The sequence below is a fragment of the Triturus cristatus genome, chromosome 7, assembly GCF_964204655.1.
Source record: "Triturus cristatus chromosome 7, aTriCri1.1, whole genome shotgun sequence".
Taxonomy (NCBI): Eukaryota; Metazoa; Chordata; class Amphibia; order Caudata; family Salamandridae; genus Triturus; species Triturus cristatus.
Window position 1 is genome coordinate 1,556,782,108 of NC_140590.1, and position 72,089 is coordinate 1,556,854,196.

The window sequence follows — 72,089 nt, forward strand, 5'->3', positions numbered from 1 at the left end:
ACCACATGAGATTCAGCCCTGTGAGGGGTCCAAAGTTGGTCTGGAGAGAACAATATTTGTTAGTACAGACAGACACTGCTTCTGATGGAGTTGTCTCTCAGGGACCACTTCTCAGTGGTAATAATGGTCTACGCGCGTTTCAGTTGTGAAGCAACCTTCCTCAGCACCAAGATATGATAAAGGAATCTCAAAACACAAAAAAGAGAGAGGCCAGGGGTTATCTGTGGGGTAATAAAAAGACAAATATTATATATATATGATGGGTTGCGGCAAGGAATAATATATCATTAGGTTATCTTATGCTTCATGACCAACCCGTGGGACTGATAAACAGTGTACTACACCGTCTAACATGATTGGGAATCGTTGACATAAGTACACAATCTTTGCAATGCACATGAGGAGATGACCATGAGTGCAGTGGAAGATAAAGGTCACTAAAGGAAACCTACACCATTGAGTGAAATATCATGCAAACATGGTACGCACTAGTTTGAAGCCAGTGAATGAAAAAGAATGTACAAGTGATAAAAGGGAAGTTCCACAGCCCGAAAATAGATAAAGAAGGTTTCTAAGATCCATTAAAACCAGGCAATTTTAGACTCTAATGTACCTGCGACTGTTCGAACAACCAGGTTGTTTTTCTTAAAAGAGCCGTCTATTGTCAAATGTGCCATCAAACACCTGAATGCTTACAACAAGTCCTATGAGTAAATATTTAGAGAATGAAAAAGCTAACTTACAAGACTATCAAAAAAGAGTCATCTGTCTTGACATAAATAGGACAGTATAACTTACCCTGTTTAAAGCATGTGACTTGAATGTTCTTTAATCCGGATTCGTCGGCATAGCTAAAACTGGTCCATTATTTTGAAGATTCTCGTGCCTAGTATTTCATTTGTTAATTATTATATGTTTTTGAAAAAAACGCTTCCCAACTAAAAAAGGAAGAGACAGATTGTGTGTCATGTTTTGGTATAACACTAGGGGTATTGCGCACTATATTGGGAGACAGAATATTTTGATCCAGACACCCATCTAGAGTTATACGATGTAAATTTAACACATAGCTATCCATTAGCCCATGTTCATAACGGGCAAATAAATATGGTCCCAAAACCATTCTGTCTAGAGAGTGCGACTATTTTGATAATATAAATGCGTAAATGTCTCCTGTAATGAGACGTAACGCTTCCTACCCCAAGCTGTTATGGGGGTACCAGATAGCACTCCTTTGCACCTACCCATTACTACCGGCGTGCAAATTAGTTACTTGGCTTTATTATTAGTTGCATTAGTAGAATCGGCAATGCACGCCAGAAAGGAAGCTCTTATTACCACCTCTTTACCTTAAAAAGAAGAGAGAGAGTGTTTAGAACTAAAAGCTGACCTCCTGTGCCTCCTTGCCTTCCCAGCACTGTTTCAAAGGAATGAGTAATCCATACCGGGCATCTGTTTAGGACGGCAGTTGCACAAAAGCAAACCGGGACGGGTTTTTAAATCTTACACCCAGTGTTGTCAGATTTCTTAAGCTTTCTATAGCCCAAAGCCAACCAAAAAGTAGCCCAAAGTAGCCCAATATCGCTACTTTAGGGAAGGAGGGGCAGGGACAGCGTCAAGCAGGCGGTGAATGCATTGGAATTGATGTTGCAGCAGTATGCCAAGTAAATATTTGTCTAATAAAGCGCTTTAACATACTACTTTGCTGGAGCGTTGTATATATATTTATAATCTGGCAACTAGCTTTAATCTAAAATTTTATCAAACAACTGGAATAATATAGCCCAATTGTGTGTGATCTAGCCCAATCTGGCAACACTGCTTACACCAATCAAAGTGTGGTCATGGAAATCTCGCAATTGAAATCTCATCTCGTGTGCCCAATTTAAAAGGATATGGATGGTGAGCGAATTGGGCCGCCATATTGGAGTGGAATACCCTGCATTGACGAGGCCAGTCTCCTAATCAGATGTTTTCCGTGTTAAAATAAGTGAAATAGGACTCTACAAGTTGGAAAAAAGAGATACCTGCTATCATTTTGTCAATATTGATTCAAGAATTGTGTTAAAACTGGGATAGCTCAAGAGAAGTGTCATGATCACGTGATATCGTCCGGCATCACGTGACTTAGCGATATATCTCTTGGTCCTAAGGAAGGTGGCTTCGCCACTGAAACGCGCGTAGACCATTATTGCCCCTGAGAAGTGGTCCCTGAGAGACAACTCCATCGGAAGCAGTGTCTGTCTGTACTAACAAATATTGTTCTCTCCAGACCAACTTTGGACCCCTCACAGGGCTGAATCTCATGTGGTCTTTGTTTATAAGAATGACTGTAGGCTGAATGAGTGAGATTGTGTGGTGAGTATGAACAGTTGAAGGTGGCTGTGGGGTTATGCACACTTGTATTTAAAGTAATCAGTATTGTGCTATCTTCAATTTTGATGCTACTGTTTGAATAGACAACGACAGATATGTATATATGTATGTATTTTTCTAATCAAATGTACACAAAAAGAAAAATGATGTAATTTGTATAAAAAAAGGTTTTTAATATTTAAAGAAAATATGTCAGAGATGCAAATAAAATAAAGAAGAAAACGTACTCTTAAATTTTGGTGTGTTGTATACTAATGGTGGGTTTGATGGAATGTCAGAACCTGTCTAGGTCACATTGAAAGCAATATAGGTCAGAGCAGAGGTATTTTGTGTTAGCGAGTTTCTGTTTTCTCCCCTCCTCTTGGACCTAAAAGCAACGTGGGGGGTGCTTTTTTCCTTATAGTCGCTGTTTAGGTTCCCAAAGAAACTAGGCTCAAGACCGATTGATTCAATAATTAATATCTATAAGGCCTGCTCTTTTATTGTAATTTTGCATGGGGCTGGAGTGTGGGGATCTTGCAACCTGGCTCGCCTCCAGGCAGCTGAGAATAATTTTTTCGAGACGTTTATTAACAGTTCCAAGTAGTCTCCCCATTATTTTTTATCATAATGAACTTAGTTTGACTCCTTTAACTCATTGTATACAAATTGCACCAATTTTCTTATGGCATTCAATTTGGGCAGCCCATAATCCTGCAATTATATTGGACTGTTTTATACTTGATTACATGCAGAAGATACCTTGGTTTAACTATATAAAAAGGCAGCTGGAGACAGTGGGGATGGTGGACTGTTTTTTACAACCCAGAGTGCATTGCAAAGATCTTAAAAATCCAGCTGAAAAAGGACTTTTTATATTTTTTTAAGTTGTCTCTTGAGCATTTGGAGATAGGGAAAAAGAGAGTCTCAGAGTATCTGCTTCTAGTACGCTCCCCAAGTTTTGAGCCCTATCTCTCTTTTTATTTCTGCCATGTCCCTCCTCCCCTTCACAGCTAAAGTCACAGAAAAGATTGTCAATTCCCAGCTAACCAAATTCATCGAAGAAAACTCCATCCTCAACTCCTCCCAATCCGGATTCCTCAGCAACCACAGCATGGAGACCACCCTACTTGCCGCCACAGACATTATCCTCACCCTCCGCGACCAAAGACACACCGCAGCCCTGATCCTACTTGACCTCTCTGCAGCGTTCGACACCATCTCCCACTGCACACTCACCGAAAGACTCCACGATGCCAGCATACAGGAAACCGCCCTCGACTGGATCTAATCCTTCCTCACCGGCAGAACCCAAAGGATCAGACTGCCACCTTTTCTCTCCGAACCCACACAACTCAACCTCAGAATACCCCAAGGATCATCACTCAGTCCCATGCTCTTCAACATCTACATGACCCCCTCACCACCATTGTCAGACAGCATGGACTCAGCATAGTATCCTACGCCAATGACACCCAGCTCATCCTCTCCCTCACCAAGGACCCCCACACCACCAGACTCAACTTCTAGGAAGGAATGAAGGACGTCCCATCTTGGATGAGCAACAGTTGCCTGAAGCTCAACTCCGAGAAGACAGAGGTCCTCGTCCTCGGACCCTCCTTGTCTGCATGGGACATCAACTGGTGGACCACTGCCCTCGGCAGCCCTTCTACCCACACGGACAACGCCTGAAACCTCAGCATCATACTCGTCTCCTTCCTCTCCATAGCCTAACAGATCAACGCTGTTGCCTCCAGCTGCTTCAAGACCCTCCGCATTGTCCGTAAGACCTTCAAATGGATCCCCCTGAATCAAGGAAGACCATCACCCAAGCATTCATAACCAGCAGACTGGACTGTGGAACTGCCCTCTACACCGGGATCAACAAGTCTCTCCCCCGCAGACTCCAGACCATACAGAACACAGCAGCCAGACTTGTCCTTGGCATACCCCGACACTTACGCATCACCCAACACCTGCATAACCTCCACTGGCTCCCCGTTGAGAAGAGAGTAACTTTCAAGATACTCACTCACGCCTACAAATGCCTCCATAACACCGGACCCCAATATCTTAACGAGAGAATCTCCTTCCACGTACCCAAGAGAAACCTCCGATACTCCGACCTCGCTCTCACCAAAACCCCACGCATCTACAAAGTCAGATCAGGTGGGAGCCCCTTTTCCTACATTGTGTCCAAAACCTGGAACGAGCTCCCCAAAGACATGAGATGCGCTCCCTCCCTGAACATCTTCAGGAAGACTCAAGACCTGGCTCTTCAACAGAAAGGAGCTGTTTACCCCCCTCCCCTAGCGCCTTGAGACCCTCACGGGTGATTAGCGTGCTTACAGTTCCCCTGATTAATTGATTGATTGATCATGTGAAAATGTTTTATCTTATCAGATTCAGGTTTGGCATTACTCATTTCTTGGTTTCCTATCCTCGTAAAGCTTACTGTGATGCTAAGCTGGAGCTATGCCCATGTGATTCCAAATCTACATAGAACACGGTGCAGTTCCTGTTTTTTGTCAACTCTACACTAAGCCGAGGTGGGATTTTGGTATCCCCTGCTAAGATTTTTAAACATCAGGAGGTGCCAGGTGGCCCTATACAACCTCCAGTTTTTAAATGATGAATATACATGTTTAATGGTCTATAGATATATTTCCACAGCTGTCAGTTTATGGAATTTGGTTAGGAAATTATTATTTTAAACTGTAATCGGATTTTTAATGAATCACTTTTGTATTTTATGGTTTTAGGGACATAGAGTTGTCTTAAAGAATAATAAATGCTGCTTTTTGCTGAAACATTAATTTAATTATCACTGTTACATTTCTGATTATGACTTGCTATTGTTATGAAGTCTATTATAAATTGTCTGTATCATATTTTAAATGTTTTTAAAAATTTTGGATGTTCTCTTTTATGGCTGCAAGTCAGCTGAATAAAGATATTTGACTGACTGACTGACTGGCCTCGATTTGGCCATGTCTCTCAATATCTTCTAAGCTATAAGGATTAACTGGCCTTGAAGGAGAAGATGATGAGGGGAGCCCACAGGTTCCAAAAGAAGATGCCAGAATTCTGGAAGAAACATGGGAAGGGCTATTGACATTTCTAGAAGGGTCAGAGACCTAGGTTTTGACTTCCACACAGGAGGATCAGAACTAGGAACTCCAAATATCACCTGGCTTGAGCCGCAACCCTCGGAATCATGGCAAAGGACAGGAATGCATAGTTTACCTGTCATGTCCAAGTCTGCAGAAAGGTATCTCTCACCAGGACCATCAATTCTGGCCCACAACTGTAAAAATCTTTTACTTAAGCATTCAAGTGAGAAGCAAAACGGTTCACCTGACATGGTCACCAGGGACAACATAAGCTTCTGGAAGATATGGGGGATGGAGATTCCAATTGCTGTAATCCACCAGGAATCTAGAATTCTTTTCTGCCACCAGATTGTCTTTTCCCAGAAGGAATTCTGCAGAATCGTTAACTTCTGGGAAAGGCAAAAGTGCCAAAACTCTCTGGCTATGTTCGCAAGAAGGCGAAATCTGGTTCCCTTAACCAGTTGATGTATCGAACAGCGGAAACATCGTCCATCCATAGGAGAATGCAGCAATTGCTCTTTCCAGGAGAAAGGGACTTTATTGCAAAGGAGCCTGACAGAAGCTGTAAACAATTTATGTGAAGTGGCAGACCCTTGGACGAACTTCGACCTCCGGTCAAAAAATTCTCTGCATCTTGCGCCCCAACCCCAGATACTGGTGTTTGATTCAATGACGTTAGGAGCCACTCCGAAAGTGGCCTTGCCATTCCACACATCCATGTGTTGAAGCCCCCAGTGAAGTTCCTCCTGGGACTTGGGGGACAACGGAACTAGGTGAACGTAACTGAAACCCTTTTTGTAGGTTATGAATCTTCAAGTTTTGAAGAGCCCTTTAATGCAATGGACCCAGGAACACTGCTTGAATTGAGCTGTACCGGAACAAACAATACAGCACTGGAAGAGCGGTCATCACAAAATCACAATAAACCCATTAAACACAGTATTAAATAATTCACAAGTGAATCAAAATAGAGAGGCATTTATCCTGACTGTGGAGCACCAAAGAAAGATTAAAAAAAATGGTGCAGCTCTATTTTGTATGTTATGCCTTTATGCTATTGGTGGGTTGATAAAGGGGTCTGTTTCAAAGTCTGATGCGATACGTATTATGTTTTTTACAGTTTTTTCATTGGCTGCTGTGTTTTGAGTTGAAAAGACTGAGGAGCATAATCAGAGCCTCAGGTCCTGCCATTGAATGTAGTTTCAGCCCCAATACTTGCGGCTGCAAGGCAGCAGTTGAATGCTGCTTGTCATGTGTTTGCGGGGAAGCTGGGAAGTGTAGTTCCAGATCCATATGGACACAAACTAATGTAAAAAGAGATGGGGAGGAGGCAATATATGGCTTATGTAACTATGAAATTAACTCATCAGTGTGATAGAATGCCATGTTAATGGATACATTCCAATCGGAAGGCTGGAATAAAAAGGCGTCAAGCCATAATGTGTGCTTATATGCATGCTGGGAGAGGTAGCCCCAGTCAGCAACATAGTCGGACACAGAAAGAGATATGAAGTGGCGAGCTGGGAGGCTCGGGGACTTGAAGTCAATCAGATTATACACAGTCATGTTCTTTCATGAAAACAGCAGGTCAGAATAGAAGGCATCATGAGTCATATTTCTCTCACAGACTCAATCAGTTTTGTGCTTAAAGTCAAAGATGCAATAATGGGCTTAGAATGAAGAGATATAAAGTTGAGTCAAGCTGAGAGAAATATGTCCATGTAAGAAGCCTATCAGCATGGAACGTAAAACAAACATGGATGGGAGGTCATGCTCAAACTGAGAAGAGCAAGCCAGCGTATGATACATGTCAGCATGCAATATATAAGCAAAGTCGTGCAATTCTTGGGGGGGAGATCACATGTTCTATTAGTCATGGGTTGTTACGCAGTGTGTTAAATTATAATTTAACTAGAGATAGTCAGAGATCACATGGAATACTACTGGATCTCATCGTTCAGACTATCCCTGTCACTATGTAATCTGTAGACCCACTTCTGTTCTTTAATGAAAAGGTTCATTTGCTTGGTGTCTCTTCTCAATAAAATGAATAGTTGTTTTGGGTGCCTGTTCCCTGCATCTGATTGTAATTTTGTGCTCTGTAATCTTTTTGTTTCATCATGCCGACATACCTTGAACCGCAAGGACATGAGATGAGGTAGATCAGTCTCTCATGGTTGCAGTTTGTATGTTGCCTCTGTTCCCAAGGTTTGTTTGTGCCAATGTCAATCTAAGTCGAGTGTGTGGTCTGTGCATACACACAGCAGTACCCACAGGGAAAGTGCCCTTTCACAGGTGGCAGTCCCCAGAGTGTGTTTTGTCTGGTAATGTCAATCAGCTTAGGTCTTGTATGCACCAATGTATCCCTAAAATTACCAATGTGCTTAAAGGCAAAGAGTGGAGGTGGGACTGACCTGTCCCCTTTATTCAAAATAGGCTTATTTTTTGCAAATTAATTTCTTGATCAGACCTAAAAAGCTGCAAATGGTGTTGACGCACACCTGCATCTCGGTTGTTGACTTCCTGGTTCAGTCACAAGTATTGGGGCTGAAAATACATTTTCCAGTGTGCTCGCTGACACGTGACATGTCGCGCTTCTGGCCACAGCCATTCTGCATTAGGTAATTATGGGGCATATGTATCAAACGATTTTGTATTTGCAAACGCTGCGATTTGCAAAAAAACAGCGTTTGCGAATACAAAATCGCAAAACGCGATGCATGAGTCATTTTCGCATCGCATCATTAAGGAATCGCTAATTTTGCGATTCCTTAATTTTGCATAAGCATTTAAGGAATCGCAAATTGCGATTCCTTAAATACTATGTAACAAGCACCCAAGTTGTGCGATTTCTCCTTAAGAAATCGCAAATTACCACCAACTTCAAGTTGGTGGAAATTTGCGATTTCTTTGAAAAATGCACTTTTGCCAGTTTTTGAAAGTGCCATGTGGCGCACATACATGCCCTTAGGGCAAGTATGTGCACCATATGCGCACACATGCTCATTTCAGGGGTGCATCAGGGTGTCCTTATGACACCCTTCAAATTATTCTTAATTTGCGATTCTCTAATTGCGAATCGCAAATTGAGAATGACTTCCCATTCATTCCTATGGGCCCCCTGGCCCATAGGAATGAATGGGAAGGTATTCCTTAATTGCGATATCGCAATTTGCTAATCGCAATTAACGAATAACAAGAAATCGCAAAATATTTGCGAATATTTAAATACATCCCGTTTTGCGATTCTCAAATAGGGATTCTCAAAAAATCGCTATTTGAGAATCGCAATAACGGATTTTGATACATATGCCCCTAGGTACCTTTATTAGGTGGAGGCAAAGCAACAGATGATTTCCTTGAAAATTATGACGAACCAGGTGTACTGAGCTCGGTGGCCTTGTCCATACGAACATGTATTTGTTGACCTAGCTGTCATTTGACCTTGTTTTTACCAACCAGGTTTTTCTGTTTAAAGAATTTGTGCATGTTAGTTACAGTTGAGCGCCAGCGGATGCCCCATTATGCAGACTTTCAAAAGATCACTGGATGGTTTTTTAAATGTTCTAGTTGTCTCCCTAATTGTTCTAAGCAGTCTTAAACAGAAGAATTTAATTATAGATCCTGTAGAAGGACGAAACACCTCCGTTGAGGGCTACAGGCTGAAACATGTCGACCTTTCTTTGTGACATGAGCATGCAGGTCTAATTGTTTTCCTTCAGTGCCCTTCTTTTTAATCCTGACCCAATGATGCACTAATAAAGGTACTTGTGAACCTTGTTGTCAAGTTTCCTTTGTTTTTGCTCTGATGCCCTCATTACCTTAACCCCTTCGCCGCGGCGCAAAATCCGCCGCGGCGCAAATTCCGCCGCGGCGCTGGGGTGGGTGCGGGGTGAGCGCGGCGCTGCCATGCTCGTGACGGAACCACGCCGTCATGAGTCACAGGCGAGCTGTGCTCATGACGGCGTGGTTCCGTCATGACTCCGCCCACTCTTCATTTCGCCCGCACAAGCGGGGAATCAGCGACGCGTGGGCAGAGCGGCCGCAGCATGACGGTACCACTCCATCATGAGCACACGCCGCCCGTGGCTCATGACGGCGTGGTTCCGTCATGCGCACGCAAGGGGTTAAACCCATCGAAAAGGTATTTACTGTACACTTCTAAAAACATCCCTGAGCTCCTCCTTCACAGAGAGGTGGTTGTAGACCGCACCATGTCTAGGTATCACGGTGCAAGGAGTTTCACAATGATGAAGCATGCCACCTTTGGTGGGTGAGGAAATTCGTCCTTTAAAAAGAATACTCCACCAGAGCTAGGTCACTAGCTCCACCATTGCTTTTTTTTTTGTAGACCAAGGAGTTTCTGTTATGGGGAGTTAACTCCTGCAGGTCTCTAAATCTCCTTTGGCCCTCCTGTTATGATTTGTTTAATGTGTTATTCCCACCAAGAATTGGTTAACTATTTGGTATACTTTTTTTGCCAACTAAGAACCTGTTTACAAATGAATATTCAGGTATAGATGCATGTTTATAATAAAATCTATTCTTTTTCTGCTTGCCACCCCTGCACAAAGAGATTTCTAGCAGACCTAAATGATTTAATGACTGAGGTCATCCTTGGCATAAATCTTACTCCAGTGGTAGGAAATGGGCATCTAAGGCATGGTTTGCCTTGGAAGTTTGGGAACTCCAACAACCATTTATGTGTGTGGGTCTCACCATACTGAGGCCCAACTCTTTCCTCAATCTTTAAAGATTTACTCCGAAAGGGGAAAATGGAACAAATCACTCCCATATTTTGTGCGAGCTGGGAAAGGGCTTTCTCAATGAGGAAAATTATTTCCTCTTGGAGAAAGCGAAAGTATATTTATTTATTTAGTTATGTGTTTTATAGAGCTCGGACTTGACCCAGTGGGGTATCAGAGCTTCTTTACAGGAGAGCAAAGCAATATACAGACAGGCTTAGAATCAACCAGTAACAAATCGAGTAGTAGGGGGGCGGGGTGCCGGATACATAAGGGAAAGAAGAGCAAGTATTTACAGTTTACATAAACAATTACTCAAGACGAGATAACATATTTACAGATTAAGTTTACAATTATTCAAGACAGGCCCCAAGGGTTCTGAGGGGGTGACTAGGTAGTCCGAAGGGAGGCAGTGGACAGCCATGGATCGGGCCATAGTGGTGGTTGAGGCAAAATTTAAACGAGAAATGTACCCATAAGGAAGGTTTTGGCATCCTTTTTGAAGCAAGTCAAAGAGGGGATTTTTCTGATGTCGGGTGGAAGAGAGTTCCATATTCTTGGAGCAGCCCTGGAGAAGGCCCAATTGTAAGTTTTTTTTTCCGAAAGCGTGCAGGTTGGAGCAAGAGGTCTGTGGCAGATCGGGAGTTTCTGGTTCCTCCGGAGATCAGAAGATTCTGTGCCAAATATGCAGCGGAGTTAGAGTATAAAGCTTTGTGCGTGATGCATGCTAGTCTGAGCTGTATTCTTGCCTCCAGGGGAAGCTAGTTGAGAGCTTTCAGGTGTGGGGAAATATGATCGTATTTCTTTGTGCCGGTAAGTAGTCTGGCAGCCGCATTGAGGCAGGCTTTAAGAGGCACCAGGGAGATCTTAGGTAAACCCGAGAGGGTTGAGCAGCCGTATCCCAGTCTAGAGATGACAAGTGCTTGGACTGCCATTTTTAGGTCGGGAGCATCGAGGAAGGGTTTCAATTTCATAAGGTAGCTCAGGTGGAATCTGGCTGTTTTGGCCATCGAATTGATGTGCTCCCGCATGTTCAGATTGCTGTCAAGGGTAATTCCCAGGGATTTGGCCGAGTTCACAATGGTCGGTGGGCAATTTAAGGCTGTGATAGCCTTAATCCATGATTGAATCTCGAGGTTGGTATTAGGAGGGGAGTCCAGGAGAATTTCTGTTTGCTTTGCATTGAGTTTGATTTGATTGGATGCAAGCCATTGGACGGTGAGTTTCAGGGCTTCATTCAGGGAGAGAATCTCTTTGAGAGATGAGGTTTTGATGTAGATCTGGGTGTCATCAGCGTACATATGATAGGAGATAGTAGCTGCGCGTAATACTTCGGTAAGCGGTTCTAGGTAAAGGTTGAAAAGGGTGACAATAGGTTGCCGTTAATTAGGAATCTCTGTGACCGGTTATGGAGGAAGGACCTGAACCATTTTAGAATGGTGCCATCCAATCCCATCCTGAGTTTGAGGCGTTCGAGTAGTTTTTCGTGGTTGACCGTGTCGAAGGCCGAGGATAGGTCCAGGAGGATTAGGAGACAAGTTTTGCCTTGGTCAAGGGCTTGGAGCGCATCATCCACGATGTGGAGCATGGTAGTTTCGGTGCTGTGCCCTGGTCTGAATCCAGATTGGAAGTCATCGAGCAGGTGGAAGTTGTTGATGTGTTGACTTAGCTGCTGTTGCACACATTTCTCCAGCACTTTGGCTAAGAGGGGGATGTTGGAGATGGGTCTGAAGTTGTCGGGGGAGGCTTTTTCAGAATGGGGAGGACTTGGCCAGCTTTTAGAGAGTCAGACATTGTTCCCTGCTGGAGGGAGGCGTTGATTATTGTAGTCCAGCTAGGAATAATGGATTGGGCGACTGCAGCTAGGAGGTTGGAAGGGAGAGGGTCATTAAAATGGTTGTTCAGGTTTAAGGTAGATATGATTTTAGAGATGGAGTCTTCGTCATAGTCTTTGAAGACAGTCCAGTGAGCATGATTTGTGGGTGGAGCCTGTGGGTGCGTCGCCGGTGGGAGGAGACGGGTCAGGAAGGGGTTGAGGGTGTGTGATGGAGCTGAGTTTGTTTCCGAGGGCTGAGATTTTGTCAGCGAAGAAAGATGAGAATTCCTCTGAGGATATAATAGACTTGGGGGTTTCTTTCAATGTTTTGGCCAGTTTATTAGATTGGTGTTTGAGCAGTTCAAAGAGCTTGTCGGGTCTGTTTTTGGCTTTCTCTAGTTCAGTTCTGAAGAAGTCTTTTTTTTAATTTAGTATGTTCCCGTTGTAGACATTTCTGGCCTGGCGGAGGAGTTTTAGATGTACGGTGGTGGGGTGCTGCCTCCAGGATCTTTCAGCTTGCCGGAGGGCTCTCCTCTCGTTATTAAGGGATCCCGTGAACCAGGGGTTTCTGTCTTTGATTTGAGTTTTTTTCAGTTTTAGTGGGGCTAGATCATCCAGGATGTTCGATATTGTCACAGAGTAGTGATCATTGAGGCCACTGACTGTTGTGATATGTGACGGGGGGGGTCGGATTTACAGCGAGCCTCAAGTTTACTGCGGTCCAAGTTCTTGGTGTCTCTGATCCAGCGTTTAGGAATTGTCGATTGTGGTGCTCTTGTCTTGTGGGTGCCAGGTAGATGGAAGGTGATGGCATGATGGTCAGACCAGTCGCATGGGTCAATAGAGATAAGCTTGACTGTTGATTCTTTGGAGATGATCCAGTCAAGAGTGGCCCCTTTTGAATGAGTTGGTAGTGAGCAGGCTTGGGTCAGGGCTTGATCAGCCAGGAGGTCTTTGATGGCATTGACCTGTGAATCCTTGGGATCGTTCCAGTGCAAGTTAAAGTCACCTAGAAAATATCTTTGGCATTGGTGGGAATCTTAGCTGTGAGGATTTCCATGAGGTGGTTGGTGAAGGAGTCGTTCATGCCTAGGGGGTGGTAAAAGATGTGCAGGTTGCACAGGTTTACAACAGCCCTCCAGTACCCATCTGAGGACTTCTACCCAATGGAATCTTTTCCCTGTGAGAAGAGGACTCCATGGGAAGAGTCACCAGATATTGTTGTAGGGCATTTATAAGCCTGTACCTTGTGTAGCTTTCCAGATATACAATTGAGAATAATGGTGAATAACAAAAAGTGGTACATTTGCTCTCACATGTAGATGTGAATCTACATGTGCAGATTTACTATTTTGTTCTTGAATGTGGCCCTATCTGTTCTCTACACAATTGTAAATGTATGCTAGAGTTTAAGGGTGTGTGAATTAAACTATTTTGCCTTTTTAAAAGTGAATGCAGTGACTGGATGATGATTTACAGAGTGTGTAAGGGAGCATCAGACTCCTGTTCCTCACTACTTTGAGAGTCATGTGCTGAAGAGTCTGCTTCATTTTCATTTTGTGATGACAGTAATGCAGGATGGTCAGGACACCATTAGTAAATGAACTAAGTTGATGCAACTGAGGCCCAGTTACCATTGGATGACATTTGCCCCACTGAACCAGTGTTCAGACCCGCATGAATGCTAAATACACTCAACCACAGAGAACTAAAAGAGCTGGCAACCTCTGCTTATCTTAACAGAAGAAGTACAGGAGAAATTCTGGGTAAAATGATTGAATCTATGTAAAATATATTGTAATTAATTGGTTATTAAAGGTGGAAGTAAAAAAGTAAAGCTATAAGGTTGTGTCTAACAGGTATGTCTATTAATATCAAACAATATAGGTAAAAAAGTTAAATTGTTGCTATTATATTCATGAATGGTGTACAGGCATGCATTAATTTTGTCCTCCACCTACTACTCTCTCCTTCACCCTAAGGCTCACGTTTATTGATCCCTGTATTACATATTGTGGTTTCCTTCTCCCTCACTTTCTTTATACATCATCACTTGGACTTCCTGTTACACTGACCCTGACCTAACCTTCACCCTGTCAATTTCCCCATCCTTCAAATCTAACATAGCAATTACTCCAACCCTCATCATAACAATCTCCTGATTTAGTAACAACATATAATTTTAGATTATCATCTGACAAAAATATTGTCTCCTGACTATCATCTACAAAAATATTGGCCCAAGGGAATTCATATAAGAAAATCTACAACTACTACTACCTACTGGTCCCAAAAAAGGGTTCCAAGTGGGGATCAGTAAGGAATATTATCTCCTAGAACATTTTCTATTGCAAAACAACATTTATTGTAACATTCCCAGAGGTTAATGAGATCTCTTACCTTTTGGGTAAGGGTTAACACTCGTACTTAGGAATCAGTTACATTTTAATGCTTTGTTATCAGATTTAGGTCACACAAAATTGATGCACTGAATATCAATTTGTTATTCTGAAATAATGCCTGTGACATGAGCATTCTAAATTCCAAATCGGTAAGGAGTAGCAATCCTATTTTAGAAACTTTTCAAAGTTCACTGATTCCTAAAATGCGATTACTACATTTATAAAGCACGTTTACTTTCTCACACTCCTAATCAGAGATTTTACAACCATAAAAAGGCTTTTTATCAGCTCACAAATAATTTTTAAACAATATTTAGGAAATAATATGTATGTATGTATTATTTTGGCATACCACTCTCCCTTACAATATCCCTTATTTTAACCTTAACCGTAACCAAATATCTAAAGGCAACCACACCCTAATCCAGTACCTTAACACATCCCTATCTCTTACACCAAACCTAACCCAAACTCTAACGCCTACCCTAACACCAACCTGTACACCTTACCTTACATTATCCCTAACACCAATCCTTACTCTTACTTTGACTCTAAGCATAACCTTATCCTAGCCCTCAACTTCTCCCTAACCACTTATTGTATGCTAAACATATCCAGTATATGGTTTTACCTTTTTGATGTTTTTTTTTAAAGTGTGATTTTCTATCTCTCCTTATTTGTTATTTTACCATTTCAATTCAATGTTTACCTTTGCTGCCTGTGAAATGATGCATGTGGTACAGGTTATTGTTCCTTTTGAAAGCAAATGTTTTCATGTATAATGTTTGATGGCCTTGACAAAAAACAACATTTAGATGCTGTCATGGAATTCAAGTGTTTTATTTAAAGTGCTTTTGTTTCTATCATATTCGAGTTACAATGGCAACCAGGGTATTCAGAGAATGCGGTTATAATTGAGGCAGTGCACATGATGACAGCGAATTTGATTGGATGGAAGACTTTGCCTTTGTTGTCTGCATTACTATAGTAATAATATTCTTTTTTACTTCATTTCTGATTAAGTGTTTACAATGAGTTCTAATAATGCACATCACTTAGTTTATGAACAACAGTTCGTTTCAATAAAATACTAACACTATAGGAGCTATCAATCTATCAACAATTGTATATTAGTACATATCAATGATATTGTTTTCTGAGTAACACCATAGACAAAGCGATCAAAGCATATGTAGTATGTCTTGTTACTTATAACCATGAGTAGACAACACTTCACTATCGATGTCTTCCCATACATAAATTAATGTTGCATCCTTCAACCACCTGAGTTGATCCCATGAAGCTGATGCAAATGTAGGTCTGAGTCATGAGGAAAATATATACAATAACACCCTCCTTCTACATTATTTGCAGATATTAAAAAAAAAAGCATATTTCATACACTCTACATGACCTTTTTCCCAAGCCTCCCCAATCAGTAACAGATACTTGATGTCCTGCCACTCATGCCCACCTTCTCTGATATACACCCTCATGAGTGCACTTCTCCTGCTCGCTAAAGTGGGGTGCAGGCATTATGGTTAGTAGTGGCTTTGCCAAGCATGGCAGAGATCCACTCATCCCTGTCGGTTTCTACAGACCCACAAGAAGCAGGGGAGAAGGTGTGCAGACACCTTGGGCCCCATTACGATGGTGGTTGGATGAGCGTCTGACCACCATCGATGTGGGATGGAGACCCACCGACATGTAGTTGGTGGTTCCACCCAACACGATACAATCGCCGTGTAGGCAGTTGGAAACATGCAGTTTTCTAATGCGGCTTGTATTGCAGCCCGGAAAAGGCCCGCAGCACAAGCAGCAGTAGAGAAAGGCATGTTTGTAAATATCCATGCACTGTGTGCCAGGCACCATGTGGTGCCTGGCACGTGGTGCATGGATGTTTGGGGGCATCACATGTGCCCCCTGGCCACATAGCAGTGGAGTGGCCTATGAGAGATGGGGCCCAGCTAGGGGCTCCCAAAGTCCTTTTCTGACAGCATTACCATGGCGGTGGAACTGTGGGAAATAGACATTGTAATCCCTACGGCGGTGCCAGCACAGGCACTGCCTTCATTGTAGGGATTACTGTCTGACCGCTGCCTGACAGGCTCAGCAGTGGTCTTTCTCCCCACCTGCTGCACTCTGACCGCTGGTATCTTAATCCAGTGGTCAGACCATTGCCCTGGATGTCGGGCAGACCACCACTGACGGCCAGTTGGCAGCAGTCCACCTGACATCATCATGAGGGCCAAAGTGAGGAGGTGGAAAAGCAGTAGACCATCACTTCTCTCTCACAGGAGCGACAGGAACAATAGAGGAAGTGGATAACTTCCCAGCACTGTAAAATCATAGAAGTGAAAAAGAAGTTTTGTTTTTTCACAGCAGGTCCACATGACAAACGTAGACTGAAAAGATAGCCTTCTAAATTAAACCCATGCTTGGACCATTCAAATAAAGGGGAGTGGCTGTATTGGTGAGTGAGTGGGTTTGTCAGTGGCTGTATGGGTGAGTGAGAGGCTCTGTGAGTGGCTATATGGGTAGTTGAGTGGATGTGCAAGTGACTGTATGGGTGAGTGAGTGGGTGTCTGAAGGGATGTCTGAGTGAGTGACTGGCTATGTAAGTGGCCATATGGGTGAGTGAGTGGGTGGCTGCTTGGATGGGTGCTTGAGTTGGTGTTTGAGTGGCTATATTGTAAGGGTGGGTGAAAATTTCCGTTCCGCTCGCGGAAATTGCGAAAATTCCGTATTTTCGCGTTTTGCGCGGAACACGAAAATGTCGAAACTTCCGCGATCCGCGAGGGATCGGAAATTGTCGCCTTGCCAGGTGTGCTTTCTCCCCATATCTACCGTCAACAATTTACTGTCATCCTTGATGGAGCTCTGTGCACCCATGAGTTTCTCGAGCTCAATCCCTGTGTAGTTCCTGACACCAGGAGGTTACTTCTGTCTCCTCATCTGCTGCTCTGATCGGTCTCTGGCCCTTTATAAACAAGAGGCATGTGAACTGCATGGAAGCCCCGCCCGTTTGGCACTGGCCCACACACCAGCGGTGTGCAACGTCTTCCCGCCCTTTCCCCCACTATGATGGACAGCAGCTCACTCGAGGGACCCCGGCATCTGTCGGCGCTGTGGCAACGTTACAGACACACATGGTCGCTGTAGACAACTCTTCTGGCCCTTTACGCAGCTGTAGTGTAGGAAAAGCACTATACATTTACCCAATGAGGTAGCACTTATTAGCCAGTTGAGTAGAGGTATTGCACAAAACGGTGGCATCTTCTTGGATAAATATGCAGGCAGGGCAGGATTCATTTCTGGCACGATGCTCCTGTCACAGAAATTAAACCCCAACAGGAAGCACTTGTATTTGACCTTCAACTCGGGCACCTGCTTTATTTATATCTGTAAGTCTTACAGATAAATAAAGCAGGTGCCCGAGTTGAAGGTCAAATTCAGTAACGCATTAATCAGCACACAAAAATCTCCTCGATCACGCGAAATTTAGCGTGATTGCGGAGATTTTTTGCAGTTACGCGATATTTTGCGAAAGGCACTTTCTCAAATTCCACCCACCCTTACTGTATTGTAGAGTAAGTGTCTGTGTGAATGGATCTATGGATGAGTGCGCGAATATGTGAGTGCTTGTATGGATGTGTGAGTGAGTGTGTTAGTGCTTGTATGGGTGAGTGATTGGCTGTGTTAAAAGGCTGTTAGGATGAGTGAGTGGATGTATGAGTGGCTATATACGTAAATAGGTTGGTGTGTGAGTAGCTCTATTGATGAGTGTGTAGGTGTGTGAATGGCTGTAAGGATAAGTGACTGGCTGTAAAAGTAGCTGTATTAGTGAGTGAGTGGTTCTGTGAGTGGCTGTATGAGTGAGTTGGTATGTGATTGGATATATGGATGAGTGATCAGTTGTGTAAGTACTTGTATGGGTCAGTGAATTTGTATGTGAGTGGTTGTATGGGTATGTAAGTGGGTGTATGAGAGGTTGTATAGGGTTGTGAGTGGGTGTGTGAGTGCTTCTGTGGATGATGTCATCAGTGATGTCATTTGAGATGTCATCAGTGATGTAATCAGTTATGTCACTGACCACGTCATGAGTGATGTAATATGTGAGGTCATAAGCAGTGCATTGTGGGGGCGTATGTTATAGTTAGCTCAACTAGCTATATTGACTGAATTTCACCAGTTTTATATGAGTGTCATCTGAGCCTAACTATCAAGTACCCGTACAAGTTGGTATTTTTAAGTGAATTTCTAAGGTTTTTTATATGTTAATTCCTAACTATAACTTCCTTCTAACCTTTGGTCTTTCAGGGAAACATTTTTTTTATCATAGGTAGTTATAGTTAGGACCTGATTTCTGTTAAAAAGCTGTTTTTCAGTTGCCTATATTTTAGCTCAGTTTGACAAATCTTCATTACATTTTCAGAAAATGCTTTTTCCATATGTTAATTTCCATAGGGAACTTTAGACACGGCTACAGCTGAACGGAATTACACCAACTTTGGAGAAAAGGTAGCTCTTGGTGAAGAAAGCACCCTTTTTGTTAAATGGTGTAAATCCATTCAGTAGTTCCTGAGAAATGTAAATATTTCTCAGATCTACAGTTGTGGCCAAGGTGGACCCGCGAACCCTCCCGATCTTGTGCCTGAGATCTGATTGGCTGCCAACACTTCAAACCAGGGAATGTTGGCAGCCATCTTGTGACTCGATTGAACCGAGTCTCACGACAAAAGATTAACAGAAAACAAAAGGGGGCAGAGTATAAACACTGTGACCCCTAGGCCTCTAGGCCTCATTTTACCGGGCATACCAAGGGGAACGCTGGCTGGTAGGACATTTGTGCCGGCACAGTGATCCCACACAATAATTTGCAGAAAAAGTGAGTTTTTTCAGCTAAATTTGAGGTTTGCATGGGATTCTGAGTAGGAAAATGTTGGGGGATCCATGCAAGCACTACATCGCTGGACTCCCCAAGGTGTCTAGTTTTCAGAAATGTGTGGGGTTGGTAGTTTCCCCTAGATGGCTGCTGAGCCCGGGGCCAAAAACCCACTTGCCCTTCCTTGCAAAACCAGGTTATTTTGTGATAGGTAATTTTCATGTCTCCACAATATGTTTTGGGCCCTTGCCTGTCACAGGTACTTGGCCCACCCACACGAGTGAAGTACCATTTTCATTGGGAGACATGGGGGAATGCTGGGTGGTAGAAAATTTGTGTCAGCCCGGTGATTCCAAAACTTTCCCACAAAGAAATGTGAGAAATATTTTATTTTTTGGCTAAAGTTGAGGGTTGCAGGGGATTCTGGGTAGGAAACATTGGGGGATCCACGCAAACCATACCTCTCTCGACTTCCCAGGGTATCTACTTTTCAGAAATGTGTGGGTTTGGTAGGTTCCCATAGATGGCCTCCGAGCCCGGGGCCAAAAACCAGGTCGTTTTGTGATAGGTAATTTTGATGTCTCCACAATACGTTTTGGGCCCTTCACTGCCGCAGGCACATGGCCCACCCACACGAGTGAGGTATTATTTTTATTGGGAGACCGGGGGAAGGCTGGGTGTTAGGAAATGTGTGTCAGTGTGGTGATCCCACAACTGTCCCACATGGAAATTTAAGAAAAACTGGATATTTTCAGATAAATTTGAGGTTTGCAGGGAATTTTGGGTAGGAACGCTTTGGGGGGTCCAGGCAAGCCAAACCTCCCTGGATTCCCCCAGCTGTCTAGTTTTCAGAAATATGTGGGTTTGGTAGGTTTCTCTAGATGGCCACCATGCTCAGGGCTAAATACCCAGGTGACCCCCGTGCAAAACCAGGTCGTTTTTTGATAGGTAATTTTGAAGTCTCCACAGTACAATTTAGGCCATTTCATGCTGCAGCCACTATGCCTACCCACAAAATTGGGAGACCTGGGGGAATGCTGGGTGGTAGGAAATGTGTGGTGGCCCGGTGATTCCACAAATTTCCCACACAAAAAAGTGAGGGAAATGTGCTTTTTTAGCTGAAGCTCAGGTTTACATGGGACTCTGGGTTGGAAAATGTTGGGAGATCCACTCAAGTCACACCTCCCTGGACTCCCCTGGGTGTCTAGTTTTCAGAAATGACTAGGTTTGGTATGTTTCCCTAGATGGCCGCTGAGCCCAGGACCAAAAAAGCAGATGACCACCTTGAAAAACCAAGTAGTTTTGTGATAGATAGGTGGGCACGTGATTTATTGCATTTAATGCTGTGTGGCATGATTTACATTGGCAAAACTGAGCATAAAATTAAAATCAGAATCACAGAACATAAGAGTCTCATATGTAACAAAAATCAAAATTCACGTTTGGCCACACATTGGGTTGACAAAAACCACACCATTCCACAATTAAGATTGTTGATCCTGGAAAAAATATCAACCACCTCAGACAAGGATATCTCTAAAGTCTTGTCTGAAAGAGAGATATGGTGGATTAAAAAATTTAACACCATTGTGCCATCTGGTTTAAATGACAAAATCGATATGAATTGCTATTTATGAACTCAATTTTTTACACAACAGGAAACTATAATGGTGAATACATTCGTACCACAAAAACATTCAAGTCTCAATCATCAAGTCCAAAGCATTCTGGGTAACATGAAACATGAGAATACATACGCACAGAGTTACAACAGGTTTTCTTAATGTCAAATGTGTAATCAGAAAAATATATAAGGAATGTTTACAGTATCTTTAATGTGCATTTACAACTGGGCACAATTATTCACGATATATTTATTAGTTCCCATTGCACTAACAATTTTGTTGAACGAGAAATGCGGTTCAGCGATAGAGCGTTTCCATAGACTTCAATGAGAATGAGTGGCTCATTGGTCTACTGTATTGAGAGAGAAGTGATTTCCAAACACAGGGCCTATGGTTTGCAATGCACGCTTTCTGCCACACATGAGTACTGCCCATAGAACGCATCACAGCCGTTTGAAACGACATTGAATGGGTTAGCGCCCGAGTGTTTTGAGCAACGGCCAGGTACACTTACGACAGTAAGTTTACATTTCTGCGATGATTTGTTTTCTTTTTAGTGAAGTTGAGCTAAGCATAGTGATATGACCAAATTCAGTGTTCCAAGATGGCCACCAATTTTTCAGCTGATCAGGCACATCATCGGGATAGTCTACTTTCTATGTCGAGCATGGATGAACTCAATTAGAATCACAGTTCACTCGTGGTGAGGGATACGTCTTTCAGTGTACGTGGTTCTCATGGAATGGAAAACTTGTTAGAGCAGGTGAAATAATATCGCACTGAATCTGGCTTCAGCATGTGCACACCGGTGATATCTGATGTTACCAATGTGTAAACGGACATATATTTATTTTACAGACCTACTGTTTGAGGTTTCCAGTTTATCTCGGCATTTAGCAAGCTTAAGGCTTAGCGTTACTTCGGGTCTACACAACGTTCTTTCAAGTACTTGGAACGGGTTATAAGCTGGCATTACAACACAGAGGTTGTTAATTATGGACTAAATAGTTGCTTTAGTTTTGCAGATTCATTTATTATTCTGTCGAGTCTGGCCATGTGAGACATGCATTCGAGAGGATTTAAGGATGGTCTCTGTGAGTATTCTTTTGTTGCAACATTCTATATTTCTAATCTCACTAGCACATTGAGCATGCTTTGCACTTCACAATTATGGCATGATACATATTTGGAGGCCACAAAGTGTTACAAGTCATGGGACAAGTTGGTTGTTTTTACTGTGTGACTAGATATATTGGTGATATTGTTTCCTTGCTCAGCAATACATGTTCACATATGTATCAGCATGGTGTTATTGTATTTCACATTTAGAGCATTCCTAATAGAATTACCATGCATGTTGTTGTACATTTTCATTGAAGAAGCCATTTCCTCCCTGATTGAATATTTTTCAAAATGTCTTATTGTTTATATTACAGTACCCCTGATGAAGGGATATCTAGATCCTAAAATGCACTGGGAACCAGAACCACACAAAAGAGAGACACCTATTGGACAATTTGTAAATCATTGTTTTTGATTGTTTAATTTTGTATATAGTACAATTGATACTCAAGTTTGGTTCTACAATGAAATGGTTGAACAGCAGAAATAAAAAATGCAAAACAGATGTTAAATAAAAAATAAGAAGAATCATGATACGCTGATTCAAAATTGAATTTTTGCAATTTTGAAAAACACAGTAATTTTCACATCAACAGCAGTGCGGAAGGAGTCAAGTGTATGTTCACACTTGCAAGTAATCAATTGCAGTGATCCTCCAACATTTTCCTTCCAAGAATCCACTGAAAACCTCACATTTAGCAAATTGTCCTCTAATATCTGTTTGGAAAAGTTGTGGGATCGTCGCACAGCACAAATTTCCTACCACACAGCATTCCCCTAAGTCTCCCAATAAAAAGTATGCCTTACTTGTGTGGATGGGCCAGGTGCCTATGACATGAAATGGCCAAAATGTGTAGAGATTGAGGGAGGCCCAAAGCAGGATTGTTTATATGTTTTCAGGCTGATGCTAATTTGCAGTGAACCAAGTCACAAGACAAAAGATTAAAAGAAAACAAAAGGGGCAGAGTAGAAACACCGTGACCCCCCAGCACTCTAGGCCTCATTTAACTCGGGAGACCAAGGGAAACATGATGTGGTAGGACATTTTTCCGGCACAGTGATCCCACACAAAATTGTGTGGAAAAAGTGATTTGTTTTAGCTAAATTTGAAGTTTGCAGGGGATTCTGGATAAGAAAATGTTGGGAATCCATTCAAGCCATACCTTCCTGGACTCCCCAGGGTGTCTAGTTTTTAGAAATGTGGGGGTTTGGTAGGTTTCTCTATATCTAGATAGGTAGATAGATAGATAGATAGATAGACAGACAGACTGACAGACAGACAGACAGACAGACAGACAGACAGACAGACAGACAGACAGACAGACAGACAGACAGACAGACAGACAGACAGACAGACAGATAGACAGATAGACAGATAGATAGATAGATAGATAGATAGATAGATAGATAGATAGATAGATAGATAGATAGATAGATAGATAGATAGATAGATAGATAGATAGATAGATAGATAGATAGATAGATAGATAGATAGATAGATAGATAGATAGATAGATAGATAGATAGATAGATAGATAGATAGATAGATAGATAGATAGATTCATAAACCAGTCCTTAGATGTAAAAGAAGCTGTGGACACTCTTGAAGTTCCAATTACTTTTTGTGTCCTCCTTTGCCTTGCTTGCTTCCAGGTGAAACCTCCAAGCTTCCCACCTACCTTGGAAGTCTGCCCTTAGAGGAAACATTTGAGAGCACAGCTTCATGTCCCCAAATGCTTGTAATCATAGAACCCAATTGAGAAACTAAACCAATTCAATCCCTTCCTAATTAAATTCAAAAATTGTCTTCTGTCATTCCTTTCCAGCCAAGTAGCCAAGGAGGCCTATAAGTTTTTTGAAGGAGTACGGATCTAATCAATCCTATGAACATATGTTACTGAGTCAAGCCACTCTGCTTTCGAGGGGGACATCCACTGGATCCAATTCTTACAGATCTGTCCTCTTCCCCAAAAATTTAGAATACCAATTTATTGCCATATACCAGAGGGACTTAACATCTGGTGACATTGTAAAAATAATTCAGAGATTACCTGGATTTGAGTGTGCAAGAGGTTATTCAGAAACTTACAAGCATCCTTAAAGAAATCCTTGATATTAGGGCAAAGTACGAACATATGGACACTGTCAGCACGCTTTAGGCTACATTTCTTGCAATATGCCTCTTCAGATCCTGTCAGTTTTTCTTGCCTTTTTGGTGGCCAGTAGGCTCTGTGGAGGGAAAAAAGGTGGTTTCTTCTGAGTTATGCCTTTTTAACCACCCTATATGATAACCAAAAAGATATGTGCCATAATTGGTTGTATTCGGCATTATTTCTCCCTACAAATAGTTAGGTGTACCACCTTCTTCTGTTGTGGATGTTGATCAAATGCTCCTCCAAATCGTTGGTGCCAGCTTTATCCCCTTCCATGGCTTGGGGCCAACTTTGTAGCTGGATAAATTTAAAATTGGACATAATTCAATAATGCCTGCTGCCCTTAAATTCCCAGCCAGCCTGTCTTCCAAATATTCTGGGGAGCCCTGGGAGTCTCAAATTGAAGGTACCTACTATAGTATGACTGATATGTTACTCATCGGATCTAGGCACTTAATCAGGCCGCAACCTACAACACTTTTATCCTTACTTTATTGAAATACTTCTGGTCACCAAAGTTATACATAAACTTGGACCCACCACTTTCCACTTCCTTTAGCAAGGCCTCCCATAGCTAGTCATCTTTGACCATGTACCATACGCAGAGGGTATAATCCCCTGTTCCAGCCTGATCTTTTTGCGAAAGGGCTCAATATATAAATTAAAAAGCAAGGGGAAAAGGGAGCAGCCCTGCCTAGTCCCTCTTGTTATCTGAAAGCTTTGTGTAAGGTTGCCATTCATCAAATGTTTTGCCAAAGGCGTCCTATAAGTGTCCCATATGGCCCTGAAGATCTTATTACCCATTTTAAAATTGGCCCAGAAGAGTGTACAGATAATGCAAATTCACCCTATCAAATGACTTCGTGCAGACGAGCGCTATAATTCCCAGTGGTACTTTATTTGCAGTTATAGCCCCTATGAACTCGTGGCTTAAATAATGCTTAAATCTTCCTTTCACAAAGCCCTTGTGATCTTCAGCTATAAGTCCTCTGATAACATTACTCAGCCTGTTAGTCAAGATACTGGTGAAGAGCTAATAGTCACAGTCTAGAAGTGAAATTAGTATATAAGATTCAGAAGACATTTAATCTGTTCATGTGTGTCCCGCACAAACCCATTCACATCCACCTCACACAGCTGGTGCAGAACAACAGCTGCGAGTCCCATTAACCATAGACAAATTGCGGAGCCTCACCAATCAAAGAGGCAAGGAGAGTCCGCACTCAGTGCTTCAGATAAAAATACAATTTATTCTGCAATGCATTTCAACCTCAACAGGTCTTCGCCACAGGCTCACCCATACAGTCACTCATGCACCCAGTCACTCACCAATACAGCCAACGATATATCCACTCATACAGCCACTCATACACTGTCAGTCACCCATACAGCTACTCACACACCTAGTCACTCACCCAAAGAGTTAATCACACTGCCACTTACTCACTTATTCAGTTATAAACACACCACCTCACTTATTTATACAGATTCTAACAGATATTTACTCTCCTATACAGTCACTGACACAAGCACACACTCACCCATACAGGCACTCTCACAATTACTCACTCACACATACAGTCACATACATCGTCCAATACTCGCATATACTGCCTTTCACATATGCAGTTACTCACCCATATACCACTGAGACATCCATTCACTCAATGACACAGCCATACGCACGCTCACTTACTCATACAGCTCCTCACAGATGAACTCAAGAACCCATACACACAGTGATTCTCCCACTCACACATCCATGCAGGGAGTCACACCCACCCTCACACACCCACACAGACACTCAGGCACCCATGCAGGTACTTAGACAACTAATCAAAAACCCATAAAGACACTCATGTACCTACTCACCAACCCATGCAGCCACTTACACACCAACTGACAGACTGATACAGACATTCACAAAGATTAGGCACTCACCCATTACATTCACTGAAACACATATAGTCACTCACTTATACAGTCAGTCATGCAACCATAGGTTTCAGAGACGTTATAGTTAGTTGGACATTTGACTCATATAAAACCAGAGAAATGTGTCAGTTAGTTGAGCTAACTATAACTCGCGCACCCGCAATGCACTGGTGATGATGTCACATATTACATCACTCATGACATGGTCAGTGAGATCACTCATGACATCTCAAATTACATCACTGATGACATCACTGATGACATCTTCCAGTGAATGTGTGTTTCTGTAAAGTTTAAATATTTTTCATATATATCTATGCCAAGGTCTATTGAAGAATGAGTGGTTGTAGAAGTGCCTGAATGGATTATTTAGTAGATGCATGACTGACTGTATAAGTCACTGATTGAACGTATGTTACTGAATGCATGGATTAGTGACTAAACTGTGTGAATGTCTATATTAGTGTCTCAGTTGGTGTGTAAGCAGGTGCATGGATTGGTGAGTAGCTACATCAGTGTCTATATGGGTTATTGATTTATTGTATGTGTATCTGTTTGGGTGTCTGAGTGTCTATGTGGATGGGTGGGGGTGTCTGACTCTGTGCATACATATCTGAATTTCTGATTCACTGGTTGTATACATTCAAAAGTGCAGCTCGGAAGGGCTGTATGGTTAGCTGACTGTGTGTACAGGTGTGTTGATTAGTGAATTGATGTCTCAGTTGTATATATGTGACAAACTATATATGTTTTTAGACAGTATATGTGAGTGTTGGGGTGTATAATTGACAATATGTGAGAGAGAGTGATTGCAAGAGTGTCTACATACATGAATGTGTACCTGTATTAGTGATTGTATAAGAGAGTAAGTATGTGTTAGTATCTATATAAATAAGGAAGGGGGTGTGTGTATAAATAAGTCAGGTGGTGTGTATATATCAGCATAGGTTAGTACATAGGTGTGATTGATTTTTGGCATGACTGAGTAGATGTGTGAGTAACTGTATGGATCAGTAGCACTGTGTGAATATATGTATAGGTATATGAGTAGACATTATACTGATGTAATGATGAGTGACAGCATATATGAGTGACTCTATGAGTGTATGTCTAGCTTACAATATATAGATAGGAATCAGTGGATGGGTATCTAGTATCTGGTATTGGTGTGTCTATGGTTTCGAAAATGGTTGTCTGTATTTTAGAGTACCTGTATCAAAAGTTATATTAGAGTGTGAGGAGGTGTTTCAGACTATCACGTGGATGATGTCATCAGTGATGTCATCAGTGATGTCATTTGAGATGTCATCAGTGATGTCATGAGTGATGTCACTGACCATGTCATGAGTGATGTAATATGTGAAATCATCACCAGTGCATTGCGGGCGCGCGAGTTATAGTTAGCTCAACTAACTATAACGGGCTAATTTCTCTGGTTTTATATGAGTCAAATATCCAACTAACTATAACGTCTCTGAAACCTATGGTTTTTTAGTGAATTTCTAAGGTTTTTTAAATGCTAATTCCTAACTATAACATCCCTGAAACCTATGTTTTTTTCAGTGAATTTCTAAGGTTTTTTAAATGCTAATTCCTAACTATAACGTCTGTAAAACCTATGGTTTTTTCAGTGAATTTCAAAGGTTTTTTAAATATCGAACTACTATTGTGCTATTTGTCATTAGTACTGTTTTTTCTAACTTTTCAACTACATAAAATAAACCGCTAAACTGCTATGTAATGTAATATATTTCACAAATTACAATGAGTTTTTAAATAATACAAAATAATTTCACGTTCAGAAAACAATTTTTCTCCCTTTGTTTGCTGTCATCAGCTCCTACTTAACTTCACTATTCACAGCGATGCCAGTGTAGATTCATCATAAACAGCAGGGGAAAAAAAACAATCAACTAGATTGTTAAAAAAAAAATCCCTAATTCTCGCAAATATAATACAAAATCAACAGAAATAACACATCCAATACTATTTCCAATCTTCAAATCTTACCTTTACTTTGTAGTTTCTTTTCACATTTTGCAATACGCCAAATAATGTATCAAAAATTTTGCTTTGAAGTCATCCAGTATGAATTCCTTAAAGTATCGTTACACCTTCCCACAAGGCCGAATGATGTATCTAAAATCTTTGTTTCAGAAATATCAAGTATGAGTTGGGTAATTCATAAGGCAATCTCGGTTTAATTTCCAAGTGTGTATCGTTGCAGTGACTCCAACCATTATTACACTTTAAATAAACTGTATAATGTCCACTTGTGGTAGTACTTCCAGCATGGAAAACAATAGCAACTGTTGCAAAAGTTCTTCCAGAAATAGATATTTGACTAGCAACAACATTTTTAATTGTGGTTTCCACTTTTCTTCCATTTGGTCCACAGCGTTGCAGCATTATAATCAAATATTTTCCATATCTTTTTAGGCACAATGTAGATAACTGTTGATTTACAACGAGAACAGATCATCTCGTGAACAGCTTCTTTTACTAATTTGGAAAATGGTACAGATTTGTAGTCAGGTATTGTCAAATATAGAAATCATTTTCTGTCAACTATAGTGCTTGAAGTTAATGAACACTGTTCACATTTATGTTCCTATTTGTAACTGAGTCCAAATAAACTCTCAATCTGAATTCCTTCATCTTCCAGTACTCCAAGCATAACCATCAGAAATTTGTGTGCATCTTCTAATATATTAGCAGGTTAAAGATCCAGTACATGTATCCAACAGTTGGCGAATACCAGAAGCAGAATGGATCTTACTTCTATCAGTTCTCTATTCTTGAAATAAAGTATAAAGTGCCGAACATAATCTTTTTTCCTGACTTTCCATAATTTCACCATAAACATCTTCAATATAAAATATAACGTTTAGAATAACATTACCATTGCAGTTGACACCAGAAGCATTTTCTAATTGGTATCCGACAACATCATCATTTGTTTGTATTTTCTGTTTCTTTACATCTTTTTTTCTCTTGATTTTGTTTCTCTGCTTTCCAACCATAGTTGATTCTTCAACATGTTTGCGTTTTGAACACACAACACGTTTCTCATAAATAGGATATTCACCTAAACTTGGAGCATAAAGCCTTCTCAAACGATTATATTCTCTTACACAATTAACATCAGCACTAACCTTGTTCTCATCAAAATTAATTAAATACAAACCAGACAAGGTTCTAACTTGAGATAATGCAACATATACTATTCCCTCTTTAAACACTGTTCTTCCTACATTTATCAAAGCATTATCTACACTTAAACCTTGAGATTTCTGAATAGTTATTGCATATGCTAAACAGAAGGGAAACTGTTTTCTACAAACATACAAGTCTTTTTCAAGCAAAAAACGTACAGCACAACGTGCAATCTGTCTTACCTCTGTAATCTGATCAAATTTAACTTTCAAGAATTCAATTCCATTTCTATTTTGATATTTCAAAAAATCAACACCTTTCCCCATTGCTCCATTCACTAAACCTTCTTCTACATTCAGATTACGCGTCAAAATTACCCGACAGTTCAAACATACATCTAAATTTTTTTCAAGCCAGCAGTTTTTGATAGAGACTTTTCGAGAGAATCCAATTTAGTCTGTAGTTTTTCTGAAACAAAAATTGTTATTCCTTGATGCTCGATTTTATCAATAGCTTCAATGTGAACTATTTCTTGGTTATCTAATTTCATAAGCTCTCTATTAAGTGTATAACACTCTTTCACTGTAGGCATTAAGCAAACTACAGACCTTTCTTCTTTCATTTTCTTGTACATCACTTCTGCTGGTGTGTTTTCATTTGTAAACAAGTTCTTTAGTAGAGAACTTTGAAAAGCTTCTTTACCATGTTTGCTTAGAACACCAATTCTTACATCTTTTAGTATATTTGCATAATCTTCATTTCTTGCTTGTCGCATATTCTGAGTGAGTTCTTTATATTCAAAATGTAACCACAGATTCACATTTCCAATACTTCCCAGAGTGTTCTTTGTATCTTCATGTAGAAGAGTTTTAAACACTGGTTCTCCTTTTACAGGGATTAGTTGTAGCACATCTTCAAATACAATTCACATTTTTCCTCCAAACAGAACGTCGTAATCTATTTTTAATATCTGTTGCAATCTTAAGTGTACAAAAGCAAGCATTAAGTTTGAGACCATGCTCACCTCATCAATAATTAATAGTTCATTTTCTTCAGCACTCTTGACACTTCATGAGAAGCTTCTCCAGACAACTTCTGATATTGTAATTTATTATCATGCTTAACTGGTAACATCAGTAATCTATGCAAAGTAACATTGTGTGCAGCTAATCCAGTTGGAGCTGTTACCACAGAACATACATGTGAACCAGTAGTTTTTTGAAGATAATTGGTCAAAACTTTAATTAAAAAACTTTTACCTGTCCCAGCTTGACCACTAATGTACATCATAAGAGGTTTAAAAGATAAACACACACATTCTTTTTTTTTCATGCAACAAACCGTGTTCTATCTGTTCTCTCACGTGTACATATATTTCTTTCTGTTCAACATTTAGGGGCTGATTCCGATCCTTTAATTTTTTCCCCCGTACGACTGGTATCCATAAATTTTTCCATACGAATCGTACGAGTCCCGTCCGACCCATGAAGTACGATTCGTATGTGAAAAATACATACGGATCTGCCCTATCCGTACGAATCAGATCGGGAAAAGTTGTACGAGACGGACCGGGACACTTCTCCGTACAAATCGTAAAAATGAAGTCCGACTGTAATAGTACGATCCGGACCGGCTTTCCGATTTACGATTTGTATGGAAAACGTCCCGTACACGGGGAATGACTTTACCCGCTATGAAGCGAACTTTGTACGACTCGTATCCCGGGAACAGTTGTTCCCGGGTGCGAGTCGTACAGGGGTACGAGTCGTACAGGCATACACCCCCATGCATTGTGTATGTACGGTGCGTACCCCCAGTGCGCATGTACTGTGCGTACCCCAACATCGCGTATGTACGGTGCATACCCCAACATCGCATATGTATGGTGCGTACCCCCAACATCGCGTATGTATGGCGGATGTTGAGGGTACGCACCGTACATACGCAATGTTGCGGGTATGCACCGTACATACGCGATGTTGGGGGTATGCACCGTACATACGCGATATTGCGGGTACATACGCGATCTTGAGGGTACGTACCGTACATACGCAATGTTGCGGGTACGCACCGTACATACGCGATGTTGAGGGTATGCACCGTACATACACGATGTTGGGGGTACGCACCGTACATACGTGATGTTGTGGGTACGCACCGTACATATGCGATGTTGCGGGTATGCCCCGTACATACGCGATGTTGCGGGTATGCCCCATACATACGCGATCTTGGGGGTACACACCGTACATACGCAATGTTGCAGGTACGCCCCGTGCATACGCGATGTTGGGGGTACGCACCGTACATACGCGATCTTGGGGGTATGCACCGTACATAAGTAATGGCGGTGTACGCACCCGCACCGTACATAAGCAATGGGGTGTACGCACCGTACATAGCAATGTCGGTGTACGCACCGTACATCCACAACACATGGGGGTGTGTGGCTGTACGACTCATACCCCTGTACCGTACTGAACCACGGACACTGTAAAACAGCACAAGGAGGGCCTATTCGACTCACACAACACCACAAAACACTACACTGCACAAAAAATGGAAAGGACTGACCTGGACACATCCAAACAGGCAAACAGAGGGGCAAACTCACAACCACCCCATATAACACACCCACCAAAAATTCAAACTGAGCCCCACCCACAAATGGACCAATAAAAAGTGCCCACACACACAAACCATGAGCCTTTGCAACAGACTCACTGCAGCTAGAGAGCACACACAAACAACTGCACCCATCTACCTTAACATATACACCTTCACACATACCCCCTCTCCACATTCAGACCCACACCGTCACATTCAGACCCATACCCCACACCATGGCCACAGACAAGAATCCAAAGTTCACAAGGGAGGAGCTGGACATCCTTGTCAACGAAGTCATCAGAGTCGAGCCACAGCTCTTTGGAACATTGGTCAGACAGACCAGCATAGCCGAAAAATCATGCCTGTGGCAGAGGATCGTCGATAGGGAGAATGCTGTTGCGCCCATCAGAAGGACCAGGAATGAATGCCAAGCCAGGTGGTACGATCTGCGGAGGGCAGTTAAGCGGAAAATGAACGAGGACTATGCCCAGAGCAACATCACTGGAGGTGGGCTGCCCCGCAGACCGGTACATTACCATCCCTGGGAGGAGAAGGTGATGGCCCTGCTTCTGCCGGTGGGGGTACACGGAGTCGAAGGAGTGGCAGAGTCTGGTGAGTACACAAACAACTTACGTAACATGGGGTAATGGCATCCACACCCCAACTACACCAAATGCACGCAACTACCCCCAGCCCTCACCGGACACAACCACACTCAAAAACAATGCTCATGCCACTAACATGTGTATGCCCCATTCACAAAGCAAGGCCATGCCATGTCCCAGGCTACACAAACCACAAACCCAAGACTGGATGTCCGGGATGCTGGGAGGGTGGGGCTCACAAAACACATTGTTCAACTCAGAAGCAGACACCATTGCCCTCAGCCCATATGGCCCAGGTACATACCCATGCACCATGCTCAATGCACTGGGACTGGCTAAGTACTGACAAGGTAGCTGACACTTGGCCCTGCTGTAGGCAGCACAAGGCCCTCCTGTGACCACTGTAAACTCAAACACCAACACCACAAGCTCAGATATCTAGGACAGGAACTCACACTCACTGTCATGCCAGCATGCTCCATGAGGGGACAGACACATCACCTGGGAGACCCAATGCCAAATCACACTACACCCAACAGCAGGCCCTGTCACACACACCCCTTACACAAGCACACACCCCCGGGGCAGGCAATGGATTTACCCACTCTCACAATGGACATGTGACACAACAAGATCAATCCATAGCCAAATAAGCATCCAAGTCAAAAAGCTACATGTCAAACACTCAGGAGAACATATCAATCTGTCCCCCGCAACATACCCATCCACAGGTGAACATTGAAAGGAATGCTAGGCACATTCAACTACCTCGAGGAACTGTGCTAACTTGAATATGTATGAAACATGGATGTCGCATGAAACAGCATTAACATTGTCTCTCTCTCACACACAGGGCAACGTCATGGATCTCTCCCCAACAATGGGGGGGAAGAATCACAGTCCCAGGCTCGGCAGGAAGCTGATCCCACTGGCAGCGATGACTCTCAACACTCCGTGGATGACCCCAACCAACCTGGACCCTCTGGTGCCCAAGCCCCTGCAGCACCTGCTTCAGGCACATCTGTGCCAACCACCACACCCATTCCTGCCACATCCCAGGAGACACCCAGGAGCCCTGCCCGCACAGAACAACAGAGCCAGTCTGACCAGGAGGGACAAGGTTCTCCGGGCATCCAGGAGGAGGCAGACAACCCCGCAAATGCCATCCCTCAGGGGTCCCGTAGACCCGATGTGCCCACAACGGCAGGCCAGGCTCGTGTGGGCAGGGGTGGTGGGAGTGGAGGCAGGCGGAGGCGCGAACCTGACCAGCCAGCTGAGGGAACCGGTATATCACACATATGCCACATCCTGGACACATACCGGCGTGACACCAGGGGCATCAGCCAGGTAGTCGAGACCCTTAATGAGATTAAGAACCTGCAGGCCGAGCAACACGCCAGTCAACAACAACACCAAGGACGGATGGAGGCAAGACTGGCTGAGCTCCTGTCGGTGCAAACGGACATGAGCCGTTCACTCCGTCGGATCGCCGACAACATGGGCAACCCTCCCTGTGCCCCCAGGCGAAGACCACCACCAGCCACAGGGAGGGAGGAGGAGGAGGAATCGTCCGACGGAGCGTCACAAACATCGTCAAGGCCTGCATATGAGGGTCTCGCGAGGAAGGTGGGTCGTCCACGGAAAATACCGTGAGAGTCAGCGGACCATCCACATCTCCCAGGTCACCTGGCTTGGCACCTGGCCCTCTGGCGCAACAGCAGCACCTCATCCAATGACATTCTCTGCCACATGGACTTGATGGTCACAGTCTGACCAATGATGACCAACACTGTGGTCTGCGCTCTGATGACTTCAAATGCAAAGGATCCCATCTCCCCTGTGAACTTTGGATTCTAAGCACACTGTATAGCACCTATTTCTCCACACTAAACACGCCCCCCACCGAGAATAAATCTTAATTTCATTAAGTATATGTTGCAGTCATTTTGCATGAGCACACAACCTACATGTGGGGAAATGTCAAACTATGCCTGAGTGTTGAAGTAACTCCAGCCATCCATACCCTGGGATCTGAGTCTGGTACAGGACACACATGGGTCACAATGTATCATACAATACAGACATGGAGCACAATATTCACCCGTGATGGCCTCAAGCTGCTATGGGGGGCCTTGCAATACTGTACGGACAGACCAATTTGGAAGAGTATCATTAAGGCGTAGAGGTCATGGCTCATGTGGATGTTCACGGGGAGGGAGTACCATGTATGTTTTGCCAGGTGGGAGAACTATGTCCTGCATGCTGGAGTATGGTGGATGTGAAGAATGGTGGCCATGGCAAGGTTGGATGCACGGAGTTGGCCCAACGGTGTCTCGGATGACAGACGTCCAAGGTTGGTTTGGGGTCTGGGGTTGTGGACTGCCTCCTGAGTGTGGGTGAGGAGTCTGAAGGTCATCCTGCCTCAGACAGTGATCCATTGCAGCTATCTCTGGTGGACGGTGATGTGGCTGGGGCGTGGGATGTTGAAGCTGAGGTGTGCAGATGCACCCTGGATGTGGACAAGTTTCCCGGGAGTTTGGATGTACTTGCTCCATAGAGGGCGTGGCAGTAATTGACCAGGATGTTGTCGTGGACCTGGGGGATGGTCTGTCTTTCCTTGGAGTGGATCTATCTGTGGATCATGTGCATCATGCAGAGGGAGTTGCAGCATGAGGTACAGATGCTGGTGATTTGCATAGCAAATGTGAGTGACGAATCCATGATGCACACCATCTTGTGTGCGTGGCCACTGGGTGATTGTGCAGGGCCCTGGTGTGTGGGACACAAGCAGTTGACCCAGCTGTAAGGGGACAATCCTCAGATGATTACCTCAGTCCTGTACAATTCCAGCCTCAGGTGGCTGATGTTCAGCCATTCATCAATGGACCTCATGCCTCCTTGAATATTGGAACTGGCCATGGCTGCGTCTTTGGTGAGGGTGAGGAGCACCTGACTGTCAATGGCATACGAGCTGATGATGAGGTTCTGTGTGCATGTGATGGTGGAGAGGGGTGGCCTGGACACATTGGAGATTGACACGCTGAGAGATGATCCCTGGGCCATGTGCCAGATGACGCCACTATACTACATGCTGAAGGCTTGATTCCCACTCCCATGGCCTTGCTGGTGTACGGAGCCGGTGGGGAGTAGGAGGGACATGACCTGGTTGGTGTGACAGGGCCTGGAAGGCGGGGCAGCACTGTGTAGGCAGTTGGAGTTGCACACTCAGCATGCAAAGGTGTCGTGTGTGCACTTAGGGTATGCCTGAGAGCAGGCAGTTGATTTTCGGATGGACATTGCTTTGAGGGTGGCTGCAACATCAGACTGTAGTGTGATGTGGTTCATGCAAGGACACGAGGGTCGTGCAATGTGCACGTTGCATGCACTGATGGTCCTGCCTTTGGCACCGCGTGGCCACAACAGTGGCACAAACAAGCTGATGACAGCCAAATGAATGGGTGGAGGGAGGAAGGGAGGAGCATCTTTGAGGCGTGTGTTGCAGAATCTGGCAACGTTGTGGGCCCTTGCTGCAGGGGCCGCAGCAGCAGGCGGCATGTCCTGGAAACCATGCCAAAAGTTGCACACAAAGACAAGGATGTCAGAAAGGACAACTGCAACAGACGTATGTAAAGGAAGGAGTGTCCGGTTACACATGGTACACCCAGAGAAAATCGATGCACAATCACCAAAGATGACTGACACAGGATCAGGAAACTGAAGGCCGAGCTGCGCACAGGAGACACACCCTCAGCAGGCTTTGACAGCCCGTTGTGGGGACCAACATGCCCAAATACATACACAACCATGGACTTCATGCACAATAGAGATTCAAATCCATGAAGAACTGCATGCATGGTGCTAAACTACACATAGACTCATATGCACTATCTTTGACAACTATGCCAGAGATGCCGCATGCAAAGTGGCAAGAGACCTGCATTGACAGAGATGAGGCACCATGGAGGGTGAGGAACACCTTTATTACTCAGGCTCACACTAATGGAAATGCATCAATATGAACAGACTCAGAGGTCATTTGGCTGAACATGTGGGACCTACACTGGACACCCCCTTCACAACACAGATGTTGTAAATCCTATTGAACTGGCACACAAGTGAAGGGGGTGAGCCAAACACCCCTGCTGCACACGGAGAGGCTGCAATTCCCCATTGAGCCTCTTATGGGGATGTCCCACACTATGTCCACCCGTAGCATCCTGTATGTTTCAGAGTGAAGTTTTACACACATTGATGCCTTCATCAGAATCCACAAACCATTACAGATGACTGTCACGAAGGGTGACTATCAATTCATGGGAGTCATGCTACATGTCATGTGCCCCATGGTGAGTCGACATGTATGCATGGTAACACAACGTGCACAGGAGCAGTCCCCACACATTCCAAACATGTACCACCCCCAATATGCCTTGGTGAAATCCTTACCCAAAATGATTTTTCACCATGTCCGTACATGGAACGCTGATTCAGCACACGTTTCAATACTCATGAGGAATAGCAGGAGGACAACGATGACACGAGCAGACAACATGCGCAAGAACCTGGGGATGACAGACACACAAGAAGTCAGCGAAAAGATTGTTATCTGCATACATGGTCATTTACTCTACAGGAATAATGTTGTTGCCATGCTAATTTAAAATTTAGTGTTTCAGCTAAAATGTGTGGAATGACATCATTACTCGAGTGACACATCAGAACACACCTCTAAGTCACTTAGCATACAGTCAGCTGGACACACACATTGCAACACATGCCACACAAGGCTCCAAGCGTGCACAATCAGACCCAGGGACTCACCATTATGAGAAGAAGTTGCGTATGAGCTCACTCCGGATGTCCTCCTCCTCCTCCTCCTCACTTGCCTTGTGACCAAGCCCTTCATCCTCCACGGGTGGATGTTCCTGCTCATCCGGATCCAGGATGAGTGGCACTGCCTTCTCCACTGCCATGTTGTGCAGCATGCAGCACACGAGGAAGATTTTGCAGACCTTTGCCGGTGCATATGGGAGGGACCCGCCTGTCTTGTGAAGGCACCGGAATCGGCTCTTCAGGAGGCCAAACATCCTCTCAATCACTCGCCTGGTCTGCCTGTGTGCATTGTTGTAACGGTGATCTGCAGCTGATCTTGGGTTGCGGAGAGGCGTCATCAGCCATGGCATGTTGGGATAGCCAGAGTCCCCTACATGGAAACATCATGTAAAGAAGTGGATCAGGAGATGCCGTAAGATACAAAGATACCGTAAAACACAGGACAAACAGAGTATACCCACCAACAAGACATGCTCGTTCGTTGTGCAGCTGCAGCATCATTTGTGGCACCCTGCTACGCCTCATGATGTAGGCATCGTGTGCTGACCCTGGAAAACATGCACAGACATGGGAAATCAGCATGTTAGCAAGACACACCACAAGGGCATTAATAGAGTGATAATGTTTACGGTTGCGATAGGCTACCTCCTGTGTCTGTGGTGGTACCAAAGTCACATGTGTCCCATCAATGGACCCAATTACATGGGGCATCTGTCCCAGGGCATAGAAATCACCCTTGACACCTGTCAACTGCTCAGGAGTCGGAAAATGGATGAATTCATCCAGGTGCTCCAACATGGCTTCTAAAACATCATGCAGGACACGGCTGAACATAGTCTGTGGCATGCCACCAACATCAGCTATGGTGAATTGAAACTTACCTGTGGCAAAACAATGTAGGGCTGCCATCACCTTCCTCTTGGGGGTCAACGCAGTAGGATACCTGTGTCGCGGTTGGAGGTGTGGTTCCAGCTTGGCGGTCAAGTCCTCAATCAACTGTTGCGAGAATCTGTAATGTCTTATGCAGTCACGTTCCCTCATGGCACCCAAGTCTGGCATTGGTCGGGGGAGAGGCGGTGCCCTGCAGAAAATTGGAATGAATAACGAAGAGTGAGAACATAACAACATCAATGTCAATGTACTGAGCACATGCTCAACTGCTAATACACATCTGCTAAATACAGAGTCTGGTCTGTGCAATACATCCAGGACACGTATGCCAGCCAGGTGATACTCCTACGAAAAGCCAGCTACACCCGTTGATTGTCAAGTCTACATGACATGCCCTGAAACGAGCTGTGGGCCAGTGTAAGTCAACAGACAGAGACATCACAGGAGTGACATACATCCACATATATGCTTTGGAAGGATGGCATCTCATACAGACAGCTGACGGCAAGCTAGACGCACAGGTCACATGGAATCTCAAATATACAGGTCACACACATTGCGATGAAGGGGTACACGTGAAAACAGAAAGCACAGACATTGAGATGACGCAGATATGTCCTCATGTCAAAATATCATGATCGATGCATCCAGAAACACGTTACGTGTGAATCCACATGTGGCATGGTGTGCGTAGATGTGTGCCATGTGCATCTACACACAGACACATGTTGGATGCAGCAACAGCAGATGCAGTTGACAGAACACCAACAGCAAGCTCATGGGAACACATGACACACACATGACATAGTCACATCGGGGCATGCTGGTACTTAGATGTCAGGTGTTAGTGTCCCTGTCCCTGGCATCAGGGGACAGTTGCGGGTGTTGGTGACTGTGCCACACCAGTGATGCTGTGCTTGACACGTTTGTACTACATGCACACATGTGCAAAGTGTGAAGGGGAAGTGTGCCACATAGTGCCCCATAAAACTCACAAAAAGTATCCTAATGGGAACTATACAACCATGTGAATGATAAAGTGCACAAAAAACTCAACAATAGGCATTAGCTTTATAAAGACGAGAACCCTCACTCACCACTTGGGTGACATGCTTCATCATTGGGTTCCCTCTTACACTCAGTGTCCGCAAGGTACACTGAGTGGGCTACAACTCTCCCTCTGGAGAGGAGCGTGAGGTGTTTTTCACTCCAATGTTAGTGGTAGAGTGAGGGGCAGAGTGCAAAAATTAGATCAAAAGTGTATTAAAACCAACTCATGAAGGGAAAAAGAATTTTAATAGCTACCCCCAATGGATGGAGTTAAAACCAGTGTGACGATAGGAGTATAGATTTTTCCTATCTAACTAGGTCGACATGTTTCTGCCAAGGGGACCAAACGTTCCAGGCATTCATCAAGACCATTTATCTTGTCACTCTGCAAAAATTGTGAATAAAAATCATACTTATGCAAAATATATATAAGCGTTGCCGAGACTGACACCTGTCTGGTCTTCTTGCTGTAAAGAATAAATGCACTCATTAGTAATTCACATATTCTTTAGAAATATTATCATTTCAACCACGTGTCACGTGAAATAGTGCCAAACATCACCACCAAAGCGAAGACCACATGAATAAATCATTCTTCTCACCAATAGCAGCCAACAAGTCTGCCTCTATTGTACTGTATAGGTCCTTTATCTGTATGCGGGTACCTATATATCAAAAGAAATCACATAAACAAGGCCAGTTTGGGATAACTACAATCAAAAGATAATAAAGAAATAATAAAAAAACAGAACAAAGTTCAGACTATCTACTGTGCATGATCACAGAGACTAGTGTTCTATCATTCTCCTCTGTGTGGGGCATTATCGCTATAAAACTCACACCTTTTCAAATAATGTAATGTGCACTCGGTAATATGATCCTTCCCATGTCTAACATTCTTCGTGTATCAGACATTAGATCTGGCACACATACCTCCTACAACACTGCGATATCAAAATATTACGATATCCACCGGACTAGATAGTAATTTCATCCCTACACCGATCTATCTCACAACGTTTTAAGTGTTTCTGTGTGAGGACTCTACGGGCGGTTTATATCACGCCACCATGTATCTCTTACTATAATAAGCAAGATCTCTGCGTATTGCCGCTAGCATTAAGTTTTCACTCACCAAATAACCCTGCATCATTCCCTCTTAGTAGAGACCACAAGAACGGGGGATATCGCCTAATTCCACCCGTCTTTATTTGCTTCCGCGTCGCGTATCCTTAACCCGGAAGTGAAATGTATTACTTCCGGTTAACAGTGCGTACTTTCGGTACAGTCACCGAAAATCCCATCATCATCGCAAACCACTAGCATAAAATACACTATTTATACGAAATGTTGTGATCGTTATATTTCTAATAGTCTTGATGCCATAGAAACGATCTTAGTACGTATTTTAAAACAACCACATATTTATACTATTCTGTTGCATTATGGGATATATAGTTCACTAATCCCTCACACAATAATTATAAACAAAACGTAAATCGAGGAGGACCATTCAGCATCTTTATGTCTCATGGATCACTATATCTCAATATTTATTCATATTCATCCCAGTGTGACTTATTGGGATGTGTAATAATAGTTGATCCTTTATACACACAAACAATTGATATAAAAGAAAGGTATAATACCCTCTATATCATTAATCGCAGCAAGCATGTTATCAAAGGACAGGACTAAATTGCCAACCGCCAATCAACATAGAATATATATCTTTCTCCCTTCACAATATATTCCACGGTATATCCTCATTCAAACCGTGAAGATGACTCTTCATGCGGAACACCCATCTCTGTTCCCTCTGTAGGAGTACTCTATCTAGAGGTCCCATATTAGTATCATATTTCGGTTTATCAATGAAAACCCAGGTAAAGTCATCCTCAGTATGTGTTTTCTCTAGAAAGTGTCTTGTCATGCGTGTATTGGGTTTTTTGCACCGAAAAGCACTACGGTGCTCCACCATTCTAAGCTTAACTTTTCTGGTGGTCATACCAATATACACCAATGCACATGGACATGTGATCATATAAATGACCCCACTCATGTTGCAATTAGTATGTGACTTAGGTATCCAAGGGGTGTTAAGACCTAGATCTAATTGTGTAGTTTTTTTAGTGAACGGACAAACCGAACAAGTTCCACATGGAAAATGTCCTACCACTGGTGTAGAGCCCCATAATGTAGTTTGTCTCATCTCTTGTAGATCTATTCTTGGCCGAGTATGCACTAGTAGATCTCGGAGATTATTACTCCGTTTAAAAGCAAACAGAGGTCTTTCCAAAACACGTGTCCCAATGTTTAATATGTGCCAAGATTTATTAATGGCTTTTTTGACATTATCTGACAGGTTACTAAAAGTGGTCACACATACCATCCTTTTATTCTCAGGTTCATTGTATGTTTCCAAGAGAGCACCTCTGTGGTTATTTCGTACTCTCTTCTCTGCCCGATATATCAATTTATTCGGGTAATTCCTAGCTAGTAAATCATCACTTAAATTCTGTGCATGTACTCTATATCTAGACACTTCACTGCAATTCCTACGTAACCTAAGGAACTGTCCTATTGGGAGGTTATTCAACAGAGCTCGTGGGTGAAAACTAAAATAGCTCAATAGCGAATTCCTTGCCATAGGCTTCTGAAATAATTCAGTGTGAATTATCCCATCCTTAGGGTACAATCGCAAGTCTAGATATGAAACAGTACTGTTACTGGATTCACCAGTAAACCTTAAATTCGGATCTTGTTCATTAAGCCATTGGGAGAATAGATCTAGAGACCCCTGGTCACCTTCCCAGATGACCAGGATATCATCTATATAACGTCTCCACAATTTAAGGCGTTGTACAAAGGGATTGTCCATCTCAAAGATAACCTTAGTTTCAAAACCATACATGTACAGATTGGCCATACTAGGGGCACACGTACTACCCATAGAAGTACAAGTAGTTTGCCAGTACAACTCGCCCTCATAGCTGAAAAAGTTCTCTTTAAGTGCCAATCTGGCACATTCCATCACAAAAGAGTTAGGAGTCTGATCTTCGCGTGGATGACTCTCCAAGAGTTGTTCAATAATTTCTAAGGTGTCATCCTGAAGAATATTGGTATACAATGACTCAACGTCATACGTAACCATAAGTTTGCTCAAAGGATCAAAAGGTACAGTGTCCAGTAGTGAGAGAACATGTTTGGTATCCTGTAAATAGGACGGCATCTCAGCTACTATCGGGCGAAGAAACCAATCAACAAATTTAGATAATGGCTCGAGAACTGAACTAATACCTGACACTATAGGTCTCCCTGGTGGCGGTCTTAGTGCCTTATGTATTTTGGGGAGAATATAAAATGCCGGTATTTTAGGGTGTTTTTGAATTAAAAATTCAGCTTCACCTTTAGTAATCCAACTGCGTTCTCTCCCTTCCTTAACTAAATCCCCAATTTCAGTCTGTAATCTAAAGGTCGGGTCCTGAGTGATAGGAGTATAGAATTTATGATCATGCAATTGTCTCAAACATTCTGTACGATAAACTGTAGTATCCATAATGACGGTCGCCCCGCCCTTATCGGCTGGTTTAATCGTAATGTTTAGGTCATTGCTCAGTTCTCGAATGCATTTCCTTTCAAGGTTTGAAATATTGCAAAATGTGTTTTTGAAAATATGCCGATTGGATTCATAATCTTTCAAAACTGCCTTCTAAAAGGTACTGACTTCTGAAGGTACTTGTTGTATTGAAGGCAGAAAGGTGGACTTATTCCTCAGACCAGTATTACATACCAAATTATCCTCATCTCTTTCAATATCAGAGACGGAAAAATTCAATCTTACTTTACGAAAAAAATCAGCTAGTTCTTTGTGAATCACAAAGTCATCTCCTAACTTCATAGGGACAAAACCAAGCCCTTTGAACAATACATTCAGTTCTAAGTCCGTCAGAATTTTAGAGCTGAGATTTACCACTAAGCAATCAGGTCGCTTGTGGATGCCGTCATGCTCCGAGTCACTCTTTGTTCTATCAATGGATCCCAGCTCACTTGTTGTGGGCCACTCATGCCCCGGCCTCTGTTGTTGCTTCTTCATCGTCCTCTTCTTCCTCTGGCTTGTCCAAAAAAAGGAGGGTACAAAGGACCTCCAAATGTAGGGCCCGAGTTATAAGAGGGTGGAGGTGGATATTGCCAGGGTTGTGGTGGCCACCAAGGATTCTGTTGGGGATATGTATGCATGTTACCTCTTCCACGTCTCGCAAAATTATATTCCGCATCCAAATCATTCGAATCACTCCATTCGTAAGAATTGGAAGTCCATTCATCTGTGTCCCTACGCCATCCCTGCAAACCTCTTTTTCCTTTCTTCTTATTAGCACTAGTCTGATAGTCGTCAGAGATATATGGATACACTTTTTCCAAGGTAAATCTATCCAGATCTTTCTTTAATTTATTAACCTTGAATTTAACCAAATCATCCTTGATCTCATTCAGATTTTTTTAAATATCTTCCAATCTCTTTTTATAGATGGTGAGTTGGATGCCTGATTTCAACTGGCTTTCCAATGTTTGGATCTCTATCGCTAGGAGATCGGCCGTTTCTTTAGCTGTATTAATAATAAAGACTAGCCAATCCCTAGTACAACGCCATGCAATTTTGGACCAATTAGTCACAAAAGTTTTGTTATCTAAAAAGAGTCTTGGAGCATTATTCACTATCAATCCTGGGGGTGCTATATTCCCCCTCAAATATTCAGTTAAAATGGCGGCATGCAAAATAGTTCTAACATGCTGTTTCTTAACATTACTGAGTTTAGTCCACTCTTCCGTATTAGACAAGGTCTGTGAGATATGTGTGTCCAGGATACTTGGTGTTTGTAGTATAGCCTGGACCATGTCATCATTAAAAGCTAGCCCAGTATTTTTCATCATGTTAATAAAAATCCCAAAACTTGACACAATAAATGTGTAATCATACAACTAGTATTGACCCACAGCCTGCAGCTGTACTATCTGTTATCTCACAAAAAGGTCCTTTAATGGAGTAATTATAACCAAAAGAACCACTCCAACGTATAAAACTCACAAAAAGTATCCTAATGGGAACTATACAACTATGTGAATGATAAAGTGCACAAAAAACTCAACAATAGACATTAGCTTTATAAAGACGAGAACCCTCACTCACCACTTGGGTGACATGCTTCATCATTGGGTTCCCTCTTACACTGTACACTGAGTGGGCTACAACTCTCCCTCTGGAGAGGAGCGTGAGGTGTTTTTCACTCCAATGTTAGTGGTAGAGTGAAGGGCAGAGTGCAAAAATTAGATCAAAAGTGTATTAAAACCATCTCATGAAGGGAAAAAGAATTTTAATAGATACCCCCAATGGATGGAGTTAAAACCAGTGTGACGATAGGAGTATAAATTTTTCCTATCTAACTAGGTCGACATGTTTCTGCCGAGGGGACCAAACGTTCCAGGCATTCATCAGGACCATTTAGCTTGTCACTCTGCAAAAATTGTGAATAAAAGTCATACTTATGTAAAATATATATAAGCGTTGCCAAGACCGACACCTGTCTGGTCTTCTTGCTGTAAAGAATAAATACACTTATTAGTAATTCACATATTCTTTAGAAATATTATCATTTCAACCACGTGTCACGTGAAATAGTGCCAAACATCACCACCAAAGTGAAGACCACATGAATAAATCATTCTTCTCACCAATAGCAGCCAACAAGTATGTCTTGACCACCAGAAAAGTTAAGCTTAGAATGGTGGAGCACCGTAGTGCTTTTCGGTGCAAAAAAACCAATACACGCATGACAAGACACTTTCTAGAGAAAAGACATACTGAGGATGACTTTACCTGGGTTATCATTGATAAACCGAAATATGATACTAATATGGGGCCTCTAGATAGAGTACTCCTACAGAGGGAACATAGATGGGTGTTCCGCATGAAGAGTCATATTCACGGTTTGAATGAGGATATACCGTGGAATATATTGTGAAGGGAGAAAGATATATATTCTATGTTGATTGGCGGTAGGCAATTTAGTCCTGTCCTTTGATAACATGCTTACTACGATTAATGATATAGAGGGTATTATACCTCCTCGAATTCCGTTTTGATTATAAATATTGTGTGAGGGATTAGTGAACTATATATCCCATAATGCAACAGAATAGTATAAATATGTGGTTGTTTTAAAATACGTACTAAGATCGTTTCTATGGCATCAAGACTATTAGAAATATACCGATCACAACATTTCGTATAGATAGTGTATTTTATGCTAGTGGTTTGCGATGATGATGGGATTTTCGGTGACTGTACCGAAAGTACGCACTGTTAACCGAAAGTAATACATTTCACTTCCGGCTTAAGGATACGCGACGGGGAAGCAAATAAAGACGGGTGCAATTAGGCAATATCCGCCGTTCTTGTGGTCTCTACTACGAGGGAATGATGCAGGGTTATTTGGTGAATGAAAACTTAATGCTAGCGGCAATACGCAGAGATCTTGCTTATTATAGTAAGAGATACATGGTGGCGTGATATAAACCGCCCGTAGAGTCCTCACACAGAAACACTTGAAACGTTGTAAGATAGATCGGTGTAGGGATGAAATTACTATCTAGTCCTGTGGATATCGTAATATTTTGATATCGCAGTGTTGTAGGAGGTATGTGTGCCAGATCTAATGTCTGATACACGAAGAACGTGAGACATGGGAAGGATCATATTACCGAGTGCACATTACATTATTTGGAAAGGTGTGAGTTTTATAGCGATAATGCCCCACACAGAGGAGAATGATAGAACACTAGTCTCTGTGATCATGCACAGTAGATAGTCTGAACTTTGTTCTGTTTTTTTATTATTTCTTTATTAACTTTTGATTGTAGTTATCCCAAACTGGCCTTGTTTATGTGATTCATTTTGATAAATAGGTACCCGCATACAGATAAAGGACCTATACGGTACAATAGAGGCAGACGTGTTGGCTGCTATTGGTGAGAAGAATGATTTATTCATGTGGTCTTCACTTTGGTGGTGATGTTTGGCACTATTTCACGTGACACTTGGTTGAAATGATAATATTTCTAAAGAATATGTGAATTACTAATAAGTGCATTTATTCTTTACAGCAAGAAGACCAGACAGGTGTCGGTCTCGGCAACGCTTATATATATTTTACATAAGTATGATTTTTATTCACAATTTTTGCAGAGTGACAAGCTAAATGGTCCTGATGAATGCCTGGAACGTTTGGTCCCCTTGGCAGAAACATGTCGACCTAGTTAGATAGGAAAAATCTATACTCCTATCGTCACACTGGTTTTAACTCCATCCATTGGGGGCAGCTATTAAAATTCTTTTTCCCTTCATGAGATGGTTTTAATACACTTTTGATATAATTTTTGCACTCTGCCCCTCACTCTACCACTAACATTGGAGTGAAAAACACCTCACGCTCCTCTCCAGAGGGAGAGTTGTAGCCCACTCAGTGTACCTTGTGGACACTGAGTGTAAGAGGGAACCCAATGATGAAGCATGTCACCCAAGTGGTGAGTGAGGGTTCTCGTCTTTATAAAGCTAATGCCTATTGTTGGGTTTTTTGTGCACTTTATCATTCATATAGTTGTATAGTTCCCATTAGGATACTTTTTGTGAGTTTTATACGTTGGAGTGGTATTTCATTTGGTTATAATTACTCCATTAAAAGACGTTTTTGTGAGATAACACATAGTGCCCCATCACACATGACATGTGCACACAGGTCATCACACATCTATTGTGCTTAAACATCAGGCGACATGTGCCATATCACTGCCTGACACACCTAGGCCCTGCACATGAAGGACTGCAATGACAATGACTTGATGTACAGCCTTGTGCGAGTCTGAGACCTTCATTCCTTTTGTGTGCGCCTACTATCACCAGTGTAAGCTGTGAAACGCCCCATACACACTCTCTGAGGGCGTGTGTACGGCCCCTATCACTATAGTTGTGGTGCCGTAGGAGTACGTGTGTGTGTACGGACCGTACACACGTTCGTACGGTCCGTACACACACGCGTACTCCTACGGCACCACTACTATAGTGATAAAGACCATACACATGCTCTGAGGGCGTGTCTACGGTCCCTATCACTATAGTTGTGGTGCCGTAGGTGCAGCGTGGTACGGACTATACACACGTACGTGTACTACCTTAGTCTACATGTACTTGTTCACGTACGTGTACTACCAGTGCCTACACGTGTGCGTACACGTACGTGTACTACCAGTGCCTACACGTACGTGTACACGTACATGTACGCACTAGTTGTACACGTACATGTACTACCAGTGCCTACACGTATGTATACGCGTATGTGTAGGCACTGGTAGTACACGTACGTGTACAAGTACGTGTAGGCACTGGTAGTACAGGTACGTGTACAAGTACGTGAAGTACGTAGTACATGTACGTGTACTACCAGTGCCTACACGTACTTGTACATGTACGTGTACTCACTAGTTGTATACGTACGTGTACTACCAGTGCCTACACGTCCTTGTACACGTTCGTGTACTACCAGTGCCTACACGTACGTGTACGCGTATGTGTAGGCACTGGTAGTACACGTACGTGTACGCGTACGTGTAGGCACTGGTAGTACACGTACGTGTACAAGTACGTGTAGGCACTGGTAGTACACGTACGTGTACTACCAGTGCTTACACGTACGTGTCAAACGCACTGTGCAACTGGTGCCGTAGGGGTACGTGTGAAACGCACCGTACCTGTGTGGGGATTTGAAAATTACATAGGGGACACATAAGGGACAAGTATTAGGCCCTAAATGCATGCTGGTTGTCATGGATACCGAGTTTTCAGTTCAAATTTTTCCATCAGGTGGCCTGGAAAAGTCAGTTGGCCACAAAATACAATGTTGCAAAGTGGTTGTTGACTTGACATGATGCTCAAAATTTGAACCATGCAAATGCTGTCACTGGTGTATGTTTAAAGGGATTGGAGGAAACGTAGGATGCAAATGAGTCTGACCAATCACTCTGTACTCCTGTAAATAAAATACCCCCAGCAAGGCAGATATAAGTCAGCCAGAACCCATGAGAGGGCCCTTGCCTGCACAACCTTTCTGTCGACACCTCTGCTGCTGTCTGTGCTTCCTCTGGCACCATGTCAAGGTCTGTGGAGAGGGCCCAGCCATTCACCCAGGAGGAGAATGAGGCATTGCTGGATGTCATCCTCCCACAGGACCCCAGCCTGTATGGGAGACCAGGGGAGCAGGTGAGTGCTGACTCCACTACCTTTGACTGTGCACCTTTTTTGTGACTGTCACTTCTGGCATTGTGTCCAGGTGTGACAGACATGCAATGTTGTTTAGAGTGGGTCCCGAGGGGGCAATGGCTTATGTCTCTCATGCAGAGCATGATGTAGTTCATGTGTGCACTCCTCACTTGCATTGTGCTTACTGTGACATTCACTGCATAGTGCATGACACATTCAGCCTGGCTAATCCTTTGTGAAATTTTTGTTCTATGGTCCTGAGGTGATTCAGTGGTCCCCCCGGTGTGACAGGTGACTGTACCCACAGATGTGTGTGAGTTGAGTGGAGCTGTCGTGAGAGTGTCCAAATGATGTGTACGACCTCATGGACATTGATGTGTGTGAATGTTCCTTGTCATGTGGGTGAGTGTCTATGTGAAGTGTTGCACCACAGCTGCATGGTGGAGGCCATAGATCTACCCATCTGATGTGACAAGTGAGCCGTGCTTCGTGTCTGACTTGCAGAGCTAGCACGACACCTGTGACTCCCCATTGGCAAATGGCACATGTGCAGAGTGAGGGTTGTATCCGCTGTTGTCAATGACAGACTACTATGGGCTTTAACGGCCAATACCTTAAATGGGTACAGTCTCTATATGATTTACCAAAAGCTAAGCTTAGCTATGCTGGGTTAACCTCGCCTAGCTTTCCAATCTTACGTGGAACACGACAAGGGTGCCCACTATCGCCTTTACTATTTGCGCTATCTCTGGAGCCCTTTCTAGTTGCCCTGCAAGGCCACCCCAGAATTAACCCTTTTGAACATGGACAGACATCATTAAAAATGACGGCATATGCCGATGATATAGCGATATATTCTACTAATGTGCCAGAAGCTATACTGGGTATCACGGAGGAGGCTAATAAATTTGGGTCTGTTTCTGGCTATAAACTTAATTCACACAAGACACAAGTTATTCTTAATTACCAGCCGCTCGTTCCGATTTTAGGTACATGCCGAATAGCTACCTATCTTGGCGTTAAAATTTCCTCTAATACTAATGAAATAATTACTCTTAACTATGAGGGCCTTCTTAAAGAAACAGTCTTAACATTAAAAAAATGGCATAAGGTTCTTCTTAGCATTATAGGTCGAATTAACTTAATTAAAATGAGCATACTACCTAAATTCTTATACCTATTTAGGTCTATACCACTTTTGGTTCCTAATTCTTTTTTCAAACGATTAGATGGGATTCTTAGTAGTTATGTTTGGGGATACAAAAAGGCTCGAAGATCAATCAATTTGCTTAAACTGCCTTATAACCAAGGCGGCCTCAATTTTCCTGATTTTAGATTATACTTCTTTTCAGCTTTTCTTAGTCGTCTTCGGAGTCTGTTTATCCGTAATAAGAATCTATGCTTTTGTTATCAACTCTCGATGGGTGAGGATTCTAACATGCTTTTAGCAAAAATGAACGATCCCAACTACTTTAAATGAGTAAAATTTAAGACTGTCAAAGACAGTTTTAAAATTTGGCAATCAATTCTGACTAAATGTAATACGACATTTTATCACTCTCAATTATCTTTATGGGCGAATCCAGGTCTCCCAGGAATATTTCATGATGGGTCATTTAAAACTTGGGTAAATGCTGGAATAGAATCACTCGGAGATCTATATGGTAATGACGGTTTTTTGACCTTTGAGACACTTAGAATACTTTACAAACTACCCGAAAATGCACGTTTCAAATATATACAGATCCATGACTATTTTATACGTAAAATGAAGATTTTAAATATCTCCGACTCTGATATTTGGACATGCTTCTATTCCAGCAAAGATAGATCACTTATCAGCTTCGGATACGGTGTTCTAATCTCATATAAAGTAGATGATTGTGGGAAAATTGCGGCGAAATGGAGTACCCGATTAGGCCTTAACATTACTGCTAACCAGATCTCCTTTGCTCTCAGTCATATAAATCGTATAATTCACTCTTCTAGCTTGAGGCTACAACACTATAAAACTATCTGCCAGTTATATTACACTCCCGAAAGACTTTCTAAGTGGTACAGCAATAATACTGGTAATCAGCGGATTAGATGTCCTAAATGTGATCTCTTAGCTGCAAGCTTGGAACACATGCTCTATACATGCCCTCGACTTACGGAATTCTGGTTCAATGTAGAACAAGGGATGGCTCTGATTATGTCTAGAGCAATAACACTTAACATAATCAATGTATTGTTAGGTTTTCAGATCTCTAACAATGTACAAGCAGATCCACAATTGGATCTCTCTAAAATTTAATAAGCTGTGCTAGATTGCCTCTAACTCGAGCGTGGACCGCAAGCAATCCACCACATGTGATGGAATGGTGGACTCTCGTCAGAGAAATCTATACTATGGAATCCTCTCTAGCTAAAATCAGAGGAGTTAATTCTCTTCAGAAGCTAGACAGAATTTGGGGGCCTATATTTATCTGATTCTCACCCCCTTTTTTTTCTTTTTTTTTTTCTTTTTCTTTTCTCTTTCTTCTGTCCTGTATGCTGTACCTGCAATCGATAATTATGCAAACTCTGTGCTTCTGCAACTTAATTATGACACTTATATCCCTGCTGTTTAAGATATATTGATATGACAATGTATAAATTATTTTGTATTTTCAAATGAATTGCTGATTTGATCTCTTGTCCTGACTTCAATAAAAAAAAATAAAAAAAATAAAAAAAGAGAGTGTCCAAGTGATGTGTACGCCCCCTGGACATTGATGTGTGTGAATGTTCCTTGTCATGTGGGTGAGTGTCTATGTGGAGTGTTGCACCACAGCTACATGGAGGAGGCAACAGCTCTACCCATCTGATGTGAGAAGTAAGCCGTGCTGTGTATCTGACTTGCTGAGCTAGCCCCACACCTGTGACACCCCACAGGCAAGTGGCACATGTGCAGAGTGAGGTTTGTATCCGCTGTTGCCAATGGCAGGTGATTGATCTGTGCCTGTCTGTGTCTGTGTACTCTGCTGAGGTTGCGTCAGTGGCCTGGGGCATGTTACTGCTTTGAGGTGCCGTCCATCAGCATGGTGTTGCTTGTGATGCACAGTGTGTGCCATGATCATGGAGTGTGTCGCACCCCTCATGCCACCTGTGTACTTTCTATGCCATGTAGTGCATTGGGGCTTCCACATACGCCAATGTCCATATGACAAAGATGCTATTCGTTGGCAGCATACTATGCCCTGTTCAACATATCAAAGATGTTCAAATGTGTGTCTCTGTGACATGGAGCAGGTGTAGTGATGTGGTCTCACTTTGTCATCCTCACAGGTAACTGCCTACGAGAAGGGGAAGATATGGAAGCGGGCCGTCAGGGCCGTGATATCGGTGGAGAGTCGCAGTCCGCGCCTAGCCCAAGTCAAGAAACGCTGGCAGGACATCCGGTGCTGGACCCGGAGGATCGCCCGGGTCCAACTGGGGCTCTCACCTCTACGCCCCCACGGCGAGCGCCGACGCCTGACCCACCAGATGAAGCGTGTCCTGGCGGTGTTCTTCCCTGACATGGATAGGCAATTCCAGGAGAGACAGCAGCAAGAAGGGGGTAGGTAGATGTGTGTTTGTTGTGTGTCCCCAGCTTTTGGAGGTGCTCTGTGGCCTGGATACACTGCCAGGGTTTATATGTGCAGTGCATATCCTGTTCCCCAAAGTAAACCGGAGCTCTTTTCCCTCCCTTCCCCTCCTTGACATGTGTTCCCTGGTCTGTGTGTAATCACTATTGCACATGGTCATCTAGGCTGCCAGTTAATCCAAGTGCACATTGCTTTCTGCATCATGTGAGGGGAGGTCTGAGACATGTGTTGTTACCTTGCCTGTGCTCTGTCCTGTTCATTCATTTTGGGGTCCATATTTGTTGGCACTGATGCTGAGTCTCAACATAGGAGTGTGAGGTTTCAAATGAACACACTTGCAGCATGCATGACCGATGTTGTGGTCTCAGACATGATGTGCATGAGTGGGAGATATGCATAGTGCCAGGACGGTTGCTCATGTTACAGTCAGCTCATTCCAGGACCATGGAGCAGTGTGCCCACTACAGTCCCCTGAGACACCCTTGCCTCGTAATCATGTGTGTCATCCAACACTGTGCCATTCTCTGTGTGTTCATCATAGGTTGGCCTCTGTGGCATTGTTCCCTGGCCTCATTTGTATTTATCTAAAGTGTGCTACATGTGTCCACTGGACAGGGAGACCCCGTTTGGCTTGTGCATACTCACACTGGGCAGTGCCTGTCTGTCTATTCACAACTATCTGTTGATGGTTGTTTGTCACAAATATGTGTTGTCAGCCTCACGAGGTGATGTGGAGTACATTTTGGAATTCTTGCTGCACATTTTGGTAAACCCTGATTAAGAGGTGTCACTTCTTGATCTGTCTCAATCACATTGTCTCAGGTATGGGGGGTTTGTGCGGGCGAGGCCTACATGGCCAAACCTTATGTCTCCTTGCCAGGTCGGACTTGTGTGTGATAATTGGCTGGACAGAGACTCCAACATGCAGTGACCCAGTCATGTTGTGCAGGGTTTAATGTTTGTGCTTTTCAACATGTGTCAATAGTTTAAATACACGATTCCTGCTCATACATTTTTGGCACCAGTGTGTGGTCCAGATGCTACATAGTTTTGTCTTTTGGGCTGACATCTGTGTGGACATTCAGGCTTGCCATGAGGGTGTCTCCTGAGTGCAGGGATGCCTTTTTCCTATACAATTGCAGGCACATTAGCTTATGCATTGGCCTGTGTTTGGACATGTGTGCCACTCCACATGACAGGCAGTGGGTCAGATGTGTTGGCAACTGTGTCATCATGGTACGGATGGCCATGTGACAAGTGGCATAATTCAAGTTGCTCGTCAAAAAGCCTTGTACCTTGGCACTCACTACACTTGTCAACATGTCTTCATGTTTTCAATGCTTGATTTTGATGTTTTGTTGTGCAGGACAATAATGTGCCTGCATGACAGATGTCTCCCAAGGAAGTGCACAAGAAACCACCTTTACACTTTCAGGGAACACGCTGGCACATTTTAAAGAAAGGCACAGTTGGAATACGACTGTTTTTCAGATTATACATATCCATGTTCCCACAGTGTGTTGGAATTTGGGTAAGTCCTGGGTTGTTGGTGATACCAACTTACGAGTGTCAAGTCATCCATGCCGCCGTGGTCCCATGTATAACTACTTTCTGAAACAGTGGCTTCTTAAATTAGGCTGGCAGCTCATACAATGACTGTGTCAAAGTAGTTTTGTGTGCACCTCCTTGTGAGACTTCTTTCACACAGGCACATGTGTGTTCTGTTCACAAAGTGGTACATTCACACATTCTGAACATATCGATTGTGTACAGTGGTGTGATTCCCAAGGGATCTAAATGTATTTTGTTTGGTTTTCCAAAGTACTTACAGGTCTCTGAGTGTGGGGACACCTTTAGCATTGAGGTCTGTTATTTAGCCTTGGGTGCACCAATACTGTTTCTTTCCCAGTAAACAAGAGGTGGCATGACTTCATAGTATTGCTGTGCTCAACTGGTCCCAGACACTAGCTTCTCAGTATATTTGTCCTTAAATTATTTGGCTGGTGTGTCCTATTTTTCCTTGTTTCCAAGTGGCATGGTGGGTCAACCAACTGGGGAGTACAGGGCTTACATATGTGCAGAGTAATCTAGATGTTAGTCCTGATGCATTGCCTGATATGCACTGTGACCTATTTTGTTTGGACTCATGTGTCAGATGTATACAGGTGACTGATTGTTTTCTGTATCTTCTCCTTGCCCACAGCATCATCGGAGGAAACCGAGGGAGACGCCTGCACGGACCTGGAGGAGGGATCCAGCACCGGTGCCAGCAGTGCTGGTGAGTCTGCGGGAGCAAGTGGCACGGAGGGCGAGTGGAGTCAGTCAGAGGACCTGTCTGGTGGCGACACCAACTACGATGCAGACGGGTCCGAGGCTGACCCCATCGAGGAGGCGGAGGCTGCTACAACAACTGGCAGCAGCACAACATCTGTCCCCGCCTCCTCCATTCCCATCACCGCCCTCCCAGTTGCTCCGGTCCCTTCTGTCTGTGCAGGGCAACACCATGTCTCCTTCGTGCCAGGCACCGCACCCCCTGCCCCTGTCGCCCCTGTCACCCCTGCTGCCCTCACTGCAGAGTCTGTGAACATTCAGCGGCAGTTGCAGGTTGGCCAGACATCGATGCTGAATGTCCTCCATGGCCACACCAGACTGCTGACACAGATGGTGTAGTTCATGGAGGGCATGTCAGCAACGATGTCTGACCAACGGAGGTTGCTGCAGTCCATGGACTCTTCACTGACGGCAGCAGTGGGTCTCCTGCAGCGCTTCGTCCCCTCCTACCCCAGCCCTATCCACACTTCCTACTCCCATACCTGTCCCATGCACACCCAGACATTCCCAAGCACGCACCCCACCAGACACAGGCAGCACACCACCACCTAAGGGGCAAGCACACACCTCCTGGCACGCACACTCAGGGGGAGAAAGGCACACCCACTAGGTCTGGGGCACACAGATATACACGCAGCCACAGCCTGAGTCCGCATGCCTCACAACCCAGGACCTCCAAAACCACTCCCCTTGGCTCCCCTGCCACACAGTCAGACAAGGAGAGCTCCAAGTCTGTGCTGGCCCTCAGCCCCACTGACTCACCACCCCACAAGCGGGCGAGGGACTCCACGGGCAGGGGAGTTGAGTCCCCCCCCATGTCCACCCCCTCCCCCAGAAGCACTGCACCCCATCCCTCGGACCCCCCCCTCCTTTGTGCCTGTGGCTTCTTCGGGTGCAGGGGATACTCTGGACGACCTGGCAGAAGTGTGCAGCGCCGTACTAACCTCCACCTTTGGCGCTGCCCCACCCCCTGTGGTGGAGTCATCCGGCCCTGCACCCACCACAACTACCCTTGCACCTCCTGTCCCTGCGGTGCCTGGTCCTTCCCCACATGATGCCCCCTCCCTGGTCGACGTACCTATGGGTTCCAGTGTGCAGGCAAGCTAGGGGAGACGCGTGGCCATGTGTCCCCCCCAAGGACTTCTATTGTGGACTGGCCATTGGCCTTTGTATATAGTGTTCTTTTCTACATATTTATTTTATGCTGAATAAAGCATTTTCTTTTTACTTTGAACCCTATTGCATTTCAGGTATTGATGTTGGTGCTGATGCTCCAGGAGTTGGGGTTGTGGTAATATGTTATGTTTCAGGGAAATGTTTTAGTCTGATGGTCATGGGGTGGACCATGGTATCTGCTTGCCATCACAAGGTCTCTGCAAAGAATCTTTGGTCGTGTGTGTTATTTGTGTTTTGAGACATTGTCCCAAGGAGTGTTCCTTCCTCTGTGGCACCTGACATCTTCCCTGAAGAGAGTTGCACAATTGTTGTGCTGACCTGTGTCTAGATTTCCTTTGTTGGTGACGGATCCCTTCAACTATGGCCATGCCTGCTCATCAATGTCTCCGGCTGCATCGTCTGTGCCATCCTTGCTAGTCACTGTCCTTGTGTATTGAGTATATTGTAATGCCTTAATGGTGAAATTCTCCCTTTTCAGCACTATGCATGTGTGTAATCCCAGCCTAGCACACATATGGTACTTGTTCTGCAGGGTATTTGGGCACCTGACTCACAATTGTGGGCATTGTATCTGTGGGAAATCTACCCTATTCATTCCATGTGAGACAACGTCTTGGTGGCTGTCCCAGCACCTGTACATTCCTATCAGTCCTGGGATGTGCGTGACAGTGTGTGTTCCCTTTGGCTCTCTTAGTATAGTAGGCATTGAAATGACTATACAGTCTTGTGGCATGATCTCAGTGTGTGTATTGTGCTGCGTCCGCCAGGGGTGGGTATGCATGTGTCATTTGTCCTCACACCCACATGTGGTGTGTCATGCAGTGGGGGAAAGACATCCATCCTCATGGGAGTGGGACACTGCTGTCAGTGATGTGTTGTTATGGCACTATCAACACAGATGAAAATTAGGGATGCGTACATGCACCCATGGAGTTGTGGTCATCTGATGATGATGTACACACCCCCATGTCTCTGTCCACTGCTGGGAGTGATAGGCACCCACCCCCATGTCTCTGTCCACTGCTGGGAGTGATAGGCACCCACCACCATGTCTCTGTCCACTGCTGGGAGTGATAGGCACCCACCCACATGTCTCTGTCCATTGCTGGTATTCCTCTGCACCCACCCCCATGTCTCTGTCCACTGCTGGGAGTGATAGGCACCCACCCCCATGTCTCTGTCCACTGCTGGGAGTGATAGGCACCCACCCACATGTCTCTGTCCACTGCTGGTATTCCTCGGCACCCACCCCCATGTCTCTGTCCACTGCTGGGAGTGATAGGCACCCACCCACATGTCTCTGTCCACTGCTGGGAGTGATAGGCACCCACCCACATGTCTCTGTCCACTGCTGGTAATCCTCGGGACCCACCCCCATGTCTCTGTCCACTGCTGGGAGTGATAGGCACCCACCCACATGTCTCTGTCCACTGCTGGTATTCCTCGGCACCCACTCCCATGTCTCTGTCCACTGCTGGGAGTGATAGGCACCCACCCACATGTCTCTGTCCACTGCTGGGAGTGATAGGCACCCACCCACATGTCTCTGTCCACTGCTGGTATTCCTCGGGACCCACCCCCATGTCTCTGTCCACTGCTGGGAGTGATAGGCACCCACCCACATGTCTCTGTCCACTGCTGGTATTCCTCTGCACCGACCCCCATGTCTCTGTCCACTGCTGGGAGTGATAGGCACCCACCCCATGTCTCTGTCCACTGCTGGGAGTGATAGGCACCCACCCACATGTCTCTGTCCACTGCTGGGAGTGATAGGCACCCACCCACATGTCTCTGTCCACTGCTGGGAGTGATAGGCACCCACCCACATGTCTCTGTCCACTGCTGGTATTCCTCAGCACCCACCCCCATGTCTCTGTCCACTGCTGGGAGTGATAGGCACCCACCCCCATGTCTCTGTCCATTGCTGGTATTCCTCTGCACCCACCCCCATGTCTCTGTCCACTGCTGGGAGTGATAGGCACCCACCCACATGTCTCTGTCCCCTGCTGGTATTCCTCGGCACCCACCCCCATGTCTCTGTCCATCGCTGGGTTGATAGGCACCCACCCACATGTCTCTATCCACTGCTGGTATTCCTCTGCACCCACCCACATGTCTCTGTCCACTGCTGGGAGTGATAGGCACCCACCCACATGTCTCTGTCCACTGCTGGTATTCCTCTGCACCCACCCACATGTCTCTGTCCACTGCTGGTATTCCTCTGCACCCACCCCCATGTCTCTGTCCACTGCTGGTATTCCTCTGCACCCACCCACATGTCTCTGTCCACTGCTGGTATTCCTCTGCACCCACCCCCATGTCTCTGTCCACGGCTGGTATTCCTCTGCACCCACCCCCATGTCTCTGTCCACTGCTGGGAGTGATAGGCACCCACCCGCATGTCTCTGTCCATTGCTGGTATTCCTCTGCACCGACCCCCATGTCTCTGTCCACTGCTGGGAGTGATAGGCACCCACCCACATGTCTCTGTCCCCTGCTGGTATTCCTCGGCACCCACCCCCATGTCTCTGTCCATCGCTGGGAGTGATAGGCACCCACCCACATGTCTCTATCCACTGCTGGTATTCCTCTGCACCCACCCACATGTCTCTGTCCACTGCTGGGAGTGATAGGCACCCACCCACATGTCTCTGTCCACTGCTGGTATTCCTCTGCACCCACCCACATGTCTCTGTCCACTGCTGGTATTCCTCTGCACCCACCCCCATGTCTCTGTCCACTGCTGGTATTCCTCTGCACCCACCCACATGTATCTGTCCACTGCTGGTATTCCTCTGCACCCACCCCCATGTCTCTGTCCACGGCTGGTATTCCTCTGCACCCACCCCCATGTCTCTGTCCACTGCTGGGAGTGATAGGCACCCACCCCCATGTCTCTGTCCACTGCTGGTATTCTCTGGCACCCACCCCCATGTCTCTGTACACTGCTGGGAGTGATAGGCACCCACCCACATGTCTCTGTCCACTGCTAGGAGTGATAGGCACCCACCCACATGTCTCTGTCCACTGCTGGTATTCCTCGGCACCCACCCCCATGTTTCTGTCCACTGCTGGGAGTGATAGGCACCCACCCACGTGTCTCTGTCCACTGCTGGTATTCCTCTGCACCCACCCCTCACATGTCTGTCCAGTGCTGGGAATCCTAGGCACGCCCCCTTGGTGCAGTACAATGCTGTCCTGGGCATACACACACCCCAATATACTGGTTATATGCTGCACCAGGCCGTAAGCCAATATTCGTGGCGTGTACGCCTTGTATCAAAAATGTACTGGTGCCGTAGGGGTACGGGTGATACGGACCATACCCCCGCATTCATAGGGTGTGTACGGTCCGTACCACCATTGTAGTGGTGATGTAGGGGTCCGCATGGAACGGACTGTACCCACGCCCTCAGAGCGTGGGTACGGTCCATACCACCATTGTAGTGGTGACGTAGGGGTACGCGTGGTATGGACCGCACCCACGCCCTCAGAGCGTGGGTACGGTCCGTACCACGCATACCCCTACGTACCGGGGCTCCTTTGCAGTGCAGCTAACTCCACCTCCCCAAATAAGGGCCGTGCCTGCACCCCTTGTGTGCGCCGCCTTCCGCAAGGAAAACGGTCACGGCTCAGGCTGCGATGCCCCCTGTGGCCCTTTGCCATGGTTCTGGGGTAGGCGGGGGGCGGAAAAGAAAAGGTAAACATTAAAAAAGTAAGTAAAAGAAATGAATAAAACAAGCAGGTAATAGAAAAAGAGTGAAAAAGTAGTTAAAAAAGACAAAAAAGTAGACAAAAACAAAAAATACAGAGTCAGGAAAATAGAGAGAGAGATAATAAATAAAAAAGATTAAAAAAAAGTTTTCAGAAACAAAGGATTGAAAAGATAGAGGCAGGATTGAAAAGCAGGCCCCAGAACCATAGCATAGAGTGAAAAACAAGATGGCCGCGCCCATTGCGACCGCATGGGCAAGTTCGCGAGATATTTTCCCCCCGAGCACGCAAGAAGCATCGCGAACACGCAATACGCGTTCCCGAATAGGAAATACCTAACGCAAACAAGCGCGAGCATGCATTGCGCAACCCGGAACAGGAAATAGCATCGCGAGCGGGCGGGACAAGTGAAAACAAGATGGCTGCGCCCATTAGCGACCGCATGGGCAAATTGACGACACATTTCCAACGCTATCACGCAAAAAACATCGCGAACAGGCGGGACAAAACTTCCACGTCATCGCGATATTTCCGCGGGTTCACGATAATTGTTAGCGTTTTCGCGAAGATTTCCGTAACGCGATTACGCAATTTCCACCCACCCTTACCCTCAACCTCTGCTGCAGCCACAGGAAGGAAGACCCTGACAGAGGAAGAACCAACAGAAGACATCCCAGGCCCTGCACCTGTGGATCCCCCCCCGCACTGACAAGCCAAGACGTCCATGCAAATTTCCAGCCTCTTTGGATGGCAAGACCAATACCACCACCAGTAAGAAATGCCGGACCTAATTTTTCCCAGTGTGTGACATACATTCACTTTGTAGATAGACTATTTCTAGACCCATTGCCCTTTCTGATGGCAGTAGTATCTTAGACATTGGGCTCCAAACAATTTGGCATCTACAACTATGGTTCCATCCTCCATGACTGACTCCCCCACTTTTTGGTTTCCCTGTTTGTTTACACAATGTTTTTTTCTTCTTGTTAACTTAAATAAATGCACTAGTCTGAAATACATTGACTGCTGTAGTATGTTTCAAATCTAGAACACCATATAAGTACTCCCATCTGAACTTGACAATTCCACAACGTTTGTTTGTTTAAGAAAGGATATTTTGCATGTACACAGTCTTTAGCTTAGGTTAACAACCGTGTCTCAACAAAACTTACAAACTAATGTGTTGTTAAATATCATCTTTAATCCATCTAAAAAACAATGGGTTGTTATGATATCAGTTACAAACCATATTAAACATCACACCAATAGTCTTCGCCAGTTAACACATTTAAAGCCCCAGACTACACCAACATGGAAGGAAGGGATACATCTGACAAATTACAAATGATTAGGTCATATAGAATTGATCAATGACATCAGCTGGAGCCATATAACCTACCTCACAGAAGGAATCCCACATCAATTACACCAATAGACAGACACAATGCAGTACTACAATTTTGATATCAAACCATCATTCCAATACTCTGTTCCACTATCTGGTGGAATGTCACCATAAAATGTCAATGGAATGCAACTAGAGGTATGTCCCACAATGATGAGCTACATCAACATCCATATACACATTACCCGCAATGAGGATTTGGGCAATGTGAAGGGAGCTTTGGATGAATAGGCTCCACTACCACATGTGGATGGAGTGTATGATGGCACGCATATTGCATTAAGTCCAACACATGAAAAGGAACAAGTCAAATGGATTCCTCAATACTCCCATCCAATCACTGTGCAAGCTGTCTTGGTATAGGATTTGTACACCCCAAAGTATGTGTGTGTCTGTCCCAGGAACAAGCCATGTAGTTCCAAACAGCAACATAGGCCTGCAGATGTCAAAACTCTGAAATATCCAAATGGAGTTGACAAGGAGTTGAAGGCACCTACAACAGAACATTACATAATGAGTACATTACAAACTATATATGTACAATAATTCACATAGTCAGAATCTGGAAAACACAGTCTTGGCCACAAATCTTAGATGAACATTGCTACAGAAACTAAAGTCCCATGTGTCTAAACCTTGTTTGAAATACACATTTGCCTACTAATTCCCAAGCTTGCCCTTCCTTTAATTTTAGATTAACATTCTAATCTCATCATCATAACAAGAGATGGTGTAACAGTCACAGTAATGTAATGTAAATAAATACTTACACCCAGGAGACGAAGTTGCTGATGAGATCTTGATGCAAGTCCCCTCCTTCTTCTTCACAACTATCATCTTCATTTGGCATTCCATGGTCCTCACCCGGTGGCTCGCCATGGTCTCCATCCTCTGGAATGAAAGGGATGTTCTGTCAGAGGGAGATGGTGTGGAGCATGCAGCAGGCCAAAGCAATTTGACATACCTTCCCGGGTGAGTAGAAGAGGGCTCCTCTTGTCTTGTCCAGGCATCTAATTCTGGCCTTCAGGAGCCCAAAAGCCTGCTCCACTGGCTGCAGTGTTCTTCCATGGGCCTCATTGAAGTAGACTTCCCCTGGCGTTGTTGGATTCCTCAGCGCTGTCAACAGCCATGGTCTGCGGGATACGCTGAGTCGCCTAGATGGAAGTCACACATGAGTGCAACAATGAGTCACACAGTTTGAAATGGCACTACTTGGCATTACCCATATAGAGTTAGGACAGTTCATACTTACCTACAAACCAGGCCGTCTCTGGCAGGAGTTGTGACATCAGCTGGGCATGGGGCTGTTCCTCAATACAAAGGAATCATGGGCAGATCCTGAAACTGGGAATAGATGTTTGAGATGTACAAATCTGCTAGGCAGACAACTTCTACGTTGATTGAGTGGAAGTTCTTCCTGTTACGGTAAGCTTGTTCCTTGTCGTGTGGTTGTATAAAAGCTTTATGTGTGCCATCAATGGATCAAATCCCATGTGTCATGCAAGCAAATCCATAAAACTCTGCCTTCACATTTTCCAAATCCTCACATCTGGTGAACTGGATGTAGCTGTCAATGTGTCCAAGCAAAGAAGAAACAACTACTCCTAGTACACCACTGCACATTGTTTGTGACATAACTCCAGATATTGCCACTGTGTACTGGAATGAATCAGTAGCAAAAAAATGCAGTGCTGCCATTAGTTGCACTATTGAGGGGATACATGTTGGGTTTGTGTTGTGAGGCAGGAGTCCAGGCTCCAACTGATGACATAAATCACATATTGGTTGCCTAATCAGGTAAAACATTTTAATTACATACTTTTCTTTCATGATCTGAAGGTCTGGAAATAGGTAGTACACTGTAGGCTGCCTTCTCTTCCTTCTCCCAGAGTGCCTATGTGCGAAGTGACAAAATATCAGTACAGTGGTCACAGTAACATATGTGCCATTTCAATAGAAAAACGCATGACACAACATAAGTGGTGAACTATTTAATATACATATGAAATTTATTCTCCTTACCAACATCCATCAATATTCCCCATTGTGAATTTTACATGTGTTTGTAGCATTGATGTGCAAATATTGCCTCACAAAGGTGACATTTGTACCTGCAAAGTTTTTTGGGGGAAATCTGTGAGCAAAATACCTTCAACTGCGGTATACACTGCGTTGCATTAATCTAGCGATAATGCCCAGTAACACACAACACAGAGGCTGAGTTTCGAGGAAATTACATGGCTAGGGATTACTTCCCATGTCAATATGAAACCCCATCATATGAGTGGTGGTGACTTATTTAATTTAAAAAATCCACTATATTCAACCATTCACATGGTGGCTGCCTGGCCTCACTCTAGAGACAATCTGACTGTGACGCCGCCGGCAGAAGTCGTACATGCAATGGGCAGTGCACCCCATGACAGGACACAGCCATAGGCTAACGTTGTAGATAGTGACAGTAGTGGGATAATGCCTGTGTCCGTCTCTGCTGATTACCGAGCACGTCGCGTACATGTACCCCACAGTTTCAAAAATAGTTCACTTGCCTACAGACACTGCTGCCACCAACACCTCCTCCAATCCAGCTGCTGTTTGTCACCTCTGGGAGCACTCATGGCATGTCAAAAATTGGAGAGGGCCACTGCCTTCTCTGCAAAAGAAACAGAAATGCTAGAAGATGAGGTCCTCTCCCAGTATGGTCAGCTCTATGGCTCACCAAAAGGTGAGTTACTGACAACGAATATAACTCTGTGTAACTCAGGCTTCGCCATGTCCACAGGCTACATTGTGACCGAGTCACATTATACATCTATATGGTGTTGTATCATTTGTAGATCACTACATAGGGCAAACATGTTAGTAATTGTTTTGCACTATACATTGTGGATGTGGCATCACCATTGTTTGGGAAAAATATGAGAAGACCTGGAGTTCATGTTGGGTGGATGCTGCCATCTATGCATTCATACATTTAATGGTACCGGTGATATTATTACAACTCTGATCATGTCAAATATGAAACGTGCTTATCCTTAGCAGTATGAGGGCTATACTCTGTCAATAGCACATGAGGATGATGTCAGCAATGTGCCTAAGCACACATATCACTCAGCCTACACTTGAGCTCTCAAAAACATTGGGACTTATTTACAAGGGCATTATCTCCGCTTTTTTGGCTTTTAAAGCCAAAAAAGCGGAGATAAAACTATTGCCCTTTTAACAAGGGGGTGCTAACATGCATTAGCGCATGTTAGCACCCTTTTAACCAACGCCTCCCTTTACATCTCTAATGAGATGCAAAGTGGGCGTCACTGGGCAGGACAACCTTGTAAATATCGCTGATGTTCACATCGCGATATTTACAAGGCTGCCGCAGCATTTTAGCACACGTTAGTTTTTGGAGAAAACCGCTGTTTTCTTCTAGCGATGTTTCCTGCAAAATGGCGATAACCTCCCTATCTCAGGAATTTTTATTGCCCTGGAGAAACGCGTTCTTAATAATTATCGCTAATTATCGCTGCCCATTGATAATATGACCCTAAGGCTTGAATGTAGCAATATAGCTCCCTTCAGGGAACCACCCATTATTGAGTTTGTTCATTGGATGTCCACAAGCTGACCTTTGAGGTTGGGATATGTTAGTAATGTACTGAACTTGGGGCATCTGTATGCTCAGCCTGCAGAGAGCAAGGCCTGTCAATGAGCCGTGGCCAGTCAGAAGCATGTCCGAGGCTGGGGCCGGGTATCTGTGACAATACAACCAACAGCTATGTCCTTGCAGTCCTCTTTTTAGGTCTCGCCTGACCAGCGCTTTAGCGCTGCTCTGGCGAGACTTATAGTAAGCGCGTTTTGGAAGTGCAAACAGTGGCTTTGCAGGCCTCCAACTACAGTGCATGTGACCCGTCCGGGCGCGCGCACCATTTGGAGTCCTGCAACCACTTGTTTGCTTTCACTTTAGCCGTGATTCATCGCACCATTTGGCAGCCTGCGTGCCCGCCCCCACTCCCCCTCCCACTCCGTCAGCTTCAGTGCGCGCTTGTTTATACGCGTTAACAGTTGCTTGTGAGTCTTTGATCCGTCCCAGGGTGACAGCCGGCACAGCCGGGCGGCCTCCTTCATCGGGATCTATATCAAAGGAGGAACAAGGGCACCCAAAGGAATTAGACAGGGACCTTGGGTAGATACGTATTGCAGGAAACAGTGGTCCCTGAAACCAAACGATAGAGCAAAAAATGAATATAGTCAAAATTGGAACTATATTATAGCCAATGTCCGGCCGGGCATGGCAACTTTAATAAGTAGAAATTCTTGACAGTAAACAAGGAAATGTAAGTAGAAATTCGGTGGGACACAAGCCTGTATCCTCTGACTTACATACCAAGTAGACAGAAAATGACAAAACACATTCAGGCAATTACAGTGATGTTTCTTTGAGAAATAATGAATAGCGAAACATCTGATATTCAGATTGCCACCTTCACACTATATTACATACAGCAATATTTAAGGTGTAGGGTGGGCAACAGAGTCGACGGCGTTTCGATCCTTATGAGAAAGATACAGGATCATCATCAGGACTAATTTAGTTAAATTGCCCTTATTTTGAATGCCTGAGTAAACATTGGACATAAGGCAAACGTACAACCAACATAAATATGGAAAAAACAATGAAAATAATAAAGGGGAGGGAAGGGAAAAATGGAAAATAATAATCAATCAATTTGTAATTACGTAAAAACATTACATTTCGCATCAACAAGGTACTGCGTCAGATCAAGTACTCGTTCAAGTGTGCATTGTTATGCAGAAGTGACATCGCAAGTAGTTGTTATATGGCAACTAATGTCTAAACAGAAATACGGAAATAGACGATTTTAAAGGTTACGTTAAAAAAGACATTATGACAACCGTGGTATACTAGTCACTACATGCGCGGTACGATGTGGACCCGTGAGGCGCACGAGGACGTTAAGTGAAGAAGCGTGTGGAATCCGAAGGGTCAAGGGAGGGGTGGCGGGGAACGAGGGTGAAGAGGGGGTAAGTGGATGGGGGATTACCTCATGTTGCCATGGAGGCAACGGAAAAGATGCCGATTCACGAAAAGGTAACGTTGAGTTAAGGTTTACGGTAGGACAATGCCTGTGAAATAAATAAAAACCATAAGAAGGGCGAAGTATAGTAGTGAGAGCGTTGGGCGTGCCGTGAATGAAGGGCTTACCTACGCACAATTCTTCCGGGAGGAAGGACACGGATAGGTCTAAATGAAAGAAAGTGAAAGAAATAAATAAGGGTCCAAGTGTGAGGAGCGGGACATCTGGATCGTGAGTGCGAGGTGGAAGGGCTTACCTCAATCAACTTGCAGAAATGGGTTCCGTGGCCATGCAGTGTGTACGGACGATGCCGGATCAACTGTGGGGGCAGATAGGTGAAGCTACCTAATGTAGCTGTCTCAGGTCATGTGGGTGATCACATGGTGTAGCAGGTCATGTGGGCGGTCACATGGTGTATCATGTGACCAGGGAGCAGCGCCGTGCGAATGTAAAGGCAAATGACGGCGGAACCAAGGCGCCATGTTGGAAGGGTAATTAAATAAAGAGGAAAGTGGCCAGTGGATAGCGGGACGAGTGGAAAGGAAGAGGAAATCAGTGAGAAAGTGAATAGTAAACGCAAATCGTATATTATAAAGAATTTACAGTATGTACATACATATAAATGAAACAAGTGATCGATGTGGTACAATAACCATCAGACATCCAGTGATGGGTAACGATTGCCGTTAGTCACGGAGCCTGGTGTAGAACCCACGGGGTTGTGACCTGGAGTAGGTATTAGTCATTGTTCAGAAATTTTGTGAAAATGAATCCAAAAAAGTTCATAGTAAAGAGGTCCAGTCCTCAAGGCGATTCAGCCCACTGTGTATGCTTCCTGTTTTGAGAATCCATTTCAATTCCTCTTTGTTTAGCAGTTGGGCGAGATCGGCGCCCCTGGGTGGGATCTTCACTACAGAGATTACTGTCCAGCGTATTTCATTCTCAGAGTGGCCCTTGGCCTCAAAATGTTCAACCAATGGAGCGTTCGGAGTTTTGCATCTTAATCTGCTTCTGTGTTGGCAGATTCGTACCCGAATTTTTTGTGTGGTCTGACCTATGTAGATCATATCGCAGGGACATAAGATAGCATAAATCACATTACAGGTGTTACAATTACTGAATTGTGTGAGTGGTTTACGTATATTACCATATACAAATTCCTTGCAGTCATTGGTAAAACCACATACTGAGCAATTGCCACATTTATTATGACCAGTCAAAGAGGGTAACGACCAATGGTCATGAAGGGTACCAGTGTTTGTGGTGCTGGGGAGAGCTGCTCTGACCAAGTGGTCCTTGATGTTTTTGTTTTTCTTAAAGGCAAAGAGAGGTTTCTCTAGGTTCAGTATTCCAGCATTGACTACACTCCAATGTTTTAGAATGCTTTTCCGTAGTTTGTGTGAGGAGAGGGAAAAAGTTGTAACGCATACTATGCGATTCTCTGATTTCTTGTTTTTGGGTTCCAAGAGAGTGTCCCTGGGACAGTACCAGGCTCTTTTGAGGGAGTTTCGGATCAGTCTTTTGGGATAGCCTCTGGAGGTCAGTTTGTTGCTTAGTACTTTGGCTTCCCTGAAATAATCTTCCTTAAGAGTGCAATTGCGTCTGATGCGGAGATACTGAGAATAGGGAAGAGAGTCTCTAAGGGCTCTGGGATGATTGCTGCTGTATTTCAACAGAGTATTGCGCTCAGTTGGTTTTCTGAACAGGCTAGTCACCAGAATCCCGTCTCTGTGAATTATATTAAGGTCAAGAAAAGGAATGGAAACTTTGTTATGTGTGAGTGTAAATTTCAAACCACCACAGTTGTTGTTCAACCAATGGAGGAAATTTTCGAGCATTGCCTGGGTGTCATGCCAAATAAGGAAAATATCGTCTATGTATCGTTTCCAGTGTGACAGGGCAGAGAAAAAAGGATTAAGTGGGACCAGTATACAGTTCGTCTCCAGAGCATTCATGTAAAGGATCGCCAGATTCGGGGCAAAAACTGCCCCCATCGATGTTCCTTTAGTCTGCTGATAGTAATGCCCGTCAAACAAAAAGAAATTCCTGGTCAGGCAGATCTCAAGAAGTTGTAAAATAAAAATAGTTGGAACTGCGTGTGGTCTGATGCGTGTCTCTAAAGTTTCTTCAATAACGAGCAAAGCCTCTCGTTGGGGGATGTTAGTGTAAAGAGACTCCACATCAAGAGTGCAGAGTGTATCTGTAGAGGGATCAAAACTCTGGTTTTCTACCAATGTAATCATCTGCATGCTGTCTCTGACATAATATGGTGTAGATGGGACGAACTCCTTTATGAAAAAATCTACATACAAGCCTAATGGCTCTAGAATGGAGCCGCAACCAGAGACGATAGGGCGTCCAGGGGGGTGTTCAGTGTCCTTGTGGATTTTAGGTAAGGTGTAAATAACTGGTATCCGAGGGGCCTTAGCATTCAAAAACTGGTATTCGAGTTTAGAAAGGAACCCTTCGTCTAGGCCAGATTTGGTGGTTTGCTGGATCATTTGTTTGAGTTTATTAGTGGGGTTAGTGGGTAGTCTACAGTAGTGATCTGTATTCCCTAGCTGTCTTAATATTTCGTTTTTATAGGTAATGGTGTCCTGGAGTACTATCCCTCCCCCTTTATCAGCAGGTTTGATGACTATCGTGTTGTTATTCTTAAGAGTCTGAAGTGCTGATTTTTCTGCCAATGAGATATTGTAAGGTATGTAGTGGTGTTCTTTGGCCAGTTGTGTCAGGTCATTTAACACCAATTTTTCAAAGGTGGAAATCTCCGGTGGGACCATATTGGCCGACGGGGAGAAAGCGGAAGGAGGCCTCAAAGGAGTATTGGGTGCCTTTGGTAAAAAAGGATTTAGCAGGAAATAGCTGTGTAATCTCAGTTTGCGAAAAAATCTCAAGACTTCTGTTTGTAGGTCGAGAAAATTAGTTTTTGTGATGGGTACGAATGACAAACCCTTGCTAAGTATCGATAATTCTGAGTCATCCAAGTGGTGTTCAGTGAGATTGAATATAGGGAGTGAGAGATTGGTGAGGGAGGAGGTGGTGTCCGTGTGCTCAGATTGGTCTACCAGCGGTAGTAATTGCGTCGGGTTTGCCGTTCGCCTGGTTGGTTTTGCCAATGGGCACGTTTCAGACCCCCTCTCCTTGGTGGCTCGTGCTGGCCACGTCCTAAAAAAGAGGTTGAAGGTTGTGGATTAACTGGTGTTCTATTTGCACTACTAGTCCCTTCGCCTGGGTCTGAGCTATCAGAGGATTCTACAGAAGTGTCAGAGAATCCAACTAAAGTTTGTCCTCTGTTGAAACGTCCCCAGGGGCGGTTGTTGCGTTGGTTATTATAGGATCGATTAACGTAGAAATCTTTGGTGAGATAGGGATAAGTACGTTCAGTAGAATAGCTCTTAATATCTTTCTTTACTTTGGTAGATTTCTTATTCTGTTCTATTCTATAGAATTCTTCCACTGTTTTTCGAACTTGTTCCAACAGCTGCTTACTGTCAGGAATCGTGTCGTTGCTTGTTATTTGTCGTTCAATATCTGTTATCTCTTCAAGTAGTTTTTTAAGTTCCTCTGTGGCTATGTCGATACCTAGGACCATCCAGTGCCTAGAGCACGTTGTGCTAATGTAGCTAAAATTTGTGATATATTTGGGAATGTCGGTGAAAATTCCAGGTATGTTCCTGACTTGGAGGCCTGCGGGGATAATATCAGCTTTTAAATACTCAGTGAGCATTCGTATCATAAGTTGTAGCCTGACTGTTTTCTTTTTCGTTTTCTCTAATTGTTCTGGTAATGTGGAGCCTGTTTCTTGAGGAGCATTGGCGGAGTCAGAAAAGAGGGAAGGACCTTCTAAAATCTTTTTAATGTATTCATCGGTGTATAAAGGTGCGTGATCTGACATGACACGAAGTGATGCGAGGGAAAAAGGGGAGACAGTTAAGGATATGGTAGTCGGTAGGGAAGGAAAGTGACCCACTATCTAAACAAGAAGGGGAATAGGACCATAAGCCCTTGCAATCCAGCGATTGCGCTTACTATATCAAAGGAGGAACAAGGGCACCCAAAGGAATTAGACAGGGACCTTGGGTAGATACGTATTGCAGGAAACAGTGGTCCCTGAAACCAAACGATAGAGCAAAAAATGAATATAGTCAAAATTGGAACTATATTATAGCCAATGTCCGGCCGGGCATGGCAACTTTAATAAGTAGAAATTCTTGACAGTAAACAAGGAAATGTAAGTAGAAATTCGGTGGGACACAAGCCTGTATCCTCTGACTTACATACCAAGTAGACAGAAAATGACAAAACACATTCAGGCAATTACAGTGATGTTTCTTTGAGAAATAATGAATAGCGAAACATCTGATATTCAGATTGCCACCTTCACACTATATTACATACAGCAATATTTAAGGTGTAGGGTGGGCAACAGAGTCGACGGCGTTTCGATCCTTATGAGAAAGATACAGGATCATCATCAGGACTAATTTAGTTAAATTGCCCTTATTTTGAATGCCTGAGTAAACATTGGACATAAGGCAAACGTACAACCAACATAAATATGGAAAAAACAATGAAAATAATAAAGGGGAGGGAAGGGAAAAATGGAAAATAATAGTCAATCAATTTGTAATTACGTAAAAACATTACATTTCGCATCAACAAGGTACTGCGTCAGATCAAGTACTCGTTCAAGTGTGCATTGTTATGCAGAAGTGACATCGCAAGTAGTTGTTATATGGCAACTAATGTCTAAACAGAAATACGGAAATAGACGATTTTAAAGGTTACGTTAAAAAAGACATTATGACAACCGTGGTATACTAGTCACTACATGCGCGGTACGATGTGGACCCGTGAGGCGCACGAGGACGTTAAGTGAAGAAGCGTGTGGAATCCGAAGGGTCAAGGGAGGGGTGGCGGGGAACGAGGGTGAAGAGGGGGTAAGTGGATGGGGGATTACCTCATGTTGCCATGGAGGCAACGGAAAAGATGCCGATTCACGAAAAGGTAACGTTGAGTTAAGGTTTACGGTAGGACAATGCCTGTGAAATAAATAAAAACCATAAGAAGGGCGAAGTATAGTAGTGAGAGCGTTGGGCGTGCCGTGAATGAAGGGCTTACCTACGCACAATTCTTCCGGGAGGAAGGACACGGATAGGTCTAAATGAAAGAAAGTGAAAGAAATAAATAAGGGTCCAAGTGTGAGGAGCGGGACATCTGGATCGTGAGTGCGAGGTGGAAGGGCTTACCTCAATCAACTTGCAGAAATGGGTTCCGTGGCCATGCAGTGTGTACGGACGATGCCGGATCAACTGTGGGGGCAGATAGGTGAAGCTACCTAATGTAGCTGTCTCAGGTCATGTGGGTGATCACATGGTGTAGCAGGTCATGTGGGCGGTCACATGGTGTATCATGTGACCAGGGAGCAGCGCCGTGCGAATGTAAAGGCAAATGACGGCGGAACCAAGGCGCCATGTTGGAAGGGTAATTAAATAAAGAGGAAAGTGGCCAGTGGATAGCGGGACGATATCCACTGGCAACACGACTAACAACACGATAGTCATCAAACCTGCTGATAAAGGGGGAGGGATAGTACTCCAGGACACCATTACCTATAAAAACGAAATATTAAGACAGCTAGGGAATACAGATCACTACTGTAGACTACCCACTAACCCCACTAATGAACTCAAACAAATGATCCAGCAAACCACCAAATCTGGCCTAGACGAAGGGTTCCTTTCTAAACTCGAATACCAGTTTTTGAATGCTAAGGCCCCTCGGATACCAGTTATTTACACCTTACCTAAAATCCACAAGGACACTGAACACCCCCCTGGACGCCCTATCGTCTCCGGTTGCGGCTCCATTCTAGAGCCATTAGGCTTGTATGTAGATTTTTTCATAAAGGAGTTCGTCCCATCTACACCATATTATGTCAGAGACAGCATGCAGATGATTACATTGGTAGAAAACCAGAGTTTTGATCCCTCTACAGATACACTCTGCACTCTTGATGTGGAGTCTCTTTACACTAACATCCCCCAACGAGAGGCTTTGCTCGTTATTGAAGAAACTTTAGAGACACGCATCAGACCACACGCAGTTCCAACGATTTTTATTTTACAACTTCTTGAGATCTGCCTGACCAGG